This window comes from Lissotriton vulgaris, chromosome 12, assembly GCF_964263255.1.
Source record: "Lissotriton vulgaris chromosome 12, aLisVul1.2, whole genome shotgun sequence".
Classification (NCBI taxonomy): Eukaryota; Metazoa; Chordata; class Amphibia; order Caudata; family Salamandridae; genus Lissotriton; species Lissotriton vulgaris.
The window spans coordinates 193,495,250-193,567,338 of record NC_141700.1 but is presented as its reverse complement, the minus strand read 5'-3'; positions in this window follow the sequence as shown (position 1 = coordinate 193,567,338).

Below are 72,089 nucleotides of genomic sequence, written 5' to 3'. Positions count from 1 at the left end.
TTTCTGGATCATTCAGACTGAAGCTGGCGTCAGCATGAGAGCACCACCATCTCGTGGCTCCGTCGTGGTCATTCCGCGAGCAATCATGGCAGCCGCTCCCCACCGGAAGCCTGCGGGAGTCGGGGCCCCCAAGACTTTTGTACAATCTTCACGGCTGAGGGGACGCTTTTCGAGAATGGAGCCCAAGCCCTAGCAGGCAAGCGTCCGAGTTCCAAAGTGTCCCAGGCCCATTTCAGTGGACCAGGCCCAAAACCGAGGAGCCGTCCGCCATTTTAAGAGCCATGTGGCAGCCGCCTATCGCTGCACTGCAAGAGTGGGAGCAACTCAACAACATGGTGAGCGAGACGCTGTAGCCGCAAGAGCGGGCGCAACTCAGCTAGATGGCCGCCACCTGGGGAGGCCCGTTCACGCCGTTTCCCCCACGCCCCCCCCCCCCGGGCCCCGGCACGCCAATTTTCGGAGCAGCATTGTAGGATACCAAAACCTGTGCGGCAGTTTACTGGACATCACCTGGGTGCCTGTCGTACATGTTGTGTCAGCCATGTGACACTGGACACAGTCCCATCAACATCTCAACGCGTTCTGCTGCCTTGGGACTATTCGCACAACAGACCGCTACTGACGAGGCCTCCCACCGCACCACCCGGGACGCCCCACGCTGTTTTTCTGTGCTGCATTGTAGGATCCCTAAACCAGTGCGGCACCCAGGCGACATCACCTGGGTGCCGTCCAGAACTCTGCACGTTGTGCTGCCTTGGGACTATTCGCACAAAAGACAGCTTCTAACCATTGTTGCTTTTTGTGTTGAGAAATGTTTAAATGTTTTTAGTTTTTGTTCCGTTCGTTAAAGTTAATAGTTAATAAAGTTTTATAACCTTACTTTGTTGGAGTGTTATCTATTTTTTTTTAAACGGGTGAATGGGGCCTTGAATCGGGTTATTGTCATGTGTGGGCTTTGGAAGTGTGCTGCTGCAGGATCGGACATTTCAAACTCAAATGCACGTTCTTTATCTTACCTTTCCGAAGCATGGAGCGCAATAGCAAGCAGAGAAAGGGTGATGCACGTGTTGAACACTACCTGACCTGGCAAGTTACTGGCAGTGCCCCCCCGCCCGCTCCTGAAAGAGGAAACACACACACCGCCGCTCCGAGTACTTCACAAATCTTTAAAAGACCATGCGCTTGTTCATGAGGCTTAAATGGTTTATCACCTCTTCTAGAACCCCTGCATCGACCCTCTGACGTTTCCTGGAAAAATTACCATGTAACACAATACCAAGCCCTGTCAGCTGAAACCCCCAAGGAATCGTGGGGCATATTATCAAGGGGGTTTATCTCCGCTTTTTTGGCTTTAAAAGCCTTGAAAGCGGAGATAAAATTATCTCCCTATTACCAAGCTGTCGCTAACACCAGTTAGTGACAGCTAAAAGGAGATAGCGACCATCTTGGGCCCCGCTTTGCATGTCAGTGATACTTATCACTAATGACATGCAAAGTGGCGTGCCAAGATGTTAGCGACTGGAAACAGTCCCTAACATCGCTACCTTCTATTACCAACTTTTGGAGATATTCGCGCTAAGCGCGAATATCTCCAAAATCTAACACCTGCCCTGAGCAGTTCTTAGCCATGTTATCCAATGGGAGGTGGATAACATGGCTAAGAGCATTTGCTCGATAATACATGAATATCGCTGACTTTTCTGCGATAATAGCAAGGTTTATCTGCGATAAAAATCGCCGATGTACGGCGATAATTTTTGTCTCTAAACAAGTTAGAGACAAAAATTATCGCTAGTTGTTCGTAATATGCCCCCGGGTTTTTGCTTGCAGAAATCGGGAGGCGGGAGACTAGCACTGAAATCAGTAGTCACACGCCTGAATCGGGAGGATTGGCATGTCTGAATTCTCTACAGCTGGGGCCATAAACTACATCCGCAGGGTTAGGTGATAGCCTGGGACCAGCCTGGCATCTAAAATGGCTGCCGTGCACGACAAAATTGTGGCATTGGAAAAAAGGCAAGATGGCGCAGCCGCTGGAAGAGATGTATCAACATATATCAGCCTCCTCAGCCACCCTCAGGAAACATAGGGGATTAGGATACGTCTCCCGCACCCCCTTATACCTAGTACTTTAATTAACGAAGCACAAAATGGCGAATTCCCGTTTCGCTACCAGTTTGCGGCCCAGTTCGCGGCCCGTGAAGCGCTTCTACCGTGAAAAATCATTTTTTTTTATTTTCCCCACGGGACCCTTTAATAACCCCAACAACATTCCTAGGGGGTCAAGAGGGGGATACCTTGCCCCCTTTCATTAAATTCCCCCTTAGTTTTTCACCTTTTCTTCTCTCTCGATCCTACCGGGAGACAAGATGGCGGCCGCTCCGGACTGTCACGCAGCAAAAAAAAAAAAAAGCTCACGCACAGCCGCTGGAAGAGATGTATCAACATATATCAGCCTCCTCAGCCACCCTCAGGAAACATAGGGGATTAGGATACGTCTCCCGCACCCACTTATACCTAGTAATTCAATTAACGAAGCACAAAATGGCGAATTCCCGTTTCGCTACCAGTTTGCGGCCCAGTTCGCGGCCCGTGAAGCGCTTCTACCGTGAAAAATCATTTTTTTTTTTTTTTCCCCACGGGACCCTTTAATAACCCCAACAACATTCCTAGGGGGTCAAGAGGGGGATACCTTGCCCCCTTTCATTAAATTCCCCTTTCGTTTTTCACCTCTTCTTCTCTCTCGATCCTACCGAGAGACAAGATGGCGGCCGCTCTGGACTGTTTAGAATGTTGACAGACACCGGAGAGCCAATCAGCTTTCTGCGCGCAAAGTTCCGTTTCGCGAAAAGTAAGCGGACCGGATCGCTGCCCAGAGCGCTGTTACAGATATATATCTTGATTTGAACGTTAATTTCTCAAAATCCACTGAAGCACATATATTGAGACCTAGCAAAGGCACATCGGGCTAACAGTCCCTACAATTTTGCCAAGTTTCGTGCAAATCCATTCAGCCGTTCGAGCTAAAAGTGAGTCCAACCGCCCTATGGAAATTAACATGGGAAAAACGCGTTTTGGGACCCCCCTTTTTTCTCGGCCCCCCCTTGACGAAACCCCCCCAAATTTTCAGGGGCTGCTCAGAAACAAAATGTGCCATTTTCCTGGAAATTTCAGCCGATTCCGTCTACAAACGCTAAAGTTATTAGACATAGAATTTTCAAAAATCCCATAGGGAAAAAATCCTAACTATATATACCTACTGGCGAGACGCCAGTAGGTAATATATATATATATATATATATATATATATATATATATATATATATATATATATATATATATATATATATATATATATATATATATATATATATATATATATATATATATCTATATATATATATATATATATATATATATATATATGTATACATATATATATATAAAACAAAACATCCTTCAAAGAAGAGATCAGGGGCCAAGGGGGTTTTCAGGACAGGAAACACGCTTATTCAGATTGTCCCAGTGGCGGCGAATGCATTTCGGCATTGTAGCCTTCGTCAGCGCCCTGCACTGTGGTGAGTCCTTCTCCAATGGCCTCCGTCCTGTTTAAAGTACTTGCTAGCACCTGAATCCCTTCCCCCAGATGCAGTTAGCACAACTGTGAATGTTCGCCATGGATGCCTCGAACTTCAAATCCCAGCAAGCACTGTGCTGGCGTTGCTGAGTTGGTGGCGTGAGGGAGTAGGAGTGAACAGTGGGTTGGTGCCAGCCGCAGGTGAGTATTGAAGTAATCAAAGTTCAAAATGAAGCCACGGTTTCTGCACTGAGTCCCCTTATAACTGCCGCAGCCAGTCCTCACAGTTCCATACACAGGCAGGGGCCGTCAAATAGAGACTGCACGCCCCATTGAGAATAAATACCTCAGGCTTTCCATATATATTCGCAAAGCTTCTTCAGTTTAAGGAAAAAGATTGAGCCACGCCAACCAGGTATAGTACCCCCGCTAATGGCGTTCCACCAACAGTTCATACTTAAAATGTAAGTCTTTCATTCGCTACTCTCCTATTATATGTTAGACGATCTAGTAAATATTTATTCTTGTCATATTCAAGAGTCATACAAGTGAGTGAATTCAAATAATATTTCAAAAGGAGGGTGTAAATATGTGTAACTAAGTCCCCCTCTTCCGTGCTCATATCACTTATTGATAGTGCTTTCCTCAACCTCTCGTGCTCGTAACTGTTATCGTTGATGAGTGACTCATTTACTCCATCAATACCGGATAAATCTACAAGAGGAAGGGGAGAGAGAAACACAAAGATTAGATACGAATAAAAACATGTTGACCAAGTTGTTGCCGTCTTGCAATAGCATTCTACTAGTTCTAGAGCTAATACAGAGTACAGTAGTTACATAATTGGAATAGTTCCGTAAATAGCATCCGTCCAGTTTCCTAGGACATATATATAGTTATATCTACCATTCTATATCTATGTGTTGATAGTTGCTTTTCTTTTAAGGTTATGCTTGTGCTTTATTGGTATTCTGTTTGTTCAACAGATATGATATGCATGCAATTTTAAAGACTATTTTGCAATTCTGTAAATTTATATGTAAAAAAAAAAAAGGATCAGAGCCCACAGTCTGTGAGGTTCTATCCTGAGCAACGCATCTTCTATAAGTACTGCTCGCTAGTCTGATACAAGCATGTGAATCTATGGAAGATTCAATACTGGAGAAAAAACTAGTTACATACCTGTACACTATGGTTCTCCAGTATTATCTTTCATAGATTCACATGCAACCCTCCCACGTCCCCGTTACTCAGGTAGACCTCTTATCTCTGGATATGTCCTTGGCTCTCACTCGAGGTCGGAAATCTGAGGTATGATGTTCTACTGGGGAGTGTGATGTCAGGCCTGGCAGCTGATTGGGTGAGCTTTGGTCCAAATAATGAGATGGTTTGGCACCCAAATATAATGGTCCCCTATGGGACTTGCTATGTAGTGTTTTACTCTATGATACTGCTATAGTCATTCTGTTACCGTGAGACTCCCACCGTGACGACAGGGAAGATACAAGCATGTGAATCTATGAAAGATAATACTGGAGAACCATAGTGTACAGGTAAGTAACTAGTTTTTTACTAATGTTGGGTTCATTGGTGAGGGAGAGCATAAGGTGGGTGCCGTTGGTGTAGGAGATGATGTTGAGCCCATGGGTTTGAATAATGGTCGCGAGGGGGACCATGTAGATGTCGGAGAGGGTGGATCTGAGGAAAGATCCCTGGTGCACTCCACAGTTGATCTCTGTTGTTTTAGAGAGGTAGGGAGAGACTCTGGCTCCCTGAGTTCTGCTGGTGAGACATTAGCATATCACGTCAAAGGCCTTTCAATGGATGCTGGCGTTGTGGATCTTGGTGGCTAGTGTGGTGGGAGACAGTGTCAAAAGCAGCTGAGAGGTCCTGTTGCAGGGATTCTGCACATACACAGATCTATGTGCATGAATATGGGACCTCTGTGTATAGGATGTAAGCCTTCCTACCGCCTCACTACCCACAATCCCAGGACAACTAGCTATAGTGTGTCACTCGCTCTCCTAAACAATCATGAAGATACAAATGATTAGACACCCCAGAACACAACGCTCCTGACTCTCTCAGGAATCACGGTAGCAAGACATACCCTTTTGCTCACTCACTTGTACTTGTCCACAGTAAGAATTGACAGAGACACTGTTATGGTTTAAAAGGCTTATTTGAACTATTGTGCTCTATAACGCAGTATACAAGCCACTACCAGCAGCAAAACACATACACCTAAAAGTTAGCATTGTAGCAAGTCCATATATTATAAAGGGAGATGTCATCTTATATAGATAGTGGATAAAGGACAATAAAGCCTAACCACCCTCCCTTTGGTAAGAATAAGTAATTATTATTGAACAGAAGATCTCTGGGCTTTGTCAGCAGACCCATACCTTAGTGTCTATATGGTGTATCTACATCATAGGAACAGCATGGCTCTTCTCCCTGGAAAGGTCCCTCTCCAAGTGTGTATCCACCAAACATGCCTTCCCATAATATCAAAGCACGAATCTTCAGCAGCCATAGCTGTGTTAGCGTGTTCTGTCTAAGTGCTAGGGACTTACCAGAACAGAATAACAAGGGGCATTGTTTATCGACCTTGCTCACCGTGTTCAGACTAAACTCCAAGAACAGACTGAGAACGCACAAAGCAGACAGTTCTCATATGAAAGGCATAAACAGAGTCTTGCAAAATAAAGTCATGTAGTAACGTACGCAAGAGCAGGATCATGGCAGCAGAGCTCATGCTAACTTAGCGATGTCAGCAATGACCCTATCGGCCATAAGACAGTCCAGGAGGATGAGGGCTGCAGTTTGGACAGGGTCGAGGAGGGAGCGGATGTTGTCAGTGGCAGGGAGTAGGGCCCTCTCAGTGCTGTGGCTGCTGAGGAACCCAGATTGTGAGTTGTGCAGGACAATATTTGCTTGGATGAGGTTTTCTAGCTGGGTGTTGACAGGCTTTTTGATGACTTTGGCTGCGAATGGAAGCAGGGAGATGGGGCTGAAGTTTTTAATGCCCGTTAGGTCGCTGAGGTTTCTTTTAGGAGGGGTTTGACTTTGGCGTGTTTACAGTCATCGCGGAATGTGGCTGTTTTGAGAAAGCAGTTGATCATCCGGCGTAGTTCAGGTGCAATGGCTGTGGCGGCTCTGTGGAAGATGTGGGATGGGCAGGGGTGTGAGAGTGCTCCAGAGTGGATGGTCTTCATGACCTATGAGGTGTATTCTGTTGTGTGTGGGGTCCAATTGAGCAGGATCTGTTGATGGCTTTACTTTGTTGGGAGCTGGAGCAGTGCAGAGGTCTTGGTTATCTAAGTTGTCGTAGATCATCTTCATCTTGAGGTGAAAAAAGGTGCTGAGTCTGTTGCACATGCCTTGGGAGGGTGGGACGTGTGTTGTTTCACTGCAGTGTTTGACAAATTCCTTGATGCTGGAGAATAGTTCTTTGGTATTATGAGCTTTGGTGAGGATTCTGTCTTGGAAAGATTTCTTCTTTGTGGATTTGATAAGTTGGTTGTGTGTTGTGGGGGCTGGTCTGTAGGCAGCGCATGTTTCCAAGGTTTTCCTGTTCCTCCATGTCTTTTCAAGTCATCGGTGGGAGCATTTGGATTCTTAGAGTGCAGGATTGAACCATCGTGCTTTCTTGATGTGTCGTCCTGTGGCTTTCTTGAGGGGTGCGAGTGTGTCGGTGCAGTTCATGAACCAGTGGTGGAGGTTGTGTGCTGTGATGTTAGCATCTGGCGTAGTCATGGTTGTGTGCTTATGATGGCAGAGGTAAGCTGGTCTTCAGTGACTTTGTTCCAGCTTCTATGGGGAAGGCGGTGGGCATGCATGTGTATGGTGGGATTTTTGAAGGAGAAGTGGATGAAGTGGTGGTCTGTCCAGAGGAGTTCCATGCTGTGGGTACATCACTTTTATAATTTAGCATTTACACATGCCCCTTGTGATCCACAAATGGGCACTGAGCAATATACGAATACTTAGCTGTACGGCATGCACCATGTAATTATGTATGCAAATAGGCAGCGTTTAAATTGACTCGGTGGTTGTTGGTAAGGACCACCAGGACTCATTTTTGGAGTTCGGACTGGAGGCCTAGATTCAGATCTGCTATGTCTGCTATGTTCAAAACTAGTTAATCTGGAATACATACCAGAGTTCCTCTTGTTATAGTTGTGGGATCCTAGACAAACAATTTATTTCAGAAAGCCTTGTATTCCTTTGTTATCACATATGAGAGCACTTTTAAACACTTGAGTTCAGGATGTGCATTGTACAAACACCTCTTTTGTTTGATTTAATAGACTATAATGTTGCTCAATCTATTATTAGAATCAAGGCCACACTTAGGGTTTACAAGACTGCTTACTTACCTTTTGGTTCACTAATGGTATTGTTGGGGGAAGTGAGCCATTAATGTTTCTAAGTTCATGTTTAAAAACTTTTAATAAATGCTGTCTAATATATAATCTGATATACTGAGGTGAATCGGTTCCACATATTCAATTTCTCACAATGTCTATTGCAGGATATCATGGCCAACATTTTCATGGTTTGCCTCCTGCTTGGAATCTTAGATCCAATGCAGACCCATGGCTCGCTTGTCCTACTAATTTGTCTGCATGCCCATCTATATTTCCGAATCAGGCTTATAACTTGAGGCCGTTAGCCGCTTGATAAAATAACTTGTAAAAGGCAGGGTTGGAAAAATGGAGTTCTGACTACTTACACCAAATCGATACTATCAAGGCTTCTCTTAGCAGAGACAAAGAAGAGCATGTGCAGTGAAAACACACGCAAGTGATCCCAAGGATACCAGGGCCAGCTGGGACTGGAAGGGGTGTAGTTTTAGGGGACATTTGGAGTTTGACATCCCTCAGATGTTTTCTTGGCTTGGTAGTTGGGTCGAGGAGTGGAAAAATAAATATATATAGTGACTGTTTTACCACAAAATAGTAAATCTGCACCCACAGCAGCACTCCTTAAATGGGTGCAAATGTACTGCTTTTTAGAATCACAAATATTGTCAGTAGCAAACATGGAATGATGCCTTCAACTGGCAAGATGATGGGATAAGTGCATGCAACTAGTATACCCACTGACAATCACCCAGGGTGGCAGTCTGAACCATTGGTTTTCACTCACTGTGCCACTCTAGACAGTGACCAGCTAATGCAAATCAGTACTGACTCTGGTCCCATGGAAACAGCCCATCCTGAACCTCTCTCATCTCAGTCCTCCTTCCTGCAGCCCACTGCTTTTTCAGGTAGAAGATTTGAGTTTCACGCCCCGTAAATATCACTGACTAAGCTCCACCCTTGTTGGCGATTGGCACTTATTTTTCCTCATCAGACATTTATAGAGAGCAAGAGAGAGAAAAACACATAAAGGGCAGAGAAGAAAGAAGAGAAACATGGAAAAAGCATCACGAAGCGAGACAGCAGGAACCAGCAAGAGGGAGATAAAGGGGCAGGGAGTGTCTGGTAGTAGATTAAAGAGGCATCTATTGAATTCAAGACTATGCAGCCTACCTCTTTAATAGCAAAGGCAGTGCCCTTATGATCAGCGTTTTTGGTACCAGAATTCATCATTTTAGAAATTAGGCAGTGCAAATAGGGCTGGTGTACATGGCACTATAATTGCAAGGGAATTGGTCCCTTGAGCTCACACACTTAATTTGTGAAATGAGACCTGCATGGAAGAAAATAACACATCCCAATGGTAGCATGAAAAATATTGCACCTAAAAAAATGTCTGTTTGCTTTTGTCAATCTTGCTCGATATATATATAAAGTAGAACTTGTCAAAGGTGCTTTGTCAATTCCTCAAAGATGGAAATGCTTCCCCCTCTGAAAGAAGACCATGGAAGTTAAGTGAGGGCTTAGCTCATTTAGAGACTGTACAACGAACTTGGAACAACACCTCAGGCTAAATGCTGAACACGCTTAAAACTAATACACTTACTTCTATGTCGATGGGTTGTGCGATTTTACATAAATTAATAGAACCTCCTCAAACTATGTAATATAGGTAGGGACGATGTAATAAGCAATCTCCTGCCCGATCTGACCTGTGGTATTAATATTTCCTTTATTTCCTCATATTCTTACGTCTCCCTATGTACAGCTTAAGATATGTATTCTAATGTAGTTAGAGAAAGGTAAGTCGTCACACAAGACGAAAATAGTGGGTAGTATACACTCATAACAGCACCTGGTCTTCAAGATAGCCCTGATCTTTAACAAAGAGACATTGGTCAAACTTTTAGTAACTACATATATACAAAGGTAAGAGCAGATTACTACAATATTAACGTTATTACAACATTCCAGAGCCCCCAATTAAACAATAGCTTATCTATTCAGTCATAAACTCGTTTGACTAAGGGACAGATTTATGAGGCCGTTGCGCCTCTTTGCGCCGCAATTGCGTCACTTTATTTGACGCAACTGCGGCGCAAACAATGCGCCCTATTTACAACAAGACGCATCTAGGAGATGCGTCACGTTGTAAAGCACTGCGCCATGAGGAGGCGTTCCTGCGCGGGGGGGGGCGTTCCTGCGCAGGAACGCCTTCTGAAAGTGGCTGAGTGAAATCTATGAGATTTCACTCAGTCACTTTCAGGGCAATGTTGCGTCAAAACCCTGCGCCTGCTTGAAGCAGGCGTTGGTCTTGACGCAGCATTGTGTAGATGGGGCACCCCCGACCCTTGCTGGAGCTGCGTCGCGCTTGCGACGCAACTCCAGCAATGCGCCACATTTCCAGCACAGATGCGTCACGCATCTGTGCCGTTTTTACACCATGGTGCGCCGCATTATAAATGCGGCGCACCATGGGTGGCGGAGCTGTGGCGCACTGTGGCGCACGTTAACTGGCGCATCCCTGGGGATGCGCCAGTTAACATAAATCTGCCCCTACCTATTTTGAGCATCCGAACAGCACCACAGTCCCTTCGTTGTAAGCAAGATAATTGTTGAAGAAAATATGAGCTTTTGTGAAAGTCAAATAACAAGCAAACGGCCTGACAGCAAATGTCATTGGCCACATCGGGATATGTATCCATTAATTTCGAAAAGGATTAAATAATTTAAATGTCTTAATCCATATAACAGTGATCAAATATGAGAAGGGGAAAGGATAATTCTCCAACCAGCACTTTCATTAACATTTATATTGTCTCACATGCTGTAAACAATAAGGATACAAGGATGCTGTGAATACATCAAGCTAATGTCAATAATGGTGCATTAAAACCATGTTTCATTGCTGACATAATTGTAATCTCTTTTCATATTTCAATTATGCTGCAATGGTACTTTGCATTATTATTCCTAGATTCACCAGAGGTCAAACAATAATAAAGTCACCAGCCAGGCTGTAGAAATTTCATATGTCCAAGATGATTATTGACACAATTAGAGAGCTATTTTATGTGGAAAGCAATTTGACAGGATGTAATGAAAGATTTTCCAGCAGCATAATGTACTTGTGTTTTATATAGTCGCCTGATTATTTCTTGTAAAACTACTACAATTACATTTACTTTACTATTCACGCATTTACATTTTTACGATCATTAGTATATAGAGTTGTTTCTTTTTCTTTCTGGCAACAATAATAAAAGAGAAAAGCAGCACCATAACCGTACACGAATGTGATTCAATGTGAAATATTGCACATTAAATTGCAGTGGGATCTGCCTTAAAGTATTTGCATGAATGTTTAAGACTCAAATTTCTTTCTTGTGCTGCAATTGAGAATTAAGTTAGACAAGCATTAGTGTGAAATAACTTTCAGAAGGTTGTAAATACCATAGAAGTACCCCATAAGGCACTCTAAAGACTGCTACTTTATATGCATATTTCATAGAACTGTCACTCTGTTTACTGTGCATCTGGGGGACAAACTAACGTTGCATTCAAGTCCTACCATTTACACACTTCAATCTGAAATAAAAACCAACAGCTACATGTAATTCTCAGTGGGCGCATTCATATCATCACTTCATTATTAAAGTTTCAAATCCATTGAAAAGGCATCAATAGGATCCAGTGGGGGCATAATTTAATGCTTATGGTTCTTTAAATCTATGTTGTACTGCTCTATAGACCAAACGAAAAATGGAGCACATTCCCCACTTCGAATAATGGACGTATGGAGGGCGCGTTGTTGACTTGAATAGTTTTCTGACATTTTTTTTTTCTTTTCCAAATACTACCAAGGTGGAATGGCCCTAATCTGAAGGGAGTCCCCCACACCGTCTCCCCTGCGCTCCTCCCCTGTCCCCCGTCCTCCGCCGAGTGTCGGGCCTTTGATTAATTTCTATACTTCGGTATGTCCCACCCAGTAAAATCTATGAACTACGGGGCATATTACCAAGCAATAGCTATTGCTTGGTTAGCGGGAAAAAAATATCGCCGAGCACGGAGGACTTTTACCGCTGAGATACCTTGATATTATCAAGGTTTATCTCAAAAGCGGTAAAAATCCTGCGAAATGCATGAATATCGCTGGAAAATCATCGATATTCATGCATTATCGTGACAATGCTCTTAGCCATGTTATCCACCTTCCATTGGATAACATGGCTAAGAACTGCTTTTAGCAGGCGTTAGCTTTTGGAGATATTCGCGCTTAGCGCGAATATTTCCAAACGTTGTTAATAGGAGTTAGAGATGTTAGCGACTGTTTTCAGTCGCTAACATCTTGGCACGCCCACTTTGCATGTCATTAGCGATAATTATCGCTGACATGCAAAGTGGGCCCCTAAATGCCCGCTATCGCCTACAAGCTGTCGCTAACTGGTGTTAGCGACAGCTTGGTAATAGGGCGATAAAATTATCGCTGCATTAGCAGGAAAAAGTCCAGCTAATGCGGCGATATTGCCTTTGGTAATATGCCCCTACATCTTTCCTCTTAACTAGGTATAGAGACTGCCACTGTGACCTGGCGGCCCAATAGCAGATGCATTGTCAGGTAGGGGAGGCACCCTGGCCATCTGAGAGTCTTCGGTCATAAATAAAGCAGTACTACCGTATCTAAATGGAATGGCAAAACCAGTTGAGTGATTGGATGACCCACATAAGACAAATTCAAAATAGCCCTCTTAGTACTTTATTTCTCAGTGTTTTTAATATGAGGATAATTCCTTAAATTGCATTAATCGGATATCAATTGCAATACACAATATGCATTGAGTGTTGAATAACCTCTTTTCCTCAACACAGGCCTTTGGAATTTGATATAAGTCACATAGCTTATGCATTTGAGACTAATATTTAGAGATCTAACAGGAAATTTTGAACTTGTGTTGTTTAAGTGTTCGTTTTTTTTACAGTCAAGCAGTAGCGGAACCTCACAAGTCTATTTCATCTGTCCATCTATACCTTTCCATCACTGATAGACCGATTGGCAAGAATGGAAATTCCACTGCTGATTCCACTAACCACAATCCAGTAGCATTAATTAATGTATGAATGAAATAGGTGCCCTAAAATGTAAAAGCAATATGTAAAATAATATGTAAAATGCACCCTGATCTTCTGATGTTCAGCTCCATTGTTGGAAAGGCATCCTGTGCCCTGGGCACTCCCCAACTTTTTGCTGACTGGCACTGGTGGTAACTGAATCTGACTGACCCCGGCCTCTGCCTAACTAGGCCCAGGGCTAGTGCCTTGCTGAAAGAGGCCCATTTAGAATACTGTGAAACACCTATACAGTAAAGTACAATATGGGTTTGGGGACCTCCGTGATTGGCATGACCTACCCTGTAAAGGCCCTAGTACATAATAGGGCAGGGGGATTTAAACTAGATATCAGTCCCTAGTATATATGAGGGCATGGCAGTTTACAGGCCAGCAGCCCTTTCGATACTTGCATGTATGCCCTGCTTGCTGATGCCTGTGGTCAGTTTCAAAGTGGCCCTGTGCTGATGGACTACTTTTAAAAAAGCAAATTGTGTCCAAAATCGACCTTGGTGTTTGGGGCACTTAAAAATGGATAACCTACAACGTTTGGGCATATTAGGTCTACCCTAGGTGCCCCAGCTGTGCGGGATCAGGTATTTATAAGTAGGACCTTTATAAAATATGTTTTATATACCCTGCCTTAAGTGAATTACACATTTTACTCCCCACATTGTGATAAACTGCAGCCCAAAATTGACTTTGGTGGTAGGAGCACTGTAGAGAGAGGATCTGCAATATTGTCACATATTCAGAACACCTACAGTCTCCCCTAGGTGTTCCTGGAGTGGGGGGCCTGTAGATATATGTGGAGTACTTATAAAATATGATTCATAAGCCCTGGTGCTGGAAAGATGGCCCAAGTCATTTTTCCCATTGCAAATCCCCTGCCACGTAGGTTAACATGACAGGAAGTTATTAACTAATAACTCTTGATAGGAAAAGGCTAAAAGTACCATTCTAAGACTTCCCAGAATAGTATTAATAAACTCAACAATATGATATTGTTGAATCTCTACAAAAATGTTCATATAAGAAGTTTTAATACTTTCTTGTTTGTAAGCCCAGATTCAGCCTTCCAGTGGTATGTCGTGATTGGTCACAGTTAAGTGGATTAGCAAAGCTGCTTTGAAGAGGTGATAAAGAGCCCCTGGGGTTGACCAACTCTGCTGGGAGGGCAGTGTTCTGTTACACAGGAATGCCAAAGCAGGGAAGGAGTAATAAACAATGGAGTTTATAGGAAGGGGAAGGCCCCATTGTCATTTACAATTCCACTCTTTTGAACCCAGCCAGATGCTAGGATTAAGGAAGAAACAAGCAGATGCAAGGGGAAGAGACTATGGAGATTAGCCATCCTAAGGGTGTGTTTAGCCAGCTCTTCTCTCATTGCTGTAAGATCAGCAAATATGAATTTGGGCGAATTGGTGCACTCTGGGATAAAATAGTGCCACACTTTGTAGGAAGTGGTCAGACCTTTGGGTGGTACCCTGCAGCCCATTGGACAGGAGTGACCTCCTGCTTGACCAATAGAACTTGGAATTGGTATCTCAGATCGGCTGCTTGAAACTTAAGAAAGCAAGACAGGCCATGCTGGAAGTTTGATGTGCATTTCCTAAGGTCTGCACTCTGAAGGTATTCTGCATCTTCTGCACCCTCTGGAGCCACAGCCTGTGGATCACCTTGCTGTAAAAGGAGTAAAGAGTGGATTCCCTGCAAGCTACAGGTTAACAGAGCTCACTTGGAACTTCACGACCAAGGATCCTCAACCTGGAATACTTCCAGTGGATTTGTAAAGGTTTTGTCCAAGTGGGTTATGGGAACTGAAGTCCTCAACTTTCAAGGACCATCTTGGAGATTACAAAACTTCGGAGTGAGTTTGAGTCACTTTGGGACTCTTTGGGGAACTTCAGGAAAAGGTTCCAGAAGTTTGGAGAACTTTGGAGCAACTTTGGAAAAAAGCTCCATAAGGGGACCAACTCAAGCTGGCCAGCCAAGTCGCCTGCCTTCAACCGCCAGTCGGCCTGCCATACATGTTTGGCCAGCCGAATAGCTCCGTAGGTCCTACTTCCAGAGGTTGACCAGGAGTAATCGAAATCCGAGGCTGGTGAACCCTCACAGAATCCAGTCTGGTGAAGAGCATCAAGGGAACCCGTGATAGAAGTGTGGAGAAGTGTGGCTCAATGATTAGAGCGGCAGACCCTGATGCAGAGGTCTAGCCTGGGACCAGGGTTCAATTCCCCGCCTCGCTGGGTCTTGGGCTCAAAATTCCACAGACCTGATAATTCTCGCCTCAGTGCCTATTCCAATCATGGAGTCCCACTCTGCAACTCTGGGCAATAGCTTGCTTAATCTCCACAACGGCCCCCATAACGCTAAGCATGCCTGGCCTCCACCTTGGGGTGCCCAGGAGTGGACGCCTCACAGGGAAAGCCAGGATGGGTTCCACAGCGGTATTCGTACAAGCGCCTTGAGACCCTTAACCGCATGCGCGCTAGCAGGTTTTCCCGCTGCGCGATGAAAATGTAAAAATCCCGCGTTACGTGACAAAGCCAGCTCATCATGCGCGCAGCGCAGGTAATGCCCATGATGAGCTGGCTTTGTCACCAGCATCGAAGGGGTTAAGGGTGAGTAGTGCGCTATACAAGTATCAATTTACATTTACAAGAAAAAGCTCTGTAAAAGTTTTAAGTCTGAACGAAGAAAAGGCGACCAGGAGCAACCATGAAAGCCAAGCTGCCTGCCTTCAAACGCATGTTGGCCTGGATCCTTGGTTTGTCCCGCTGGAACACTACGGAGGTCAGACTTCCAGAAGTTTGACCAGGAGGTGGTCGCAGGATAATCCGGTAAACCCTCACCGAATCCGGACTGGCTGAGAGCTTCGAGAGACCCCAGTAGATCTGCTTCAAGGGTTAGCTGAGCAGGGCTCTATCCCGGTCAGCTTGAAACTTTTGACATTGACCCTGTCTATTGCGACCAAATGCCCCAATAAGGCTTAATAGGTTTCTATGTGCTAGAAATTGCTAACTCTCTGAAAATTCACATCTCTAGTTCCCTACATTGGATTTTTGTCATTTTGTTGTCATTTTAAAGATAAAATATTTCTTATTTTTATCAGTTGGTGTTGGATTTTTATTGTGAGTTGTGTCTTAATTATTTACTGAAACTGTGTTTTTAAATGCTTTACATACCTGTCTTTGAAGTTAAGCTTGCCTGCTCGCAGCCAAGCTACCAAGGGTTGAGCATAGGAATACTTTTCTAGGACCTCTTCTGAGCCCTATACTTTGTTAGTGGCCTTATTGCAAGTGGTAGATGTACATTTGCCACTGCAAATAATCCATTGTCCAACATCCATATTTGAAAGATGATGCATTTGTCCAAATATGTCTATTTTTGGACTCCTGCGTCGGAAAAAAAACTGTGCCTAAACCAGCTGTACCACACACAAATTAAAATATGTACTATAGGTGTTCCGGCACAAATACTAACGTAAATCTGATGCAGTGATATTTATGGGAATGTCAATGTTCCATGCATCGTTCACAAGTGGCACTACAAAATAAATTAAACTGCCCAAACTATACACAGCTTCTGAAAGTGATAAAAGCGCAAACACTACCCACCTTGTAATACGCACAGGTCACCTGGTGTGGCAAAGAAGCGGGGCTGTTAAACTGCCTACAAACAAAATCAGCATCACCAGCGCAGGTTCGTTTGGAATTCGGTCTGCTCAATCAGATATTCCGCAGTATGGGAACTTTTGTGAAACTCTGTCATAAGCTACGTATGTCTGAAGACGGCTCACTGGACAACCTGTGTTGGAGAGAAATCATCACCCAGCAAAAACAGCACGTGCCAAACAGTTGGGGAGATTTTTTGTCCCAATCCTTGAATGGCATAGTACTCGAAGCAACATGGGATTTGACGCCAGACAGAAATAGCTTTGACAAGATTATAAACAATGCAGTCAAATGGGAATCCTATCTGGAAGACAAAACAACTACCGCAAAGCGACGACACGGGTGGACCGTGATAAACTCATATTTAGGGGTGAAGCCACAGTCTTATCTGGAAAATCACTTTAGTAGGCCACTAAAACAAAGATACATAGAACATCGACTGGGCCTGCATTTTTCAAAGGACCTGCTACCATCTTGGAAAGGTAGTCATGCTGACCCTAATTGTCGCCTATGTGGATATCAAAATGAAACTTTAACCCACTTACTATGTGCTTGCCCGGCACTTATGGATTTGAGGAGACGGCTCTTAAAGTCCATTTTTAACAAACTAAACATCCGAACATGCAGGCAAGCTGTAATTCGATGGTTAGATGGATCATCTCCCATGATGGCATGTAGGGGGGTTAAATACATGAAGTCAGTCCAATCACTCCTACAACAAGCGGAACAAGCAACTATAATACCACACCGAAATATATAAGCTCAAATTATCTGTATGGACTATTCATTTTAATTAATTATTTAAATGTTAATTTTTGCTTAATATTTTAACGATGATCCAAATGTATTTTGTAATAATGTTTATTAATTTTATACAATAAAAGAATTGACTTGACACAAGTGGCACGCACAGGCAGGGCTGCATTACACTTCCTCGGATCAACAACCCAGATGTCTGAAATTACGCAGTGGCTGTGGGATCAGACAAACTACACAAAACATTTGGCAAGATTAACTACACCATTGAGTTGGTCAGTCTGCAGCTGAGAGTCACCAGGAGACCACCACCACATAAACAGTGAACGAGAGGAGAACCTGTGTTCCGGCAGGTCATATCCCTCATTGACCTCAGGGAAGGTGACGTTATCAAATTTTAGAAACTCAAGAGGTAGCCTGTCATACTCCCTCTGAGTCATGGTGGCATCTGCTTCCTTCCAGATCACAACAACCACTGTTGAAAGAACATCACAGCCATCATTGTCTGCCTTACTACTCTCATTCATGGATGCAATCATCAGGTTCACTCCTCAGTATCTCCTATTCAACCAAAACCCATCAACAATAGATGGACACCAAGCACTTCTCCTATGCCATTGGTTGCACATATGCAATTGGTTCCAATGTCAAAACATCCCACTGGTACAGGAATCGAAGCACAACCTAGGTGTCAATCAATCAATCAATCAATCAATCAATCAGGGAATTGTAAGCGCGCCACTCACCCGTGAGGGTCTCAAGGCGCTGATGGGGTGGTCTGCAGATCTGTTTAGCTGAAGAGCCAGGCCTTGAGGGTCTTCCGAAGGTGTTCAGGGAGGGGGCGCGTCTGATGTCTGCTGGTAGCTTGCTCCAGGTCTTGGCTGCAATGTGAGAGAAGGATCATCCGCCTGCTCTGTGGATGCGTGGGGTTTCAGCCAGTGCGAGGATGGAAGATCAGAGGTTTCTTTTGGGTGCATGGAAGTTGATTCTGTCATTGAGGTATTTGGGTCCGTTGTTGTGTAGGCATTTGTAGGCGTGAGTGAGGATTTTGACAGTGACTCTTTTCTCCACGGGGAGCCAGTGAATACTTCGTAGGTGTTGACTGATGTGTTTGTGTCAGGGGATGCTGAGGATGAGTCTGGCGATGGTGTTCTGTATTGTCTGGAGTTTGCTGTTCAGGGACTTGTTGATGCCGGCGTAGAGTGCGTTTCCATAGTCCAGTCTGCTGGTCATGAGTGTGTGGGTGATGGTCTTCCTTGACTCAGGGGGATACACTTGAAGGTCTTGCAGAGGATGCAGAGGGTGTTGAAGCAGCTGGAGGTGACAGCATTGACTATTTGGTTCATGGTGAGTGATGAGTTGCGTATAATGCTGAGGTTCTTGGCGTGGTCTGAGGGGGGAGGTAGGCGTCCGAGGGCGGTCGGCCAACAAGTGCTGTCCCATGCAGAGGAGATGGTACCGAGGACAAGGACTTCTGTCTTCTCTGCATAGTGCTTCAGGCAGTTGTTGGTCATCCAGACTGCGATGTCTTGCATTCCTTTCTGGAAGATGAGTTTGACAGTGGTGGGGTCTTTGGTGAGGGAGAGGATTAGCTCGGTTTCATCGGCTTAATATATGATGTTGAGGCCGTGTTGACGAACGATGGCTGCGGGGGGGGCATGTAGATGTTGAAGAGGGTGGGGCTCAGGGATGAACCCTGTGGGACTAAGCATGTGATTTTCATGGGTCAGAGAGGAATAGTGAGAGTCTGATCCTTTGGCTTCTTCCGGTGAGGAATGATCGGATCCAGTCCAGGGCTGTTCCTTGTATGGCTGCGTCGTGTAGTCTGGTGACTAGTGTGCGATAGGAGACGGTGTTGAAAGCCGCTGATAGGTCGAGTAGGAGGAAGGCTGTGGAGTGGCCTTGGTCCAGGAGGGTGCGGATGTCATCTGTGGTGGAAAGTAGAGTGGTCTCTATGCTGTGGTTGCTTCGAATCCGAATTGGGACGGGTCAAGGACGGCATTCTTTTAAATAAATCGTGTCAGTTTCCTGTTGACTGTTTTTTCCACAATTTAGGCTGCGATGGAGAGGAGTGAGATGGGCCGATAGTTCTTGAGGTTGGCGGGGTCAGCTGTGGGCTTCTTGAGCAGAGGTCTGTTTTGAAGGTGGTGTTGATGGTCCGTTGTAGTCCATGTGCGATGGCGGCCGCAGCTCTGTGGTAGATGTGAGGGGGCAGGGATCTGTGGGGGCCCAAGTGGATGCTTTTCATGGTTGAGGCAGTGTCTACGGCCATGATCGGTGTCCAGTTGGAGATGGTGAGCTGGCTGGTGTTTCTGGAGGTCAGGGGGCTGTCTGTGGCACCTGGTGGATGGTTGATGAACTTGTCGTAGCGGTTTTTGACCTTGAGGTGGAAATAGGTACCAAGATTGTTGCAGAAGTCTTGGGATGAGGTGATGTCTGTGGCTTTGCTGCATGGGTTGGTGAATTCTTGAAAGACACTGAAAAGTTCCTTGAAGTTGGTGGAGTTGGCCAGGATTTTGTTGTGGATGAAGTTCCTCTTGGTGGCTCTGATCCGGTTGTGGAGTCTGTCATGGCGTACTTGTATTTGGTGCGGTTTTCGGTTGTCTTGGCATTTCTCCAGTTCTTTCCAGGCATCTGCACGTGTGTCTGGCTTCTTGAGAGGGTGGTGAACCAGGCGGCGTTCCTGGGGCTTTGCCTGTTGGGGTTGTGCAACGGCGAGCTTGTCTGTGCAGTCAGAGATCCAGGTGTGGATTTGTCTGGCGGTGTCGTTTGCTTCAGGTGCCCAGGTGTGGTTGTCTCAGGTGAGGGTGGAGTTAAGTTGCTCATCGGTAACCTTGCTCCAGTTCCTTCATGGGGGACATGGGGCTGGTTTGGTTGTCTTGGGTTTGTTGATTGCGAAGTGTACGCAGTGGTGGTCGGTCCATGGCGGCTGCGTTGTGTGGCTGAATTGGATGCTGCTTTCTGCAGTGAAGATGGGGTCGAGGGTGTGTCCTGCTCTGTGGGTAGGTGTGTTGATGAGTTGTTTAAGTCCAATGTTGGCAAGGTTGTCAATCCAAGAGTAATCATGACAGCTTGTCTGACTAAAAGCATTAGCTGAAGGCTTGCACCAATTTGTACAACTATCCATGCTACGTGTTGGAAACACACCACATGTAAGCAGCTAAATCACAATCCGAAGTAAGCAAAAAAGTCAAAGGCTGTGTAAATGTCATATAGGCAAGTAACATCATCTGAGATTTCACAAGGACATATGTATGTGCGACTGTGCAACATGTTGGCACCACCTAACCTACCTACAGATGAACATACGGGAGAAAATCAGATAAATATTTTCACAATTTGCACATGTAGTGAGGGAACATAACATTAAGTGCTCACTAACTTTTCAAAATCCCTATCACATTATTCTACTGCCTAAACATGAAAGTCAGCATGTACAAGTGTCCAAAATAGCAGGTCATGGTCAACATATGCTAGGACAGAGAGAACTGGAAGAGACATTTCTAAACCAATGTTCAACTGTATATATAAAACAGATTTAATCAAATACTGTAAGAAGTGAGTATGAGTTACTCAGTACGCATAACGCACATAACACACATGGACAGGAATGTGGCTGACTCAATGTGCATAATCATTAGCACTTTCTTTTTCTCTTGACTTTCATCTGACCAAGGATATGGTCTGCAGCATGAGTCTTGAACCCAATTGTGGATTCTCAGACGAGCCCCATTGACTGTACTTTTGGTGTGCTGAAGTCCAGGTTTCAATGCCTTGACATCTAAGGGAGGAGATTGCTATACTCACCCTCTATGGTCTGCAAGATAATACTAGTATGTGCCATTCTCCACAACATCTGTGTGAGCACTAAAGTTCTGTGGGACTTGGAGCATGAAGAGAATAAACCAATAGAGAAGAAGTTGGAGGATGGCACAGAGATCCAACACACAATGGCTGGTCGGTGATAACCAACCACATTGTGCATTATTTCTTTACTTAAATGTTTCTTTACATGATGATCAATATGTCTGCAATTCACTGAAATCTTCAACATTAAATACATCTTTGAACTCCTTCATTGTGTTGGCTTTTATGTCACAATCAGTGTAAACATCAAGTCACTCACATTTTCTCAACTAGAAGTGAGCCTCAACATGTAACGATCATGTTGACAGAACTGTTGAGCAATATGCAGCCATGGTCCTCAAAAAGTAATCCCTGAATACAGAAATGCAAAGCAATGCAGTGTACTGCATCCAAAGAACAAGCTAGGCTTCGCACATATTAGCATCCAAAATTACCATTCTTGTCCTCACACACTTGAGCACTGAAGTTCTGCGTAGCTAGCATTCTTGCTGTGTTCTGTAGCAGCAAAGTGTTTTTCAGATGGTACTCAGTGAGTGTTGGAACACAAGCCACCCAAAGTATCCATACTTGAGACAAACCCCTCATTGTGTGTCTCATCAATGCGGTAGCATGCAGAACAGTAGCACTTTGCTAGAACAAATGTTGTTGCAGATACCATCCAGGTCATGAGTGACAGTTGTCATGGACAAAGGCCTAGTATAATGTCCTTTGTAAAGAAGGTATACGTGCATGTGTGGCCATCCACAAAACACAACACATGTGACTCGATTCCTGGTCATAATGTCATGAATATTACACCATGACACAGTTGACAAGTCACACATTAACCATGCATTGCACAGCAATGCAATGAGGTTCAAAGGCCTGTAAAAAAACATTTAAAGACCAGATGGCCTTGCAATGTGTGGCATTATCCAGAGAAATAATGAAAAAGGGATGTTCTTGCAACCATCACATAACCTGGAGAATACAGAGATTGGAAAAGTTTGAAGTGTCCCTGTCAAAAATCACACACAAATGTATGTGTACAAAAACTATCTCATTTAACATGGGGCAAGGGTGGATTTTGGATATGAACTTACCTCTGTATGGTAAGAGTAGTTTACCCCTGCGTGTGTGTACAAGTGCATAGTTGAGGGGATCATGAATCCTGTTATATCTAATTGGGGAAATTACATTAGAGTGTGTGCCATAACATAGGCCTGTGTTATGGAGCGCAGTCTACTTGGACCACGGGGGCCATATAAACCTGCCCTCCAAATAGATACACTGTTACTGCCTTCGACATGACGAAGACAGAGGGAAAGTTGGTTGGCAGCATGATGTTTAGTGAACTGTAATGGTGAATATGACCATGTGACTCTGGTGCACTGTAGTGATGCCTACTGTATCACTCACCTCCCACAGAGGACAGATGATGTGTTTCACACTCACCTCTGCTCAACATGATGTTGTTGAAAATATGTTTGCATGATAAACCCATGTGCAGAATGCATGTGACTGTGTAAGACATACACAACACATAGGTTCCATTGTTGAAGAGTGTGCATATGGAGAATCTATATGTACTGATAGTGAAAGTCCAACCTCACACAATCAAGTACAGTCAAAATGAAGTGTAGTACCAATCAGTGTGAGTGTGGCATGTTGTAATGCAGGTGGAAGCTAAACACATGTGCATCACAGCATTGCAGCACAAATTTCCTATGACAGTAAACAGATGGATAACATAGGAGCATGGCCACACAGTGAAGGGCAGGAATCCTCCTACTGCACTGCTATGAATAAAAGCAAAAGGGCAGGAATGTGCTGCATTCAATAGTATACAATGCATGTCTGCTTTTTCCCATTCATCAGTGCTGTTTTGGCTAGCTAGGCCCAACAGAGCCCTCCTTGCACATGGGGCAAGGGTGCCTCATTTGCATGCAAGAATTTATTTAATCATGAATGTGTGCCTTCTGGATAAGCAAAATAACCTGTGAGGCATAGTCCACAAAGTAAGTGCACTGAAGAATAAAACACACATGGAAAGCTAAAGTAACAAGGAGATCCTAATGCAGTACAAATTGCTACCCCACTTCTGGGGAGGTTGTAATTACTGGGGCATTACTATGTTTCCCTAGATTAGTACATCTGGAAATGGGTCGCAAACCATGGAAGTTGCATGGGTTGACCCATGCAATGGTCATGGAACCTCTCTCTGGTGCTGAGTAAAGTAATGCAGTGTTTTCTAAAGCATTGCATCAAACAAGATGAATGAGTCCTCACAGGGTTATGCAATGTGGAAATGGACTGGAGCGAAAATATCATATTACCCTCAGGTCCCTCAAGTCCTCATCCCATTCCTTACTTATGGAGATAACTATCTCCCTTACAGAAAAAACAAACAGTTGAATGCTGGGACCCTAACCCCACCCATCCCACCTGAAGTACATTACCAGTACTTACTCAGCAATCCGCCAGTTTCTTTTCTTCTGTCTGCCGGCAAAATGAGACATGGTGTGCTGGTTGCTGGTCCTGCCGGGCTGGAGGAGTGTCTTCAATGACATGCCATCAACTTGCTGTGCTTTCCTGAACGATGCTTGGTTTTGCCTGCCAGGCTTGCCAGGAGGCTAGCTTGTTGGCTGCAATCCCTTTGATGCTTGTGCACCGGGTCTGCTGAGTGATTATGGTTGTCGGCAGTGCATCTTCCTGGGGCTGGGCTAAGTGGAAGACACATTGCCATGGCTTTTTTCAGGCGGGAAACATTGTTTACATGGCATGGAACAAAACGCATGCCTTTACAAGGCACTCATTACAATGACCACATTGTAACAAAGCATGCCATTACAACGCAAGTCGGAACAATGACCTGCTCTAGGGGTTTAAAATCCAACACCCTCCCTACTGTTGTACAGACTGGAGTTGGAATATTAAATTATACTATTCCAGCATCCAGCGCCCCCCCATAGAGCAAATCAAAAAAGAGAGAAAAAAATCTTATCTGTACATAAAGCAGGTAAGCCAAACACAAAATTGAACAAAGCAGGAATAAGTGAAGCAGCAATACTGAATATAATATGATAATTGGACTGACAGATTCACACTCTGGAGGTGTCCACAGGAACCTATTCAAAAGAAGCATTTAAACTTATTTTCTGAAATTGGTTGTTGAGGGATTTGGCCTGGTTTCTGGGGGCAATGTGTTCTACATTCTTGGGGCCAGACCGAAGAAGGAGTAGTTGTAGGTTTTCTTTTTGCTGAACTTCTGTGGTGTCAGGAGTAGGTAGTTGGCGCTTCGTAAGCAACGACTACTACCAGACAGCTCAAGTTGTTTGGCCAAGTAAACAGGAGTTTTAGGATATCTTCAGCTGGGTCCTTGCTTTGAACACGAGCCATTTTGCTGGTTGTGGGGGAAAGGAAGATGGCAGATTGACACCGCCACTGAAAGACGCTCGGCCGCTCTCCTTGGGGGTTTCCAGCCGCCCGCCGCGATGCCCTCCCTTCACTGCACCCAGTGTGGCTGAAAGTAATTCCATCCCGACGGCTGAGTCTCTTAGGGGGAAAAAACGGTTCTATGTCTGTTACCTGCTGACTTATGGTTGCAGGTGACTTGTACTGTGGCCGCGATTACAGGCTACGGCGGTTCCTGTAGTTGTTCAGCGGCAGACTCTGGGTTTTCCTCCCGACCTGCTTCCACTGCTTCGGCTGCTGACAGCGTGGGGTGTGGCCTCAATACTACTCCTCCGGACTTTGGATTCTGCTCTCTGGTGGATGTCAGCGCTACGGCGGTTCCTGCAGTTGCTCAGCGGCAGACTCCAGCGCTTTTTCTCATGACCCTGCTTCAGCTGCTGACAGCGTGTGGCGTGTGGTGTGGCCTCAGTATTACAGTTTTATCGGACTTTGGATCCTGCTCTGTGACGGATGTGCCGGCTCACTAACGCCAGCCGTGTGATCCGCTCCTCCCGCATTGCGCGGTTGGTTACAGCTAGGGGGCGGCTGCAAACACCGGTGCGCCTCACGCTTTTGGAGTCTGTTGTCTCATGGTGTGGTTGCAGTTTTACTGGCAGAGTGGTGGACAGGCGGCAGGGCAGCACCATGTTGACGCTGGGATTTGCATCTCAGCTGAAAGAAAAACTGAGGGGAAAGCCAAGGGTGATGTCTCCACCACGCTCAACTCGTCAAGGACGCGTAGAGGCTCAGGCAGAGAGTGATCTCCCCACAGGAGTTGAAGGTACAGAAGGCCAGATGGTTATTGAAGATGACTTCCCTGCTGACAATGTTATAATGCCTAAGAAAGCTCCAATAGGCAATGGTGTCTCAAGTTAGCCCTCAGGTGGGGAAGCCCATTCTTAAACTACTACACTCAGTGAAGGCGACAGCGCTTCTCCGGTCCTGCGGATCTGAATCTTCTGTTCCCCTTGCCCAGATGGCTGAAGTATTGAATACTGCAGTTAATGAGGGTTGGGGAGCATGGAGGTTTCTAATGGCAGAGTGGATGTTTCTCCTGTTTCTCCTGGGGGCATCTGCTCGGCGGGTCAGGGCCCTGCTGAATCTTCTCTACTCACGGCCGGCGGTAGGGAGACTGGAACTTTCTCTTCTGGGTTGGCAAGCCTCCCCCAAATTGAGGGCTCAAATAACGAAGGCTTCCTGTGTCATTTAAATGCACAGGAGATTAATCCAGGCAGGATCTGTAACTCCCCTACAGATTGTATTGGTGACGGACCTGGAGGGAGTAAGGAGCAGGCAAATAAAATTTGCGGAAATAGGGAGTGCTTTGGGTGAGGATTGTCCTACTGACCCTTCCTCACTGTTTGGGCAGTGCTAATATCAGTTGAGGGGGTAACTCCCCAAGGGGGAGAACCCCGAAAGGAAAAGAAAAAGGCCCTAAAACAGGTTGGACTGGGAAAGGTGGTGGAGGCCGTGGGGGGACTGGCAACAGAGCTCAGATCACTGACACACTTGGACGATTGAAGGGCGTATCAAGCACTTCTAAGCCTGCTCTGGGAGGTAGTCCTTCACGAAAATGGGTCTCAACAAAGGGAGAAGTACAATCTATTGTCTCTAGACTCTCTACTTCAGGGTCACAGGGGGATACTATCGCCCCCACCCTATTGAAAGGTTGCTCAGACCCGCTGGTTACTATGGCCGGTGCTGCCTCTACAGTCCAACAAGTTACTAGCAATCCTACTGTTGTTGATACTTGTCCACACAATATGGAATGTGCAAAAACTTCAGATATAGCCGCTGAACATGGTCAAAATGTTGTTGACAGGGGACCTCTTTATTCAAGGGAGTCAACACCCTCTGGACTTAATACTCCATTCGCAGTGTTTGGATCCTCATCCTCCCCCCCAGTCCTCTGGGCTCCGAAGAAGTGGGAACAAGACTAATGGTGAGCAGAATCACTTGAGTGGAAGAGATGGAGAGGGGGACGAGCCCTCACTCTCTGGTATTATGCAGGCCCTAAATGCTCAGAGAGCGGAAGCACAAGCCTACTATGAACAGGCAAGGGTGGACTGTATCGAAATCAAAAAAGCACTATCTTAGGTCACTACCAAGGTTTACCACTTAACTGCGGAGGTCACTGAACTGCAGGAGCGGGTGGCAGGAGTGGAGGAAACTAGTACTCATACGGTCAAGGTAATTACCGAACAAGAGTCACAGCTTGCTTCAATGCAACTCAAAATTGATGACCTTGAAAATCGCGAGCGACGTCATGATTTTCGGGGTACCGAAGGGAAGAGAAGGCTCCGATCCCCATGCATTTGTCGTGGACTTGTTACAGAAAGCCTTCCAGGACCTGGAGGACTGGGACATGGACACGCAGGTCCAAAGAGCACATCGTCTTCCACTCTTTCTCTCATCAAATTCGCAAGCCAAAAAAAACTACTCACGGCCAATTCTGGTATTTTTGGGAAACTTCCTGCTTCGTCAGGCTATTTTTTTTAAGGCCCGGCCAACAGCTCCTGTTCAAGTTGACTCTATGTCAATCTTTGTGAGATCTGATTTGTGCAAGTCATCTATGGAAAAGAGATGGCAACTCCGTCAGCTCATGGACTCATTTAAGTCTGTTTGCTCTCAGGTTTTCTTGCAGGAGCCTGCCCGGCTCAAAGTTGTTAAGGATGGTCGTTCATACTTCTTTTTAAGTGAGCAGGAGGCTAAAAAAGCAATGGCCAGCTGGCAAACTACCTCCAATCCTTGATTAACTTAACATCCTGGTTTAATCTTTTTCAGGTTTTTTTTGGCATTGGCAAGTAGAAAATGTTGTTCAGGATGTATATCTGCAATAGTTAAATTATTTTTTCTCTACTCCCGGTAATAGCTTTTGGGGCTTCACTACGGCTTATCAATTGGGGTGGTGTGGTTGGATGGAGGATGGTGTGTGGGGTTGTTGGGGGCCCTTGGGGAGGGGCGGTCGTGACTTCTTTTACTTGCTGTCGGTCAGGACAGCCTTAAGGGGGGGTGATTCCTTTTCCAAGAAACGGGGTGGGGGTATGGGGGGGGAATTTCGAGGGGGTTGGGAGGAAGGAGGGGGTTAAATAATCACAGATTTTTAAAAGCAGCACAGTTGATTTTTGAAAATAATAAGGAGCTTCTGTTCGGTTGGTAAATTTATATTTTGTTACAGATAAGAGCACTACTCGACTTTTCTGAATTCTGGTAATGTCTAGAGTCAAATTTATGAGTTGGAACGTCTGTGGGCTGAACATGGCTAGTAAAAGGCAATTGGTTGCGGAAGAGCTTAAAGGATTTAAGTCCCAAATACTGGGATTGGCTGAAACTCATCTGGCCTATAAAGATAGAAGCTTTTTTAAACAATTAGGCTTTGATCTGATCATCTGTACATCACAGACTGCATCTATAAGGGGGGGTCGCATTATTGAAAGATAAATACTCCAGAATAACCATACTGCGAACCCTTGCTGATAGTTGGGGAAGGTGGGCAATTGCACAGCTTTAGATCGTTGGAAAAAAGGTTACAGTATGTATGATTTATGGCCCTAATGTTGACTGTCGTGGGGTTTTTCCTTACCTAAATTCTGGACTTTTACACTGGGAGGGTGACCTTATTGTTATGGGAAACTTTAATTGCATTTTAGATTAAAAAAATCGATACTACAAACACGCGTGCAAGAGCTAGAATGGTTCAGGTAAGGGCTGCTACGCTTGATCTATTGCACATTCATCAACTGGATGATGCCTGGCAGACATTGTATCCTATAGCACCATGGTTTACATTTTTCTCTCACCCCCATAAACAGTACTCCAGGATTGATATAATTTTTTACTAACTATGGGTTGTTGGCTTATGCATCAATGGTTATGTGTCCAAAGGTAACCTCGGATCAAAAATCCATCATGCTTAATGTAACTATTGGATTGTCTAGACAGTATCAAGCTAGGAAATTTTTGTTTCATCAGCACTTGTTAAGTAATTCTGATTTTGTTACTCACATGCAAAAGGTTTTGAAAGAATTTATTCTGAATAATCTCCATACTTCATCCCTCGCTTTGGTTTGAGATTGTATAAAAGCATGTGTGAGCGGGGCTACTCTCCTGTATGTAGTTATGCAGAATTAAATTGTACTCAGCTTTCCAATGAACATCAGCAATATATTGAGTTAGAACAGCAACATGCCTGCGCAATGATGTCATAGGACGTGGATGAACAACAGCTATATGCCCAGATTATTGATGTTAAAGCAAAACTTCATAAAAGGTTGAAGGATAAAGTTGCCATTAACTTCCTCAAGCTTAGAACAAAGCAGTATGAATACGGAGAGAGGCTGGGAAGGGTACTATTCAACAAAGAGACTCAAGGGAGTGAACTCTCTCATCTATACAAAGTCTGAAGATATAGCTGTGCAGTTTAGGAGCTTTTATCTTAGCCTATATAAGGAAATTGGTACCTACAATCAACAAGTGGCTAGGCTTTATCTGCAAGAGAGCACTCTGACTTATTTTGATGTGTCATACTTTGGGCTGAGAGACCAACGCTGACCTGGAGGAACTGAATATAGCTATAGGGGCTCTGCCCAGTGGTAAGGCGGTGGGCGAGGACACCATACCGCTGGAGTTCTACAAAACCTTTAGGGAAGTGTTGTTAACAGTTCTTCTGGAGCGGGTCAATGAGATCCTTCAAGGAGGGGATGTTCCCCCTTCTAGGAACAAAACTAATATTGTGGTTTACCCCAAAAAGGGTAAACCTGTGGAGGATTTTGGATCTTATCGACCAATATCCCTTATTAATGCGTATGACAACATTTTTTCCAAGCTTCTTGCTTCCTGTTTTGCACCAATGGTTCATTTATTGGTTTCAGAAGAACAACACGGTTTCTCAACTATGTATCTCTAATCGCTCTACCTCAGCTAGGTGTCACTGCCACTGCAACGTACCTTGGTGTCTGTCTCAGTAGCTGTATTGAAGAGTTCATGTCTCTGAACTACGAACCTATCCTCAAAAAAATCACTGCGGATTTGTGGAGATGGCACAGCCTGCCCCTGACTATTATTGGGAAATGCAATATAGTAAAAAAGAATGTCTCGCCTAAATTTCTTTATCTGTTTTGTTCAATTCCTTTTAGAGCTCCATTCTCATTTTTTAAACGACTAGACTCCGTTATTGGTAGTTTTATTTGGGGTTGTCGTAGAGGCAGGAGAGCCCTCAGATATATTAAGCTGACGTATGAGGAAGGCGGGTTCCAACTTCCCGATTTTATAATGTATTTTTGGGCTGCTTTTCTTAATCGTATTCAGAGTCCACTGTGGTCAAAATATGGTTTGCGTATCAGCTCAGGTAATTTCAAAATTGGCTACCTCCCAGGCCTCCTCGAAGTTATACTGTCCTAAGTGTAACATGTATGCTGCTGATCTCAGTTGTTACGTGTCCCCGAATAACTACATTCTGGTTTGAGGTGGCATCGGTGTTAAGCATAAGCAGAATGCATGCACGCCAATCCATTTAATTGAGAAAGAAATAGTATTGTGATCGGTATCCGATTCAGGCTGTTTATCCAAACCTGTATTTCAATTATTATTATCTCTGCACGGCTTTGCATTGCTAGGGCTTGGATTGATTTAATTAGTACCAAAATTACAGATTTTTGGTTATTACTGAGGGGGGTCTATGAAATGGAACTTGCGCTAGCTAAAGATCGGGGTTTACGGTCAAGGGTGAAAGTATCAAGTATCAAGGTTGTGCCCTGGTGTTCCAGGGAGATACTGTTAAACCTGTTAAAAGAAAGCTTGTACTGTTTTCGGGTACCCGTGAGACATATTTCTGTAAGAGGCGTGGTACAGACTTGGGACGTGCTTCCTTCGAGAGTCTTGTAATGACTACCATTATTCAGCCATTTTGACAGACCAGTATACACCGATGCGTTACGCTTTATGGCAATAGACCCACGTTTCTTCCCCATTGACACACCATTCTTTTGATTAATTTTTTGGCTAGACTGTTGCCTGGGGATGTCGCTGCTGTGTTTTTAAAGTTCTATTTCTGTGTTTGGATGTCGTGGTCAGCTTTTTCACTGTGTTGTCAGTGCTGACCTTCACATCACGACCCGATTTGGGGTGTCTTGCCATTTTGAGGATGGAGACTTTGTCACGCAAATCCCAGTTTATCCAATGACTCATTTCATGCCTTGAAAAATTCTGATGACAGACGAAACATGTGTCGGCTAATCGTGTGCTGGGAATTTTAATCTTTTGAATATTAATAAAGGATGCAAGAAAGCACACACATTGACCGTACAGGATCTTTATTTTGCTGATCAATATTGGTGTATCTTTTCGTTCTCAACATATTGAGTTGTACTTTATGGTTTCTAGACTATGCCTTTACTGTTTATGGATACTGATGAGATTTAATGGTGTGCTGTAATTGCCTATTTTGTGGTTTCAGTTTGTACACGTTTGTCAGAGCTATACAAAACCTTTAGGTAGTAGGTGTTTGAGGCTGATCTAGCACCCTTTTTGCCTAATAAGCAATGACTATATTATTTTTCACGCTTATTGATGCTATGGTAGAACAAGTCTAGTTAATGTGCGGATATTTCCTATTGAGGGAACACTACTACTTACTTTATTTTGTTAAATATATATGTGTATATATTTGTCCAGAGGAAATGTAGGAATAATTATAGAAAAGGAATTTGTTGTCACTTGACCAAATTGAGCTTTATTAAACGAATGTTAGGCAGCACCCAGAAGACATAGCGCTCAAATCGACATCAATAGATGATTTTGTGTTTCAATGTTTAGCCAAAACATAGGACTGCACAATCTACATTCACAATATGTCTTGCTGTGCTGCCACTCTGCCTGCTTTTCCCCACTGCATGATGATTAGCACTGCACATGCACTCCTTGGTCCAATGCTGACTCCATGGACAATCTGTTGCCCTGCCTGTAAATGCTGTACCAACTGTCATGAAGTTACAAGCACATGACAAACTTACAAATATCCTAATTAACCACAGGGACACTGCCCTCTGTCACTCAGAGCTGCCAAGTGGTGCCACCCCAGTCCTGGACCAATGACCGGGTGCCCAAGGTGTGTGATCCAGCTTCACACATACCTCTACAGGTAAATCAGTGCATTAGGCCAGTTGTGTGGGTGAAACCTTGTGCATTGTCCTTGTTGCGCAGTGCACTGCAGCACATCGGAAGTCGCGCATCCGAGTCAATGCATGGAAATGACTGCAGAAATGCCATTGTGCAGTGTATTAACAACTCAGTGGCTATTTAAGTTCTGGTGCATCATGAAAAATGACACTGATGTCAAAAAGAGGGCAGAATACACCCAGGAAATGACACGAAGAGTGTGGCAGGCTGAAAAGTAGGAGGTGTTAAAGTTACTTTCACTTTCACTTACAGTCTGTTAGTTTCTGTTGGGCTTCGTAGAGTGGCTTGTGCTGATTTGATTTTTGATCTTGTCAATGTCTGCTCTGTCCCTGTCTTGTGCTAATAGTGTGATGTATTTGAAAATTGTATTGTTTTTGTTATTGTAATGTTGGATGTTTGTCCACTTACAGGTTTACTATTTTAGGGGTAGGGGTTAGGTTAAGGGGTGTTTGTTTTGGGTTTAGGATGGATAGAGGGGGTTGTGCCTTGTCGGAAAAAGGCTAGGGCAAACAAATGATACAGAGTTTGGGGGCCTGCTATGGCTGCTGGCACATTATGTGATGAACATGATGGCATAAGCAGATAGCCAAAGGTACCCCACTACGGAATGCAAGGAACACTAGAAGAGGGTGCAGTGGCACATGTTTAGGGTGTATGTGCTAGACAGCACCCTACAAAATCTCAAGCACCAATGGTTCGATGTGGTGTCCTGAGAGGCGGACCTACTATGCCACCTTGGCTTCAAAGTTTCTGGCTCTTAAGGTATGTATGTATGTACCATCTGCATGTAGTTGCGTCCCTATTCCAATAAGTTAACAAAAATAATTACATTTCAGGGGCAATTGATTTGAGGGTTAGGGTAAAGAATATCCAGTATACATCTATCCAATTGTTATACCCTGCCCCAGGGGGCTGTTCGCGGTGTTGTGGTGCTTTAAATTGATTCACATGAATGTATTTGTAAACATGACCTGATTTCAGATACCTGCTTGTTCGGAGCATGACTTGTTTTTTATTAAATACCCTGCACAGGTGAAATGTAAGCAGGAAAGTAATGATCAATCTCATATGATGTTAACATTCTTATGTGTGCTGCATTGTAGGCACAGGTAGAGAGTTGACCATGCCCCATGTGATTTTATTTATTCCAGAGGGTAGTCGTTTCAGGATAACATTTTATAACATCTTCAAATGAGTGCACCCTTGCACCATGCTGCAAAGAAGCATGCTTTGTGGCTACTCAGCACTCTGTGCACCACTGACATTACTAGTCTGATATTGTTCTTACAATGTTACGTACAGAGTATATCTGTCCCTTTCTATATGAGCTCTACTTTCCAATCCAATCGAAGAGTTTATTTCAAGTTCTGTTCAAGAATGTTTAAAAAACACATAAAATACATAAGGAATACACGTTAAAAACAAGATAAAAATTTTAAACTGTCAGTGCAATAAGTAGCATTAATTAATTGTTTCAACTTACACTAAAATGTTAGTGTTTGTACATGGTATAAACTAATAGCTCCGACATTGAACTAAAACCTGTTTGCAGAAGTGGATGAAGGCAGTGAACAATATTGCAGTAACCCTTCAATTAATGGTTGCAACCGATCACTAGATTTGACAGTTCCATTACAATATAATAAACCAATGGGTGGTCAACATCAAATTGGCGTAAAGTAGCTCATGTCTTAACAAACTACGGGGCATGTTACCAAGAATAAGCGCTAATTATCGCTAAGCTTGGTTAGAGGCTATAATTTTATCGCCGTGCTATCCTATTTTTATCGCTTAGAAACCTTGCTATTATCAAGGTTTATCTCTTAAGCGATAAAAATCAGCCGAAATGCATGAATATCGCTGAAAAGTCAGCGATATTCATGCATTACTGAGCTAATGCTCTTAGCCATGTTATCCACCTACCATTGGATAACATGGCTAAGAACTGCTCTGGGCAGGCTTTAGCTTTTGGAGATATTCGCGCTTAGCGCAAATATTTCCAAAAGTAGGTAATAGGAGATAGCGATGTTAGCGACTGTTTCCAGTCGCTAACATCTTGGCACGCCCACTTTGCATGTCATTAGCGATAATTATCGCTGACATGCAAAGTGGGCTCCAAGATGATCGCTATCTCCTACTAGCTGTCGCTAACTGGTGTTAGCGACAGTTAGGTAATAGGGTGATAAAATTATCGCCGCTTTAGCAGGAAAAATTCCCGCTAAAGCGGCGATAAGGCCCTTGGTAATATGCCCCTACATTCCTAAATAAAACTGATTAGTGTGACTACATATTGGAATCCAAAACTTCTCTGACACCCCACTATGATTATCATAAAAGATGATATACAATTTCAATTCTCTTAACAGAGAGAGATAATTTCATTGAAGGTGATATAGTAACCAAGGGCCAGATGTAGGTAGGCCAATACCGGTCGGTAACAGTCGAATTTACCGAATTTCAGCCGTTACCGACCGGTATTGGCCATTTGGGATGTAGGGGACAGAAAAACATCCGAATCGGTAATTTTACCGAATCAGTAAAGTTACTGATTCGTAAATCATACCGAATCAGAAAATATACTGAATCAGTAATTTTACCGAATTGGTAAACTTACTGATTCGGTAAACTTACCGATTCGGAAAATATATCGAATCGGTAATTTTACCGAATCGGTAAAGTTACCGAATCGGTAAAGTTACCGATTCGGAAAATAAGAAGTGGTAAAAATTAGTATTTGAGATGTAGGGAACCTCAGAAATACCGAATTTGACTGAAATTCGGTATTTAAGAGTCTGTAATTAACATGGATTCAAATCAGGTGGTAAACAGGTGCAAGGTATAAAAAAGGCCCCAAAATTCAACATTTTCTCAACAATAGCGGGATTCTATGTGATTGCGAGGCGGCTACGCCTACAGGCTGAAGGTGAGAGGGTCTGGAGGAGGGAGGAGCAGGTGTACAGACAGAGGATCACTCTATTCCAGCTAACTGACCCAGAGATCCTGCAGAGGTACAGGCTGGATCCCCACACCATCCTGGACCTAATCAGGGACCTCCACCCACTATTGGAACATCCAACCACAAGGGCCCACGCCATCCCACCCCATGTGCAGGTGCTGTGCAGCCTACACCTGCTCGCATCTGGAAGTTACCAGAGTGTGGTTGCTGCGGTAGGTGGGGTGTCCCAGAGCTGTCTGTCACATTTTTTTAATCAATTCCTTGATGCCATGTTGCAGAGAATGCATTTATACATCCGCTTTCCTGCAACGCATGCAGAACTGCTAAGGACAAAGACAGACCTTTACCAAGTGGCGCATTTCCCACACATCATTGGCTGTATTGATGGTACCCACGTACCAATATGCCCACCAGCTGCCACAAAGTACATCTATCAGAACCGCAAATCCATCCACACCATCAACGTACAGGGGATATATGATGCAAAATACGTGATCACATACATAGTAGCCAAATTCCCAGGGAGTACCCACGGCTCCTACATCTTCCAAAACAGTGGGATCTATGCACGCCTGACTGGGGGGGAATTCGGCGAAGGATACTTGCTAGGTGAGACACTGTGTGGAAATCACTTAAATCGTATTACAGGTGGATGTGTGTGAGCATGTGATTAATGTCAATTTCTCATTACTAATAGGGGACAGTGCATATGCCCTCCGGTCCTTCATCCTCACACCCTACCTCAACCCAACAACACCAAGTCAGAGGAGATACAACCGGGCACACAAAACAACTAGAAACATTGTGGAGCGCACTTTTGGCATGTAGAAAAGCAGGTTTTGCTGCCTCCATAAAAGTGGAGGGGCCCGCCAGTACACACCAATCACCTGCTGCAAAATGATTGCAGCCTGTGCAATGCTGCACAACCTGGCGGTCCAGAAGGGCACCGAAGTGGAAATCTCAGATTATGAGGACCATGATGACGAGGATGCCGTCCCTGAACCACACACATCTGGAGGAGCAACATCAACTGATGGCAGACACAGAAGGGAAGAGGTCACACACAACTATTTTTAAGTAAGGAGACAAAGACAGGCGTAGTATGCTACAACACTGGTTTAATTTTCTAATGACGTTGGTATTTAAAGCACAAAAGTGCAACAAAAAGCATTTAACTGCAATGCTCTCAGTTCTGTTGAAGTTCACCTTGAATTGTGAAAGTTATTTCCTTGCTCGCTTCCCAGTAACACTAGTAGGTTGTTCAACCTGCTCACTGTCTTGCTGGCCTGTGGCCTCAGCATGGCACCTGCTCCTCCTAGTTTCAGTTACAGGGGTGCTTCCAATGCTGCTCCTGCTTGTGCTCTCCTCACTGATAGGCACATCCAGAGCAGCTGTGTGTGCAGTTTGTGCATTCAACAGCGCCTCAAGAGCACTGGTCATCCTGCCCATGCCCCTAGTGACCTCATTTGTGTTTTGTGTCATGGCCTCCTGCATGTTGGAGCTCCTCCTGCATAACAGGGATGTGGCAGTGGCCAGGCGGTTGATTGCTGTACTTCGGACATGGGCACGATGCCTATCCCTGTCCCTTGCAGCAAAATAAATTGTCTAGTTTTGTGCATTGTAGCTGCACCGAGTTGTTGATTCCTCGCATCCCTGCTTCCATCTCCTTGTTTACCTGTACCATCTCCTTGTTGACCTGTACCATCTCACTGATGCCCTTTCCTATCTCTCCAATGTTACTATTCAGGGACCTCAGCTGTTGTTGGCATGCGTGGATGACTCTTCCCTGCATCCTTTGTATCCGCACCATGCTCCCCTCCAGACCAAAGAACACACTTCGACCCTCAACTGGTGGATCTGCTGGCCTTTCTTGCACTCTGCGGCGTCTTGCACTACTATGGCCCATCCCAGCACTGGAGTGTGTTGTGTCAGGGCTCACTGCTACAGGCAAGTTCTGTTGTCCGTCACCCTCCATGTCAGCTGCTACGGACTCCAAATCGGGGAGTGGACCCATGACATGCCTCCTGCCTGGTTGTGTTGGGGGTATCACATCATGCTGTGATGCTGGCATATCTGGTGATGCCAGCAGGAGTGGGGACTGAGATCTGCTAAGGGATGCCAGCAATTCTTGGGCCATTTCTGTGTTTTGGGCAGGTGGATGGCTACTTGATGCAGCTTTCTCCTGTGGTACATTGGGGGTACTTTGTCCTGCATCCTGACTCTCCTCCCTCTCAGGCGGTGTCCCTTCAGCCTCCTGCGAGCGCCTGCAAGACGTTTCACCTGTGGACATATGAGCGTACATTAGCTAAGCGCTACTGTCTCACAGTCACTACAATTAAAAAATTATCACATTGGCCATTTTCTGTATGCAGTCATTACATGAACTAGTTGGTTGGTGTGCTGTATGACATGTCCTTACATTTCCTGTCTACATATAGCATCATGCATTGGCCCTGTATATTGCTAGCAGTACTGGAATGGGGTTCACTTGCCCACTAAGGGTACAGGTAAGGATATTGGTATGGGGAGAAAGCTGTGCATTTGTCTTACCTTTTTTGCTTGCAGCTCTGGCCGAGCTGTCTACGTCTCCCAGTCCGCAGACGCTATCTGGTTCTAGGATTGAGGCCACCATCTCCTCCAGGTCAGTCGGGGGGTGCTGGGTTCTTGCCTCCGCCTGTTTTCGATGCCTGCTTGTGTTGTTCTGCCATTTTATTTTTGGTTTGGCTCCTCAGGTCATAAAAACGTTTTTTAAGGTCCTCTATGTCCCCGGTGGTCACCCCCACGGCATTCACTTTCTCCATGATGTCCAGCCAGATTTTTCTTTTGCCTGATTAAGCCACAGCGAGGGACTGCCTGCCAAACAATTTGTGGTGCACCTTGACCACCTCCTCCACAAGAACCTGCAGCTCCATGCTGCTGAATTTCAGTGTCCTCCTCCTCTCAGGCTGCTCTTTCTCTTGGCTGCTTGTCATTTTTCACTTTTAAAAGTGCTCCAAACCCTTTCTAATGCTCCTGCACTCTGCTCAGCTCCAACTGCCTTTCCAGAAGCTTCTGATTAGTTGCAGCTGCCTGTGTAGCCACTTCCTGGTAAGGAGGGGGAGGGTGGTGGCACATGATTGGCTGCCTGCTTGAGTTTCACTTTTGTTAGGTTTCCGATACGGTATTTACCGAATCGGTATTTACCGAATCGGTAAATACTGAATCGGTATTCCCTATTCATTCCTTTGGGCCTTTTGGCCCATAGGAATGAATGGGGAATACCGATTTGGTATTTACCGATTCGGTGAATACCGATTCGGTAAGTTCCGATTGTCAAATACCGAATTTGACCGATTCGGTATTTTTTACCGATTTTTTACCTACATCCCATTTTCTGATTCTAAAATACCGATTCGGTAAAATTCAGTATTTTAGAATCGGTAAAATCGATTTACCTACATCTGGCCCTAAGCCACTAAAAAGCTCTGGAGAAGTTGCCTCGCTGTAACCCTTTAGCAGGTCAGCCATGTCGAAGTTAAGAATTTGGAAACACAAATATATAACTTCTCGTGTCAGACCTCAGTATTCTCAGTGTGTGGTCAATTCTCCGTACGCCTAGCAAAAGGCACACATCTTTAATCCATTACTTACAGGCAACAACATAGGCTTGGTAAAAAAGTAGAACATACACACATCATTGCATGTATATACATCAATATTAACACAATTAACGAGAGGAATGGCTGCTGTAATCCAGCCTCAGGGGTACCAGATCATTCCTCAAAGTACTCTATATCAAACATATGTGAGATGGGTTGACATAGGAATGATTACACAGATGCCATGGAGACCTTAAGGGTGTAGGCCTGCAACTAAATTTCACCATTGCGTTGGGCGATTCATCATGGGAACAGCAAGGACAGCCAAAGGCCAAAATACAACAGGAGGGTGCCCAACAGATGACGGCTGTACCTCTGCCCATTCCAGGACCATCATTTGCTCATCTGGTGCCAGCCACACAAGCTGTACAAACAACCCCTGTCATAGGCTCCTTATTTGAGGCACAGGCTCTTGAAGATCTCCAGGAACTAACAATATGGGTGTCAGGCATTGAGGGTGAACTTGCAAGCCTGTGTCCCATAATACTGATGCTACAGGAGGCAATGGAGCTCGTAAGTGTGCACATCTGACTCTGCCTCTGACTTTCTGTTTCCCCATTTATCAACATGTTGTTTATTAGTTATAGTAATTTAGGCATATTGTAGGTTGGGATTTAGGATAGGTATAGTGTAGGTTAGTGTAAGTTTGATAAATATTGTATTAGGTCATAGTTTTTAGGTGAATTTTTGGTGTTTTTAGTGGGTGGGGTGAATGTTAGGTGTGTGTTTTCAGTAAAAAAAATACTTAAAAAAAAGAAAATTCCCCCAACATATATATTTGTTTAGATTTAAATGTATAGGTAGTGTATGTTTAGGATGTGGTTGTTTTCTGTATTGTGCTGATGTATGATGTATTAAGGGGTGAGGTTAGATGTTTAACCTGTCATTTGTGCATAGTAGTTAATATAGTATAGGATACGTTAAGATACGTAAGGTAGGGATAAGGTTAGTTAGGATAGGCTAGGTAGGTGCAGGTAGTTTTAGATAAGTTAGTATTGTGTAAATTAGTGTTACATTTAGTTAGCTTAGGCTAGATAGGCATAGTTAGATTAGATTTGTGCAATATATATAATTAATCTACTTTCACTACGTTGTCATCATTTCTTAATTATGATTTGCTAGCATGGAGTAAGTTGAGTTGAGTACATGATGTGGGTATTGACCTGCTGGTTTTGTAGGCAAGTGTTATTTAGTCAAAGGCCTATGGGCAATTGATAGTCTATATTATAATTGAGTCAAGTGTGGTGGTATTTAGAACATTACATACTGTAAGTGGGACACTTTTTGAACTTTTCCTCCCAGCACAGCGCAGGCAGCATACTGTTGTTGCATTTTAAGTGAAAGTGATCGAGCAAGTATAGCTGATATAGTTTTAGAACTGCAGATTATAGATTACAGGCAGCGCAGGGACACACTTGTTCCTGCCAGTAACGCATGCACCCTTGCACCATTGTGCAAGTGACTCATTGTTGTTAGCTAGTTTCAAATCATGAATGTATCCTCATCTGCCTGTAGAATCGCCATCATCATAGGCATTGACTACTTGGTAAGTGTTGCACTACATGCAGTTTACTTTGGGTAACTACTTTTGTTGATTCATGACCATATGTGTCCCCTGTCATCTTCCCCTGGGGAGGTGTTGCTTTGTGCCTGCTTCCAAGCTCTGTCTCTCATGCAGCAATATGTGTATGCAATGTACCCTAGATGCAATGTGTGGTTAAAATCACACTCAAAATATAAGAGGAATCTCAAAAGCAGAGAAACACATTTTCTTTACTTACCCCAAAGTAGCATTAATCAGCATTTTCCCATTTACAATGCCCCCCAACAGTAAGAATGTGCATTTCTTGAATACCTGAAATACAAGGTATTGAATTGACCTTGTGCAACCTTGTATGGCACATGTATCTTACTAATTCAGACAGAGTATGGGCATGACTATCTGCCTAGCATTAGTGCATGCATGATATTTTATGTACTTTAGGATCTCTTCAGTGTGAGCATTGAGGATATTGTATGTGTGTGATCAAGTTTTCATGCTCACTGAGCCAGAAATATGTGAATGAGTGCAACCATGTTATTGGCTCACATGGTTCAGAGACCCCATTTTTAGAAGGTAGACATTTGTGTGCTTAGTTGGAGCTTTTCACTGTGTGTTAGTGAAGTACTTGATGCTTATTTAACACTCTGACATTCCATTTCGAAGGAACATATTCCTCATTATGCCATTGCAGTGGGAGTACTTGTTGCTGTTGCCTATCCAAAGAGAGCATGTGCAAATTAATTAAATTCACTTTCCTGAAGATGCTATGACATGGGATATGGTAATACACATGAACCATGGTATAAGTAGTACCTTCATCAACAAGCATACAACTCTCTGGTTTATAGTAGTGAATTTATTTAAGATATCTGGCTGGCTCAGCATGAGATTTCTTACAGTGTTTGGGGCAACAACACCAACATTGATTGTGAACAGAACATGGTCAGACAGAGTCCATTTGTGAGAATGGTCATGCCACACGTAGAGGTGAGGAGAATTAGTAGTTCCAAATGGCTTGCGTCTTCCCTAAGGCAAATTAGAGGTTACAAATAAATGGTGTTTATTTGTGGTCACCCCAGATGGTAAACAGTCATAATATCGATTCCAAAATATAGAATAGACATAATATCGAGGTAAAAATATAGAATGGACAAAATATCGAATGGACACAATATAGTGGTTAAAAATATCGAATTTAAGGTAAGTAATATCGATTTTCAAAATATAGAAGTCAAAATATCGAAGTATACAATATAGGCATTAAATATATCGATTTTTTAATAATATCAATTTTTTTAAAGTGTTTTGTATGTTAGTATATGTGTGAAAAGTGTATAATAATTTTTGTAATGTATGTTTAATGTATTTTAAGTAATGAATTTTATGTTATTTAATTTTTGCGTAATTTAATTCTGTAGCGGGTTGTGGGCTTATAGGGGAATAGGGTGGGAAGTAATTTAATTGTAATTAATTAAATATTTTGTATTTATTTATTAGTATTCATTTTGAATTTATTGTTATTTTTTAATTGGTAATTAATTTTTATTAATTGCCAATTATTTGTATTAATTGATTAATTGTTAATTATGTTAATTTTCTAAATTTATTTTCTGTAGCGGGTTGTGGGTTTATAGGGGAATAGGGTGGGAAGTAATTTATTTGTAATTAAGTAAATAATTTTTTTCATTTATTGGTATTGATTTTACATTTATTGTTAATTAATTTTTAATTGGTAATTAATTTCTAATTATTGGCAATTAATTTTTATTAATTGGTAATTATTTTGTAATAATTAAATATTTGATAATTATGATAATTGTATTAATGTATTTTCTGTAGTGGGATGTGGGTTTATAGGGGAATAGGGTGAGAAGTAATGTGATTGTAATTAATTACGTATTAAAAATACTTTTTGTGTATTGATAATTAATTTACTGTTAATTTTTATTTGGTATTAATTTTTATTATTAATTAGTTTTTGTTATTGAAAATTAATTAGTTGCTAAATAATTATGAATATGTTATAAATGTTTAATAACTAATATGTAGTTGTATTTCTAATTAATTATTACATAATATTAAATTGGTTATTCATTTCAATTAATGTTTTATTGGTATTGATATTTAATTTATTTTTAATATTATATTAAATCATTACTTTCGCTACTGTTAAACTCACTGGAGTGGGAATAGTAATTTTCACCCACCCGCTATCCAACTCTTTCCCTACTGTTGCACTCTCTGGAGTGGGAATAGTATTTTTTACCCCTACGCTATCCAACGCTTTCCCTACTGTTGCACTCTCTGGAGTGGGAATAGTAATTTTTACCCCTACGCTATCCAAAGCTTTCCCTACTGTTGCACTATCTGGAGTGGGAATAGTAATTTTCACACTCCCGCTATCCAACACTTTCCCTACTGTTGCACTCTCTGGAGTGGGAATAGTATTTTTTACCCCTACGCTATCCAACGCTTTCCCTACTGTTGCACTCTCTGGAGTGGGAATAGTAATTTTTACCCCTACGCTATCCAATGCTTTCCCTACTGTTGTACTCTCTGGAGTGGAAATAGTAATTTTTACCCTTCCAATATCCAACGCTTTCCCTACTGTTGCACTCTCTGGAGTGGGAATAGTAATTCTTACCCCTACGCTATCCAACGCTTTCCCTACTGTTGCACGCTCTGGAGTTGGAATAGTAATTTTTACCCTCCCGCTATCCAACGCTTTCCCTACTGTTGCACTCTCTGGAGTGGGAATAGTAATTTTTACCCTTATGCTATCCAACGCTTTCCCTACTGTTGCACTCTCTGGAGTGGGAATAGTAATTTTTACCCCTACGCTATCCAACGCTTTCCCTACTGTTGCACTCTCTGGAGTGGGAATAGTATTTTTTACCCCTACGCTATCCAACGCTTTCCCTACTGTTGCACTCACTGGAGTGGGCATAGTATTTTTTACCCTCCCGCTATCCAACGCTTTCCCTACTGTTGCACTCTCTGGAGTGGGAATAGTAATTTTTACCCTTACGCTATCCAACGCTTTCCCTACTGTTGCACTCACTGGAGTGGGAATAGTATTTTTTACCCCTACGCTATCCAACGCTTTCCCTACTGTTGCACTCTCTGGAGTGGGAATAGTAATTTTTACCCCTACGCTATCCAACGCTTTCCCTACTGTTGCACTCTGGAGTGGGAATAGTATTTTTTACCCCTACGCTACCCAACGCTTTCCCTACTGTTGCACTCACTGGAGTGGGAACAGTATTTTTTACCCCTACACTATCCAACGCTTTCCCTACTGTTGCACTCACTGGAGTGGTAATATTAAATGTTACCCTCCTGCTATCCTACGGTAAAATATTGTACATATTTTATTAATAACTTAAATTAATTATATCTTAATTTTAAGGTTATTTGAGTATTTCTAAGTATGTTTTAGTTAATTATATTTATTATTTCATTACTTTTAAATTACTTTTAAGACATTTTTAAAAAATCGATATTTTGACTGACTATATTTTTTACAGACTATATTTTGGATTCGATATTTTTGTACTTACCTGTTTGTAGATAGGAATTTGATATTTTGGCATTCTATATTTTGGTGACTATATTTTGGTAAGTCTATATTTTGTCATTCTATATTATGTCAGTGATCCCCTCAGATAATAAAATTGCCATTAGGGAAGATAGCCTTCTTCCACAGTTCATAAGTGGATAAGATTACCAGGTTCGTAAATAAAAAGTTACACTGCGGGGTGACTACAAAGTTGACATGATGACAGACACGGAACGGCTGCGATATTGGCCCGGGGGCATAGACAAATGTTACCTGGTAGTTAAGTGATGTAAACTGGTGAAGTTCACATCTTCCTATCCTGATGGGTGTTTTCTCTCCGGTGCAGTTGGTGATGTTTGTGTGGGAAGCATATGAGGCATATGCACATCAGGGCCAGAAGATGTAGTTCTTCAGTCCCTGGCAGCATTTGTCTGTGCCAACAAGGAAGGCAGCACAGTGCTGACAAGCGACAGATGGCTTCTAAAAAATGCAACAACATCACTACGATGGCAGCCATTGCTGTTATGTGGAGTCAAACTTGTGCTTCATAGATGTAGTGATGTTAATGATGGTCCCTAACCTAGTGGCATCCTCATTGGTGTCAGAGTTTGAGGCCTGTTGTTCTTGCCTCTCCCGCATGACACCAGCAATGTCAGCCAAGGACTCATCCATCCTACAGAACCATGGGCACCTTTTATTGGCTCAGATGTAACCTTATTAGGACTGAGACACCTACAGACTCCCTCCAGACTGCCCGCTATGGCCTCCACCCCAGCATTCACCACATCAGCCATCCGCTGCTGGACTCCTATCACTCGCCATTGGAAGACAAATTGGGGGTCCTTGGAGTCCACAGCTGGGATTGGACTGACAGATGATGCATGTACTGTGGGTGGCGGTTCCTCTAGGGAATCTTCACATGATCCTACTTGGTGATCCTCCACGTAGTCTACACCTGTATCCCCTCTCGGCTGAGAAGCTAATCCTCTGGCTACCCAAGTCCAGGACATGACGTTCCACTCCATTTTTTTCTGCTTAGCCCCAAGACATGCACATGCCTCATGGTGAAAGTTGACCTGAATTGTCACAGTCAGGTTGTTTAGATTTCTAAGGGTCATGTGTAAAATGTTGATCCAGTGCAGGGGTACTGTTTTGTATTGTGGGACTTGTAGCACTGCTCACTCAAGTCATACATTACAGTCCAAGTCACAGTATTTAAAGAGCAACCTGGACAGAGGCAGCACATCACAAATGAACCTGACAAACAGTTGCAGGGTTAGGGTGGCCTGGCAATTTAACACTAGCCAAAACAAAATACATTTATTTGATGTATGAACTAAGCTGTAGGACATTCCTGCCCCTTACAATGCACACAGCACAGTGCATTGCAGAAAAGTGTGTTGTGGCGCTGCATGACAATTTTAACCACATTGTCGCTTGTTGACAGGTACCCTGTAGATCTTCATGGTCCTCAGCTGCAGCACTGTCCTTCCACTCCTTCCAACAACTCTGTTGAAATGACTGAGTCTACTTGCTCCTCCAATGGGTCCAACTCCTCCTGTACATCTGGTACTCCTCCAGCCCACTGTGCTGCTCTAAGGTTCTTGACCAGTTTCTCTATGGTCTTGTGCTTGTAATCATTACAGAACAGCTTGCACTCTGGCACTGTCCTTTTTGTTTGGCCTGCACTGTTAATTTTATCTGGTATGGACTTCCAAATGGCATGCGTCTTCCCTAAAGCAATTTAGAGGTGACAAATAGATGGTGTTCATTTGTAGTCTCCTCCTCCCTGAAACTGCTCTTCCCCTAGGATTCTGTCTGGATATCTTGGCTGGTGTTGGGGTTTTCCCCTCACTGCTTGTGCTTGCTGCTCCCTCCATTTCTTGCATTTTTGGAATTTTAAAGGTGTTTTTGTTCGCAAAGCATCACTTTTGAGGTTTTCTTTTGAAACAACACACTCTAATGTGATGCAATCTGATTTGCCGCGTGAAAAGATCACTTTAGAACCCACAAATCAGCTTAGCATCACTTTTGCAGCAGATGCGCTACAGTCCTTTGCACCATCCTTCCCATCGATGCATCAAACTTTTGGATGCATCTTGAGACCTTACGACATGGTGCGCTATACTATAAATAAGATGCATCCTTGTTGTCTATAAGTGTCTTACCGCAGCGCAACCGTTTCTGACACATCTTTATATTACCACAGTGAAGCATCAGTTTTCCTAAATATACCCTAGCGTGTATAACTGTACTTGTGGACATTTAGGTAATAATATTGCTATCTAGATAGATAGTTCATTAATACTATAACAAATATGGAGAGAATGCTCACAGTGAGGTCCCAGACTGGTGATACAACTATATTCTGAAACTGTAAAGATTGTCATGAAATAATGTCCCATGGAACAATTAGGGTGTGACTCTCATAGGTCATTATAATGTGACACAATGTCTGTAAAATGACATTGCTCTACAAATGCATCAGACAAAAATGTGCATTTCAGGCATGCAGTTTTAGAATATAATCTCAGGGGAAATTTTATGAACTACAGTTGCTATTTGGAAGCATTCTTGATGCATTAATCAACTTTTAAGAGTGCTTTAACATCAAGATAATTGCCCTTTATGATTGTCATGCACTTTCCATTCCTCCTGGGATGCATTACGTTGGTGGTGTTCTTCATTTATCTCATGATAATTCCATCTCAAACATTTAGAGATATTTTTTACCATGGTAGAGGCATATATGTTTTAGTGGTAGTATGAAAAGACGTTTTAGCAAAGTGCATTTAAGCAATAACCTTGTACGTCATTTAATATCACTTCTTGATAGGATGTTTAAGAGATTAACATCCTGTTATATTTTCAGAAAACTAGAGCAAGGTTGTGCATTTGAAATCTTTTTTAATCTAAATTGCCCAAAATATAACTTTAGCTGGAATGATATTGATATTATTTCATGGATTGTGCGATTGTCCAAAGGTATCTTGGCGCTATCGTCTGTTTACTTATCCAAAAGGGTGGTCTTTTGAGGCAGAGAAAACAAAGACTGGCAGATTTTGAGCAGTTGTCTGAATTGCCAAAGATTACACAGAGCTTTAAGGTGCCAAGGCAGCTCATTTCCACAATTTGCAGTTGGAAGATACAAAGCTTCTACCACCCCAGGGTGATTTGTTGATCTAGCGCATTTCCACGGTTTTAGCAGATATTCGAAGTGTTCTCTTGCCGGTGTACCAATGGGATTTCTTCATAACATGTTCTGGGCCTGTATCATGGAGGGAATTTGTGAGCAAGACTTAGGGCCCGATGTAGGTAATTTTAATTTACCACTTCTTAAATACCGAATCATACCAATTCGGTATTTAAGAAGTGGTAAATTAGAGGGGGGAAATGTAGGTAAAGCAGAATCGGTCAATACCGAATCGGTAAGATTCGGTATTTACCGATTCTGTAAATACCGAATCGGTATCCGCCATTGATTCCTATGGGTCTTGAAGCCCATAGGAATCAATGTGGAATACCAAATCGCTATTTACTGATTCGGTAAATTCCGAATTTTGGAAGGGTGCAGGGGGTGTCACTTTGATACCCTCTGGCACCCTAATTCCGGACTTGTGTGCCATGTGGCACACAGACATGCCCTAAGGGCATGTATGTGTGTCACATTGCACAGGTGTGCATGCACATATGTGCATGCACACCTGTATTCGGTATTTTACCACCCAATAGGATTGGGTGGTAAAATACCGAATCTGACTGGCCTTTGGTACTCAGAAGAGTCCCACCTACATATGGAAGTTACCGAATCGGTAAAAATACCGATTTGGTATTTTACCAATTCAGTAAATTTACTGATTCGGTAAAATAGGCCACCTACATCAGGAATGACCATTTACCGGTCGGTAACGGCCGAATTCGGCCGTTACCGGTTGGTAAATGCCACCTACATCTAGCCCATAGTGCCTTGAAAGCAACCTGCTTTCTAACAGGCAACCAACCTAGCTCCACAATGTCTTGAGAAACTTAGTTGAATTTTGCAATCCTCATTAGAAGTCAAGTCATTGCATTTTGCAGTACCTGCAGTTTATTCAGCAGCTGTTGAATTACCCTATAAAGGACATTACAGTAATATATCCTTGAGAGTGCCTTTTTGAGGTCAAACGGGATAAAAGGAAAAATCTTTCTCAGAAATCTTAAGGGTAAAAAGCAGGAGGAGGTAACCTAATTAATCTGATCCACATAGGTAAGTGTTCTGTCAGGGAATGCTCTCAAATTCCTAACTTTTGTTACCAGGGGAGGAATGGGGGCAGGGTTTTGAGACCTTCAGGAAGTATTCCAAAAGGGGATATAATTTCCAAATAGGAGGGACTCTGTTTTTTCGAGTTTAATTTGAGACAGTTGTCTGTCATCTATCCAACTTTCTCTATCATGCAATTGTTAAAACGTTTTGTAACTTCGCTTTATTAACAATTATTAACAATTTACGTGTAGTCTTCCAATGAATTAATCCCTCTTTTATCATCCATTTTTCACCATTTACTATGTCTTAACTTAATTCTTAATGTTGTTATCCCCAATCTTCCAACGTCTAATCCTTTCTTATCCTCTCCTAAGCTCACTCGACTCCAAACCCACTTCTCAATTCTTCGTTCTATCTTGTTCCGTCAACCCCCCTGATCTTTCTCATCCTCACTCCTTTGTCTAATGATTTACTCCCCCATCTCTCTTTTGAGTCCTATACATTTCATTAGCTGCTCTTGTCTCTTTCTTTGCCATATTTTCACATGATTCCCCTTCTATTTGTTTCCTCTACCCTTTTTCTCTCTCCTCCTCACCATCTGTAATTTCCTTTCACTCTTTCCATTCAGATCCTAATCATTTATTTATGTACCTACACCTCTTTTGCATGTCATTTTTCTTTTTTAACTCTCCCTCTTTCTTCTTCCCTTCTCCGTTCTACTGTTATGCAGCCATATCAACCTCTACCTTTCTTTATTGTGGTCTCTCCCTATACTCAAATGTCTCTCTCACCTCTTCCTCTATTGATATTGTTCCTTCTATCATTATCTTTCTCTCAAAAATTAATACTCTTATCTTCTTTCTCTCTTTTCCCCTTATCTCTTTCAATCTTCTATAAACAAACCTCTCATTATGTCCCCCATTGATCATTATTTAGACTCACTGTACCTCACTTACTCTATTTCCTTCTTCCCTTTCTTGCTGCATTCTGCCCATTTCTCTGCCACCAATTCTTTCACTTGGTTCATATCTTTCCTTAATCTGCTCCCCTTCCACATTCCATATCTAATCTTTAAATCATCCTTCATTTTCTCATCCCTTAAACAATCTTCTTATCTTTTTTACCATCTACTTAAGTCAGTCTTTCCACTTTTCATTTATCTTTGCCATACATCTCCTTCTTCAATTTTCTTCTACTTTCACCTGTATCCCATTCTTTCCAAATTGTTCTATTGTTCAATGGCTCATAATTTGGTCTTTTGTATTTGGTGTGATACCTAATGTCAGGAGGTGGAGTACCTTAGTACAGTACAAAGCCCAGAAACTGCTAACCTCAATGCGAGAACTGAGAGAATGCTCCCTGATGGAAGAACCTCTAGTTATACTTTACATGAGAGACATTCACATAAAACACTGAATATGTGTGCCAAAAGTCTATAATATATCAATATGCTGTCCAATACCTCAGAAACATTATTGATGCATAGCAAATCATTGTAGAATGGTCAGTCTCAAAAACAGAATATTATCACACTCTGCTAAAATCTTATAAAGGAAAAGTCACAAATGAGCTACAAATATTTATGGCATAAAAAATTAAATGACTTCTACATGATAGTCAGCATATAGAATCTCAAAAAGCAGAAATCAAAATAGTATTCCAATATTTAGCGGACTAGATAGTCTTTTAAACTTTTCTGATTCCCTATTCCTTAGTTTTGTATCCACTTTAACCATATAATATTAAATGTTCTGGAACTTTCTGCATTAGGTGTGTCTTTCTACTGATCTTTTCTCTTTACTACTAATCTTTTGCCTTGTCTACATGTGATATCTAAACACATGGGGCCTGATTCACAAAGGAAACCTCACACTTTTGTGTAAGTTTATATTTGTTTAGTATTCATATACTATGAGATAATAGTAAGTTTATGACTGCAAAGACTCTGGAATTTTGGCAGAGAACTCCTTTTTATGTCTGAAGTTGTCCACCCCACTGCAGAAACTCTGCAGTCATAAACTCACAAGGAACTCATAATTTGTAAATACCAAAAAGCTTAAACTTACACAACAGTGTAAGTTTACATTTGTGAACCAGGTCCATGGGTTTCTAGTCATAATTTTTGACACAGCATTAATAGCAACAAAGCATTATATAGAGGTTACCCAGAAAGGATCACTTCTAGGAGTGATGGCAACTCAATTCTTGGAGCTTACTGGACACTGATTGCCTTTACTGTGTTTACATTTTGGAAATGCATCACCTTAAATATGAGATAAATCATTTTGATTCTAAAGCAAATCATGGAGTACATGATATTGAATGTCTGAATTGTATTATTTCTCACATTTCTCATGTACTGATTTAACAACAGTTCACTTCGCATTTTTGTTGACAAAAAATGGCCTACTATGATCACTACCACCTTTCTATTCACCTAATTTTAGAAGGAAATTAATCCAATGTAACTATGGTTTCATTCATTGAAACCTTGAAGGAAGTCTTATAGGTCAAAACGTGTTAGCTGTATTGAAAATGTATTTTCTTCTTCTTGTCAAGACAATAGAACTACTTTTCACTAAGAAAACTCTATGGACTATTGCTTTTTATGTACAAGTCGATTTGAGTACCCTGACTTAATGATCGTGAAAGCCACACATCTGTAAGCTGAAAGGACATTCTTAGATATCACAGTGTCTGTCATCATTGTAGCACTGATTTTCATTCTATTGTCCGTTTATTGTGGGTGGGCAGCAAGCTTCTTCCCACGGCCACTGAGCTTTGTATGTATGAAAACTGTATTGGTCAGCATTAGAGAAGAAATCCTTATAACACTTTGAGGAGAATGAGAAGTGGTTCAGATTCTACATGTACATGAGAGGGGCTGAGTTTGGATCTGCTCCTTCCGCATTGACCATGTCAGAATCGAAATGCAGATAGTGTTCACTTTGAAAAGACCTTACCCCTTCTTCTCCCCCCAAAATAATTTCTCCCCTTAGACCTAATTAAGACCAGTTGGTGGAGAAATGCAATTTAGGAGAAAAAGGGTACAGAAATAAAGACTGATATTTCCCCAAGAACTTTACTGACACATCTGGGCAGAATGGATTGGCTTCTGCACTGTGAGGATCAGTATGCTGTATCACAGACACTATCCTAAAATATGAAAAAATACTACGTTGCTCCCCAGATTAAAGTAGCAGCATGGAGACTCATCTGCAGTTTTATATGATATTGCTGTAAGTAATACTTCATGCTCCAGGTACTGGAGAACAGTCATGGATCCAAGGGAGGGAATATGACTGCCAGAAAGTGCACTGTTCTCTCCACAAGAGGAAACCAGGGCAGGGAAGTGTTCTGAAGCCTTTCCACACAGGCAGTTATACAGTGGCTGCACAATTGGATACAAATAAAGCAGGTGGGAAGGAAGCGTAGGTACAAAGCTCTAAATCTGGATGAAGATTCCACCAACCACTTTGCAAGACTCTGGCAGCATTGTAGGCTGGCTCTTGGCTACTTTTCCTACTTGTCCAAAAAGTACTTCTATATGTGAAATGCTGCAACCGCATAGAACCTGGAAATGATTCTGGTTCATGTTTCCCACCTCTGAACCACACGCCAAATTGTTTCACCCCTGTGTGTCATACTTTCCATTTTGTACAGCCTGTAAGACCGTTGCCTCTCAGAGAAGATGTAAACCAGTTTTTCCTTGTACAGTGCTTCCTGGATTTCCTGACAGATCAGTCAACAAATAAAAATGGGGTCCATAAGTTCTTTAGTTTAAAGTGGTGTCCGGTGGAGTACCTCAATGCACTGCACTATTGCTTCTATTGTTTATTCTTAACATTTACCACATACCCCAGCTCCTAGAAGAGTATGGGGTACACTTTGAATTGTATGCTTACAATACTTTAATATTCAAATGACTAATTGAAATTGGCTAATATAAAATTTCAACTTGCCTTAATTAAGTTTATTCCTGGATGCTACAAGGTGTCCTCCACCTGGATCAGAACTTTTTTATAGCACTGATTATGGAGAAAACAATCCTGGATACATGGAAAGGTAGTATACGGGTACCAATCAATTTAAAGGGTCCTTGTGAGGAACCCATTAAATATTGGATGATAATGCCACTAGATAATGCTTGCAACATTTATGCCAGGCACCTGTTAGCATGTTTGGAAGAATGTGTAGAAGAGGCAGAGATACTTGCAAAATAACAGATAGGGTTCAGAAATGGTTATTCTACACTTGATGGGAGTCTTTTAACTGCATATTTTACCACTTTTAACCAGTGTGAAAGTGTGTGTGCTCCCTTCTTAAAACAATGGTAGCATTGACTGACACACAACTGGCACATTTAATGTACATATAAGTCCCTAGAAAAGTGGTACTACATGTGCCTAGGGCCTGTAGAATAAATGCCACTAGTGGACCTGCAGCATTGATTGTGCAGTTGCACTTTAAACATGCACTGAGTTGCACTTTAAACATGCATCAGGCCTGCCATTTCAGCCTTTGTGTGCAGTTTTAAACTGTCATTTCGACCTGACCAAAAAAAACATTTACCAAGCCTAAACCCTGCCTTTTTAGTACATATAAGTCACACCTAAGGTAGGCGTTGAACACCCCATAGGGCAGGCTGCAGTGTATTTAAAAGGTAAGCATGTGCTTTTAAGTTTGACATGTCCTGAAAGTGAAAAACTCTAAAATGCATTTTTCTGCAAGGCCTACTTCCCCCATAGGATAGCATTGGGTTAACTTATTACATTTAATAAGTGATAACCTACAATTGGGAGCAGATAGATATGTTGAATTTGGTGTCTAAGGAATTGTAATTTAGAACCCTAATTAATAGTAACATTGGATTTGAAGTCACAATTCTGAAAATGTCACTTTTAGAAAGTTGATTCAGAAAAGGGGGTGGTGATGAACAGAGTGTCTGAATTAAGCAGACCACTCTTACCCAGTCCAAAGATCAGGGCTTGATCCATCACCGTTTTACTCAGACATGAGTCCCTTTCTCACTGCACCATCAGGATTCAAGCAAGCCAGGCCGACGACGGCTGAAATACCAGAAACCGGTCCCCGGTAGCTTGTCTCCTTTCTGGTGAAGAATTGGCTTGGTAGTTTAGTCTGCCCTGTTCCCATGATGCACTGGGCCAGGGACAGACTGATTTGCATATAGCCAGGTTCTGAACTGGGATGGTGCAGTGAGATAAATAACGGTGATGGATCAAGCCCTGATCTTTGGACTGGGTAAGAGTGGTCTGCTTAATTCAGACACTCTGTTCATCACCACCCCCTTTTCTGAATCGTTTTTGGCCACTATAGGTGTGGCAGGGTATACTCAGACATGAGTCCCTTTCTCACTGCACCATCAGGATTCAAGCAAGCCGGGCCGACGACAGCTGAAATGCCAGAAACCGGTCCCCGGTAGCTTGTCTCCTTTCTGGTGAAGAATTGGCTTGGTAGTTTAGTCTGCCCTGTTCCCATGATGCACTGGGCCAGGGACAGACTGATTTGCATATAGCCAGGTTCTGAACTGGGATGGTGCAGTGAGATAAATAACGGTGATGGATCAAGCCCTGATCTTTGGACTGGGTAAGAGTGGTCTGCTTAATTCAGACACTCTGTTCATCACCACCCCCTTTTCTGAATCACTTTTAGAAAGTTGGCATTTTCTTGTCCTAACCTCTCGGTGCCGGCAACCTGTACACTGGTTTACATGACTAGCTGGCAGTTGGTCTTTGCGTATTGTTCATAGACAGTGAGACAAACGGGGAATAGGTATTGGAAGTTTCGGCTATCTCTTACTTGATAGGGTTGCGGAACAGTCACCTACCAAACAAGAACATCACAAAGCCTCTGTCTCAGCACATTCACTAAGAGTCTCAGGCCAGGGCAGGGAGGCAGGAAATTCTAAGCACCTCTGGGAGTGTAAACCTCTAGAAGTTTCTCCTACTTAAAGGATGATACCAACTAAAATATTGTACCCTCAGACACAACTCTTCAGTATCTTGCTGGACCTGTGGATAATACAGAAGAAGAACACCTGCTGTACTGCTGCTTGAGGCCTGCCCTGCTTGATGAGAAGGAGAAATGGACCTACACCTTTCATTTCAGGCTGATACTACCACACAATAAAACACATCCCACTCATTACAAGCCTGCACCCTTCACATCATGGTAAACCCATTGAATACCATACAATCCATTCCACAAAGGGCTTTGCCTTTTTCTCAGAGATATGAAGCACTATATAAATGTAAGTACAATACATTACCTGTAATGGCAGTGGGCTGGTGGTTTGCATGAGCAGGAAGAATAAGGGGGATGAAATATGTTCTCTAAGAAAAGGAGGATGAAAAGGATTGTGTTGCTACTATTTATGTGTTCCTTACTCTTAAACAATAATGGTCGCATGGGAAGAAATACTTAAATATTGCTCTGGTGCTGCTTATTTAAATTGGCATAGATGAAGGAGCATGGAAGAACATATGAGCCTGTGCTGGTTATGCACATAAATATCAGTGTTTTTAAATGGAGAATATTTTGATAAAAGGAGCAGCATTTCTTTTGTTTGCTATATTGCAATGACACACAAAAAAGGCTGCTGATAAGGAACCAAGTCCCCTAACTGAAACAAAGACACAATGTAAAAAAAAGAATGATATACAAAATAGCGTTTGTAATTCAGAAAAGAGAGGTTGTGCCTAAAAATTTGAGCTTTTTCCAGGAATAAATGTTAAAAAATTCTGTACATATTAAATATGCATTTCTTTAATTCATCAGGATAAGAGCCTTATGTAACAAAGTGCAGCCAACATGTGTTTCACCCAAAATGGCAGGAAGTCCCACGGCAATCTCAAGGCTGATAGATATATACCTGATGCGCATAGAACATTACATATAAGTAACTATATAAAGCCAAATGAATATGAAATATCATGTAGTGATATTAGTACAAAAACATAACATAAGTATAATTATGAAGGTAATTATTAAGACACAATAAGCAGAAAGTACATATCAAAAAACTAAAAATGAAACAGAGAAGAATAAAGGCAAGAAACAAAGAGAAGAACAAGGAAGAAAGAAGATTAGGAAAGATTGCGAGGAAGAAAAATTGTTACAAGTTCAATGCTGATTTTGAGATTACAAAGATTACAAAGCTCATATTATTTGGTCATTGTTCATAAAGTAAAGCTCCTTTCTGAAATAATGAAATTATGATGCTTTATCATCAGATATGAAACAATGCCAGTATGTCTTATGTTGAATTTTGTATACTGTGTACGTATAGATCTGCTCTTTTATTGTTGTATATTCGCTGTATGTATTTTCTCTTTTTACACGGGTGTTAGAGATTAAATGATGTCCATTTTTATGGACATAATTGTAACTGTAAATATTTCTGTTTGCAGATTACATTAGGTTATTACAATTATAAAGTTCAACAGTCCTGAAGATGGTCTCACAGATTAATACTTAGGAGTCTAAAACGTCGACCAACACCTTTTCCTATTTGTTCATCCAAATTAATAATTAGGAAAGGTGTCACCTGGACCTACAGAGTTATATATTTGTTTATGATCAGTATACTTGTAGGCTTGTGCATTTATATTTGTATTTCAAATTGATTACCTTTCTAATTGTATGATAAATTCAATATTTATCTATACACCTGTTTTAGTGTTTTCTCTTTGTATTTGTTTTATTTTATGTAAAAGTGTGTACTGTATATGTAATTGCTATAAATTGATATCTGGGATTGATTCAACTATAGGACCATTGAATTTTCCTTATAATTTTTCTTAAATTACTACTAAATCATTTGTCAAAACAAATTCCCTTGAAGGCACTCCTTACCTTTCTATATATTTACCCAAGCCCTCAAGGGTATTTTGGGTCGCTCACTGATACAAATTTGGTTGAAGTAAGGAATTGCTTGGCTTTTTCTCACTGTCCTTGGCAAATTTCTTTAGCAGATCTTTCTGATAACACCGTTGTTCCAATCTCTCAATCAGGTTTTTTGATTTAATCTGATAAACTTTAGTTTTGCTAAAATTCCTTCTGATTCATTGAAATTCACCTTGAGGGATGTTTTGAATTGTCGTAGGTGGATGACAACTATCTGCTAGTAATATGGAATTGGCAGCCTCTGGTTTGTGAAACAGTTTAGTATGTCATCTCCCTGCATTTGCATAGATGGCAATATCCAAGAAATCAATCTCCGATGAGGAGAAATGGGAAGTTCTCTGAATGTTCCATCTATTGTTGTTGATATCTAGAAGAAATTGTTTCAATATGACCTGTGGTCCATGCCATATACACAAGATGTCATCAATGTAGCATCCCCAATATATGATGTGTGGGGTATATTGAGTGAAATTCTTGTCCCACAGCCAAAATATTTCTACTGCCTCCATGAACAGACATGCATACAGGGGCATAACTTTTGCGCCTATTGCACTCCCTTGGATTAGTAGGTAATAGTCAGTGTTGAAAGGAAACACATAATTCGTGATTATAACAGTGGGGCAGTTCCTTAATTTTCATGTTACCTTTTTCATTAAGATAGATTGGAACGCTGATTTGTGAGTACCACAAAGGTCTTTGATCTTTGAACTCTGGATTTTATCTTTATTTTTCTATAATTATATTTTTGTGTTCTCGCTGTTGGTTTCAAATTTATTTTTAAGCAACTTTACCTATCTCTATCTGCAGTTTCTATCCTGGTCCTTGACCTAGGCTGTATCAAGATGGTGTCATGGGCAGACGTGCCTGCAGCGAGCTCTGTCCCTGCCTGGCACTTTAGCACCTAGGAATGGCCTTACCCCACTCTATACTGTGCTTGTCAGGGGTGGACTGGCACAGAAGGCAGTCGGCTCGGTGACTCGATTGGTGAGCTTTGATCATTTTCTGGGGCTGAAAGTGCAGGCCCGTTGTGGAGGTCTCTGGCGCGGGCCCGAAGCTTTGCACAGCTATCCTGCGGCCTGCGTTGCAGCTGCCTAGAGGGCATCTCCAGAGGCCTCGCCGGCGTGCTCTGATCCATGCGGTCGCCCGTGAGCCCAGCATTGATGGAGCGCTGTGTTGGTGATCTAGCAGTGGTGGTCCGGACTGGGCTCGACATAGGTGGCGTCCTGAGATGCCGCGAGGATTTGGGGAAAACTAGACCTGAGGTGGGTGCACGTTCCTGAGGCACCACGAAACGGCAATCGAATACATCGGAGTGCTCGGCTTCCTGGGTCACATGCTGATGGATTTTGAGGCTGTTGCTCTGGGAGGCAAGTGGGCCGCTTTGAGACTCAGCAAAAGTGCACACATCGCCCACTGCGGAGCTTCCCCTCGCGTACTCTCCTTGCACCACTCCTACTGGGGTCTCCTAGATCTTGCACGGTGTACACACCAGCCGGTCCCCTAACGGCAGCATTGGCGCAAAGAGAGTCATTTGGACCTGTTTTGGCCTTGATTAGCTTTGAGCACAAATATTGTCAGTAATCTAACCAAGAATGGTTTAAGGAGGAGACAAAATGGCAGATTGCGAGAGACAAATTTACTGACATCTTTAAAAGCCGATCCAGAAAAGGGGGAATATATCTTTAAAAGCCAACAAGGACTCTGTTTGCCCTTTCAGACACCCGATTCAGGAGATTTGATCAAACACACCTTACATTGAAGTATTTATACCAATACTGCCAAGTTTGACACTTTCCGGTGTTTGTTTTGTGTCGATGCCTGACCATAAAATGGCGGTTATTAATCCAATGCGAGATTCGGAGTTCCGACTTCGGATGTGATGCAAGGGACAGCTGTGCGTGTTTCACTCATTGTGGTTGCAGCGCAAGTGTCTCATGTGATGCTGTTCATGGTGGGACCGAGTCTAGCTTCTTAGCGATTTCGATGTGGATGGTGCCCAGCGATGCAGTTGTGGCATCCCCAGGCATCACCACAAGGATGGTACATGTACTGCCATGAGGGGAGTGTGCAGATGCAGAGACTGACCAGCATTACTGACTCAAGTAGCCCGGTGAGTTTGACGCGCCCGATCCTTCTTTACTAACGGCCCGGATTAGCTGATGGCTGGGGGGGTGTCTCTAATGAGGTGTTATCCTCGCGGGCAGTAGCGGTGCTGACCTCCTTCCTGTGGGAGCTTGGATCTCTTGTTCAAAATCATTGGGACTGCCTGACCCCAAGATGGCTACCACAGTGTTCCCTACTATGTTGTGCTACTCCTCTGAGAACAAATTGGACTTCGTCCAGACCTCGAACACATCCCCCATCCGGCCTACCCTTCAGGATACTGAATCTGTGAACCTGCCCTTGACCGTGGAGATCTAGCGTTCTGGCCGATGGCCGGTGGAGCCACTTGATAGCTATAGAAGAGATGGGCTGTGGACTACCCCCTTCGGCTGTCACCTACCCAGCTGGACATTGGGCAGACCTTACTTTGTCTGTCCTTCATACTCTCCCTCATACCTCTTTACTCCACACACTTTCTCATTTATGCTCCATTTTGCCCTCCTCTTTGCTCTCTAATTGTTTTCTCATTGAGACCTAGCTGCTAGACTGATGCCCGGTGGTACTACCTCATTGCTATAGAGGAGATGGGCTGTGGGCCTCATCCTCGGCAGTCACCTACCCAGCCAGACTTTGGGCAGACTCTCCTTCTTCTCTCCATCCTTACTCCTTCCTACACCTTACCTCACCCCCTTACCCTTTTAAGCTCCATTTATTTCATCTTTCAACTCTCTTGAAATCTTTTCTTGTAATGGATGTAACTTGTAACTGTTGTAATTTTGTGGAACCTTATGTAAAGCGCTCTGATACCTCTGGGTCTAGCCAGCACATAAACAAAAAATTTAAAAAATGACATTTTGATTCTAATAATTCAATTCTATTATCACAGTAGCATTTCTCTTAAAGATAGTAACTAATAAAAAAGGCATGATATTGGCACAACCTGTTTATTTATCGATTTTTCACTTTACTTTATGAAAAATTACTATGTATTATTACCTTTGTTATCTCAAAACCAGCATTGAACTTCTAACCTTCTTTCTTCCTTGTTTTCCTCTTTGTTTCCTGCCTTTATTATGTTTGTTTATTTATGTGCATAAGTTCATTAAAACCATTGCTTAACAGATAAAATAGTTTAAAAAAAACACAAGAATGAGTACGTTAGCTAAAAAACAACAACTGTTTCCTTGTCCAGTTAAAAAGGTTTATACAAAGAACGGTTTATTTATTCTCTGCTTCATTTTTGTTTTTTAATACGTACTTTCTGCTTATTGCGTCTTTACAATTAACTTTATGATTATAATTATCTTATATTTCTGTCCTAATATCATTATATGATACTTCAAATTAATTTTGCATTATATGGTTACTTGTGCTTAATGTTCTATGTGCATCAGATATATATCTCTCAGTCTTTGGAAAGCCACAGGCATGCCAGCAATTTTGGGCAAAACTTGTTCCAGCTGCACTTTGTTACATCATGATCTAATCCAGATGATGGCTTCAATAAATGCATATTAAATATGCAGAGAATTTTTGGACCTTTATTCCTGAAATAAGCTAGCATTTTAAGGCACAGCATATCTTTCCTCAATTACTTTTCCAATTACCTGATGGGCATTAGGGGCAATGCCACCTCACAGGCAGTCCTAGTTTCTGGAATAAGTAATACACGTCCTGTCCTGGTTACTTAACCCCTCCCATGCTCGTGACGGAACCGTTCCGTCACGAGCCTCGGGTGGGCCTTGCTGGTGACGAAACGTTCCCGTCACGGCCCGCTCGCCGGGCCTGAGCAGCGCAAATTCCTCACCTGCGCTGGACGTTCTGAAGAGCGGGCGGGGCTGTGACGGAACCGTTCCATCACAAGCACAGCTCACCCGCGGGCCGTGATGGAGCGGTTCCGTCACAAGCACGGGACCGCCGCACGGCCCCACCTCCCCCTTAGCGCAGCGGCGGAATAGCCGCCGCAGCAAAGGTGTTAAACCACTTGCGCCTCATCCCTGCTATATAAAAACATCATTAAATAGCATTTCTGTAAGCATTACAATGCTAACAAAGTTATAGATATTGACTCCTAACATCCGATCTCAAATTTTGGAAAATATACCCACAAATTGTAAGACATTATTCCAAGTGATAAATCTTCCTAAATATAAAGCAAGGGATATTTAGAAAGAGCATATCATTAGTCATAAAAACAGTTACCAGAGGCTTGGGAGGCCGTCTAGAAGACAATTACACATCATCTTGAACTGTGTTTAAACAACTCACTGGCATTTCTAGATAATGTTTTATAGATTTTTTTTTCCCTGAAAATGTACATTTTCCTGCACATCCACTAGGATGTTTGTATTTTGGTGCTGAAAAGCAATAGCGTGTAAAGGAATAACATTATTCCAGCTATAAATTGGCTAAAGCATTGCAAACAAGAAAATTAGTATTGATACAGTAATAGCTAATCACCCTCATTGGCAATTCTTGCCTGGCACAGTTAATCAAATTTGAGTTAGTGCAATAATATTTATAAATTTGTGTCACTTCACTTGGCACCAGTTTCACAATAGCTCAAAGCAGTGGATAATAGGAAAGGCAGTGCTTTAGCTTCAGAAGTCTTAAACAATAGTGTCAGGCGAATGGTACAATATTTTAGTCACATATACTAACCTATCTCTATTGATGAATAGTTGCCTTACTAATGTGGCATTGTGTGCAAAATAATGATAGATTGCAATGCAGCCCCAAGTGATTACCAGTAGCTGAGATTAATTCAAGCATACCATCCATCCCTTTATTTCTACACTGCAGTTTGTCGTCCTTAGTGGGATGAATGTGCCCAGAATTGGGCCAATGTAGACTGTGCCAGTAGAATTAAGTTATACCAGGCTGATGAGCCCTAATAAGGGCAAATGGGTCCTGGGTTGCTTGTGTTCTGGTTCTGTGTGGATCTGGCCTGGCAGTTTGGACTGGACTATTCCCATTGGAGCAAGGTCAAGACTGATTGCATGGTTTGGATTGGGATACAGCCCTTAGTGATTACGAGTAGCTAAGGATAATTAATCATTCCATCCATCACTTTTTTGTATATTGCAGTGTGCCACCATAAGTATGCCCAGATGTGGGTCCTGTGCATACAGTGCCACTAGAACAAAGCTTTACCTGGCTGATGAGCCCTAATAAGTGTAAAAGTGGTCCTAGGATGCCTGTGTTCTAGTTCAGTGAGGACCTGGCTGGCAGTTTGGCAAGACAGCTCCCTTTGGAGCAGAGTCAAGACTGATTTGCATTTGGATGAATCCAAACTGAGGTGGCAGTGTGTGAAAATAATGATGGATTGAGCTGCGGCTCAAGGGATTATCAGTGGCTGAGATCAAATCAAGCAACCCATCGATTTGTTGTATATTACACAATGTGGCAATTGTGTTTGAAACCCTAATGCCATGTAGACAAAAAAATACAATGTCATTCACATACCTAAGTGCACTTTAAAAAACATGATCAATAAAGAAGGTTCATATTGTCTCCAACAACTAATGCTACCACCTCCCCTACATGAAATTTCATAGTTCTCATTCCACTTTATACATAATAGTTAAAAGAAAAGGGCAATAATGTTGAGTAGCTTTTAAAATAACATGGGTTGCAGCCAGATCCAAGAGTGCTTGGGGGATATTCACAAAGAAGCAATGCAACCCGAATGTTAGTTGGTGGTTTATTAGTAAGTACAGGTAGGTAACTACAACTGGTAATAAGACCACACTAGCAAATAACAAATAAGGTCCAAGAGATATAAATCTTCAAATTTTAAATACAAACATGTGTTTTCTAGTGCGTAAGAGTGAAAAACCCCAACCACAGCTATCTGGTGACGCTGGAAAGGGACAAAGTCAAAGTTTTGGTCCGACCGCGATTGAGCACGGGTTGAATATGATGAGCACTTGGGCGGTCAAGCTTTTACCTTCTGACTTAGTTACTTTTTTGGAGCTTTTTCTCTCAACGTCAAGCAATCCTGTCCTAAGATCTGGATTTTAATTTGATAATGCAGGCCTGCTGCCGCATGAAGCTTTGGTAAGTCCTGGAGGTCTTTGTTTTCATCGTTAATGGCAAGGATCTCAGGAGCTTTAAGCAGGGTAAACCTGCTCTGTCAGGCTGAGTCACAGTTAGATGTCGCCTGGTTGACTCTTTTCGGACTCTTGCACCTTTAACGGCCATACTTGCATACTCCTACTGCCCCGGACCCAGAGAGGAAATCTGCTCTACAACTAGCAGCACCCGCTTCGCGGGTGCCGCGTCGCACTCTGGGGCTGCACAGCGGCTGTTGGGAGCTCATGGTGACTTGAAAGCTCGCAGCCTCGCCGTGAATTATCCTGCGGGGGCACTTTTGGACCTTCAGGCAGTTGGAGTGACCGGGGCTGTAGCAGGGACTCGCTCTCCCAGGAGTCCCTGCCTGCACAGCACACCTGGTCCGCGCTGCCTCTCAGCCCCGCCCACAGGACGCTCTCCTGCTAAAACTCTTTCCCCCCAGCCCTGCGGTGGGACTCTTGCACCTTTAACGGCCATACTTGCATACTCCTACTGCCCCGGACCCAGAGAGGAAATCTGCTATACAACTAGCAGCACCCGCTTCGCGGGTGCCGCGTCGCACTCTGGGGCTGCACAGCGGCTGTTGGGAGCTCGTGGTGACTTGAAAGCTCGCAGCCTCGCCGTGAATTATCCTGCGGGGGCACTTCTGGACCTTCAGGCGGTTGGAGTGACCGGGGCTGTAGCAGGGACTCGCTCTCCCAGGAGTCCCTGCCTGCACAGCACACCTGGTCCGCGCTGCCTCTCAGCCCCACCCACAGGACGCTCTCCTGCTAAAACTCTTTCCCCCCAGTCCTGCTGTGGGACTCTTGCACCTTTAACGGCCATACTTGCATACTCCTACTGCCCCGGACCCAGAGAGGAAATCTGCTCTACAACTAGCAGCACCCGCTTCGCGGGTGCCGCATCACACTCTGGGGCTGCACAGCGGCTGTTGGGAACTCGTGGTGACTTGAAACCTCGCAGCCTCGCCGTGAATTATCCTGCGGGGGCACCTTTGGACCTTTAGGTGGTTGGAGTGACCGGGGCTGTAGCAGGGACTCGCTCTCCCAGGAGTCCCTGCCTGCACAGCACACCTGGTCCGCGCTGTCTCTCAGCCCCGCCCACAGGACGCTCTCCTGCTAAAACTCTTTCCCCCCAGCCCTGCGGTGGGACTCTTGCACCTTTAACGACCATACTTGCATACTTCTACTGCCCCGGACCCAGAGAGGAAATCTGCTGTACAACTAGCAGCACCTGCTTCGTGGGTGCCGCGTCGCACTCTGGGGCTGCACAGCGGCTGTTGGGAGCTTGTGGTGAGTTGAAAGCTCGCAGCCTCGCCGTGAATTATCCTGCGGGGGCACTTTTGGACCTTCAGGCGGTTGGAGTGACCGGGGCTGTAGCAGGGACTCGCTCTCCCAGGAGTCCCTGCCTGCACAGCACACCTGGTCCGCGCTGCCTCTCAGCCCCGCCCACAGGACGCTCTCCTGCTAAAACTCTTTCCCCCCAGTCCTGCTGTGGGACTCTTGCACCTTTAACGGCCATACTTGCATACTCCTACTGCCCCGGACCCAGAGAGGAAATCTGCTCTACAACTAGCAGCACCCGCTTCGCGGGTGCCGCATCACACTCTGGGGCTGCACCTTAGTACAGTACAAAGCCCAGAAACTGCTAACCTCAATGCGAGAACTGAGAGAATGCTCCCTGATGGAAGAACCTCTAGTTATACTTTACATGAGAGACATTCACATAAAACACTGAATATGTGTGCCAAAAGTCTATAATATATCAATATGCTGTCCAATACCTCAGAAACATTATTGATGCATAGCAAATCATTGTAGAATGGTCAGTCTCAAAAACAGAATATTATCACACTCTGCTAAAAATCTTATAAAGGAAAAGTCACAAATGAGCTACAAATATTTATGGCATAAAAAATTAAATGACTTCTACATGATAGTCAGCATATAGAATCTCAAAAAGCAGAAATCAAAATAGTATTCCAATATTTAGCGGACTAGATAGTCTTTTAAACTTTTCTGATTCCCTATTCCTTAGTTTTGTATCCACTTTAACCATATAATATTAAATGTTCTGGAACTTTCTGCATTAGGTGTGTCTTTCTACTGATCTTTTCTCTTTACTACTAATCTTTTGCCTTGTCTACATGTGATATCTAAACACATGGGGCCTGATTCACAAAGGAAACCTCACACTTTTGTGTAAGTTTATATTTGTTTAGTATTCATATACTATGAGATAATAGTAAGTTTATGACTGCAAAGACTCTGGAATTTTGGCAGAGAACTCCTTTTTATGTCTGAAGTTGTCCACCCCACTGCAGAAACTCTGCAGTCATAAACTCACAAGGAACTCATAATTTGTAAATACCAAAAAGCTTAAACTTACACAACAGTGTAAGTTTACATTTGTGAACCAGGTCCATGGGTTTCTAGTCATAATTTTTGACACAGCATTAATAGCAACAAAGCATTATATAGAGGTTACCCAGAAAGGATCACTTCTAGGAGTGATGGCAACTCAATTCTTGGAGCTTACTGGACACTGATTGCCTTTACTGTGTTTACATTTTGGAAATGCATCACCTTAAATATGAGATAAATCATTTTGATTCTAAAGCAAATCATGGAGTACATGATATTGAATGTCTGAATTGTATTATTTCTCACATTTCTCATGTACTGATTTAACAACAGTTCACTTCGCATTTTTGTTGACAAAAAATGGCCTACTATGATCACTACCACCTTTCTATTCACCTAATTTTAGAAGGAAATTAATCCAATGTAACTATGGTTTCATTCATTGAAACCTTGAAGGAAGTCTTATAGGTCAAAACGTGTTAGCTGTATTGAAAATGTATTTTCTTCTTCTTGTCAAGACAATAGAACTACTTTTCACTAAGAAAACTCTATGGACTATTGCTTTTTATGTACAAGTCGATTTGAGTACCCTGACTTAATGATCGTGAAAGCCACACATCTGTAAGCTGAAAGGACATTCTTAGATATCACAGTGTCTGTCATCATTGTAGCACTGATTTTCATTCTATTGTCCGTTTATTGTGGGTGGGCAGCAAGCTTCTTCCCACGGCCACTGAGCTTTGTATGTATGAAAACTGTATTGGTCAGCATTAGAGAAGAAATCCTTATAACACTTTGAGGAGAATGAGAAGTGGTTCAGATTCTACATGTACATGAGAGGGGCTGAGTTTGGATCTGCTCCTTCCGCATTGACCATGTCAGAATCGAAATGCAGATAGTGTTCACTTTGAAAAGACCTTACCCCTTCTTCTCCCCCCAAAATAATTTCTCCCCTTAGACCTAATTAAGACCAGTTGGTGGAGAAATGCAATTTAGGAGAAAAAGGGTACAGAAATAAAGACTGATATTTCCCCAAGAACTTTACTGACACATCTGGGCAGAATGGATTGGCTTCTGCACTGTGAGGATCAGTATGCTGTATCACAGACACTATCCTAAAATATGAAAAAATACTACGTTGCTCCCCAGATTAAAGTAGCAGCATGGAGACTCATCTGCAGTTTTATATGATATTGCTGTAAGTAATACTTCATGCTCCAGGTACTGGAGAACAGTCATGGATCCAAGGGAGGGAATATGACTGCCAGAAAGTGCACTGTTCTCTCCACAAGAGGAAACCAGGGCAGGGAAGTGTTCTGAAGCCTTTCCACACAGGCAGTTATACAGTGGCTGCACAATTGGATACAAATAAAGCAGGTGGGAAGGAAGCGTAGGTACAAAGCTCTAAATCTGGATGAAGATTCCACCAACCACTTTGCAAGACTCTGGCAGCATTGTAGGCTGGCTCTTGGCTACTTTTCCTACTTGTCCAAAAAGTACTTCTATATGTGAAATGCTGCAACCGCATAGAACCTGGAAATGATTCTGGTTCATGTTTCCCACCTCTGAACCACACGCCAAATTGTTTCACCCCTGTGTGTCATACTTTCCATTTTGTACAGCCTGTAAGACCGTTGCCTCTCAGAGAAGATGTAAACCAGTTTTTCCTTGTACAGTGCTTCCTGGATTTCCTGACAGATCAGTCAACAAATAAAAATGGGGTCCATAAGTTCTTTAGTTTAAAGTGGTGTCCGGTGGAGTACCTCAATGCACTGCACTATTGCTTCTATTGTTTATTCTTAACATTTACCACATACCCCAGCTCCTAGAAGAGTATGGGGTACACTTTGAATTGTATGCTTACAATACTTTAATATTCAAATGACTAATTGAAATTGGCTAATATAAAATTTCAACTTGCCTTAATTAAGTTTATTCCTGGATGCTACAAGGTGTCCTCCACCTGGATCAGAACTTTTTTATAGCACTGATTATGGAGAAAACAATCCTGGATACATGGAAAGGTAGTATACGGGTACCAATCAATTTAAAGGGTCCTTGTGAGGAACCCATTAAATATTGGATGATAATGCCACTAGATAATGCTTGCAACATTTATGCCAGGCACCTGTTAGCATGTTTGGAAGAATGTGTAGAAGAGGCAGAGATACTTGCAAAATAACAGATAGGGTTCAGAAATGGTTATTCTACACTTGATGGGAGTCTTTTAACTGCATATTTTACCACTTTTAACCAGTGTGAAAGTGTGTGTGCTCCCTTCTTAAAACAATGGTAGCATTGACTGACACACAACTGGCACATTTAATGTACATATAAGTCCCTAGAAAAGTGGTACTACATGTGCCTAGGGCCTGTAGAATAAATGCCACTAGTGGACCTGCAGCATTGATTGTGCAGTTGCACTTTAAACATGCACTGAGTTGCACTTTAAACATGCATCAGGCCTGCCATTTCAGCCTTTGTGTGCAGTTTTAAACTGTCATTTCGACCTGACCAAAAAAAACATTTACCAAGCCTAAACCCTGCCTTTTTAGTACATATAAGTCACACCTAAGGTAGGCGTTGAACACCCCATAGGGCAGGCTGCAGTGTATTTAAAAGGTAAGCATGTGCTTTTAAGTTTGACATGTCCTGAAAGTGAAAAACTCTAAAATGCATTTTTCTGCAAGGCCTACTTCCCCCATAGGATAGCATTGGGTTAACTTATTACATTTAATAAGTGATAACCTACAATTGGGAGCAGATAGATATGTTGAATTTGGTGTCTAAGGAATTGTAATTTAGAACCCTAATTAATAGTAACATTGGATTTGAAGTCACAATTCTGAAAATGTCACTTTTAGAAAGTTGATTCAGAAAAGGGGGTGGTGATGAACAGAGTGTCTGAATTAAGCAGACCACTCTTACCCAGTCCAAAGATCAGGGCTTGATCCATCACCGTTTTACTCAGACATGAGTCCCTTTCTCACTGCACCATCAGGATTCAAGCAAGCCAGGCCGACGACGGCTGAAATACCAGAAACCGGTCCCCGGTAGCTTGTCTCCTTTCTGGTGAAGAATTGGCTTGGTAGTTTAGTCTGCCCTGTTCCCATGATGCACTGGGCCAGGGACAGACTGATTTGCATATAGCCAGGTTCTGAACTGGGATGGTGCAGTGAGATAAATAACGGTGATGGATCAAGCCCTGATCTTTGGACTGGGTAAGAGTGGTCTGCTTAATTCAGACACTCTGTTCATCACCACCCCCTTTTCTGAATCGTTTTTGGCCACTATAGGTGTGGCAGGGTATACTCAGACATGAGTCCCTTTCTCACTGCACCATCAGGATTCAAGCAAGCCGGGCCGACGACAGCTGAAATGCCAGAAACCGGTCCCCGGTAGCTTGTCTCCTTTCTGGTGAAGAATTGGCTTGGTAGTTTAGTCTGCCCTGTTCCCATGATGCACTGGGCCAGGGACAGACTGATTTGCATATAGCCAGGTTCTGAACTGGGATGGTGCAGTGAGATAAATAACGGTGATGGATCAAGCCCTGATCTTTGGACTGGGTAAGAGTGGTCTGCTTAATTCAGACACTCTGTTCATCACCACCCCCTTTTCTGAATCACTTTTAGAAAGTTGGCATTTTCTTGTCCTAACCTCTCGGTGCCGGCAACCTGTACACTGGTTTACATGACTAGCTGGCAGTTGGTCTTTGCGTATTGTTCATAGACAGTGAGACAAACGGGGAATAGGTATTGGAAGTTTCGGCTATCTCTTACTTGATAGGGTTGCGGAACAGTCACCTACCAAACAAGAACATCACAAAGCCTCTGTCTCAGCACATTCACTAAGAGTCTCAGGCCAGGGCAGGGAGGCAGGAAATTCTAAGCACCTCTGGGAGTGTAAACCTCTAGAAGTTTCTCCTACTTAAAGGATGATACCAACTAAAATATTGTACCCTCAGACACAACTCTTCAGTATCTTGCTGGACCTGTGGATAATACAGAAGAAGAACACCTGCTGTACTGCTGCTTGAGGCCTGCCCTGCTTGATGAGAAGGAGAAATGGACCTACACCTTTCATTTCAGGCTGATACTACCACACAATAAAACACATCCCACTCATTACAAGCCTGCACCCTTCACATCATGGTAAACCCATTGAATACCATACAATCCATTCCACAAAGGGCTTTGCCTTTTTCTCAGAGATATGAAGCACTATATAAATGTAAGTACAATACATTACCTGTAATGGCAGTGGGCTGGTGGTTTGCATGAGCAGGAAGAATAAGGGGGATGAAATATGTTCTCTAAGAAAAGGAGGATGAAAAGGATTGTGTTGCTACTATTTATGTGTTCCTTACTCTTAAACAATAATGGTCGCATGGGAAGAAATACTTAAATATTGCTCTGGTGCTGCTTATTTAAATTGGCATAGATGAAGGAGCATGGAAGAACATATGAGCCTGTGCTGGTTATGCACATAAATATCAGTGTTTTTAAATGGAGAATATTTTGATAAAAGGAGCAGCATTTCTTTTGTTTGCTATATTGCAATGACACACAAAAAAGGCTGCTGATAAGGAACCAAGTCCCCTAACTGAAACAAAGACACAATGTAAAAAAAAGAATGATATACAAAATAGCGTTTGTAATTCAGAAAAGAGAGGTTGTGCCTAAAAATTTGAGCTTTTTCCAGGAATAAATGTTAAAAAATTCTGTACATATTAAATATGCATTTCTTTAATTCATCAGGATAAGAGCCTTATGTAACAAAGTGCAGCCAACATGTGTTTCACCCAAAATGGCAGGAAGTCCCACGGCAATCTCAAGGCTGATAGATATATACCTGATGCGCATAGAACATTACATATAAGTAACTATATAAAGCCAAATGAATATGAAATATCATGTAGTGATATTAGTACAAAAACATAACATAAGTATAATTATGAAGGTAATTATTAAGACACAATAAGCAGAAAGTACATATCAAAAAACTAAAAATGAAACAGAGAAGAATAAAGGCAAGAAACAAAGAGAAGAACAAGGAAGAAAGAAGATTAGGAAAGATTGCGAGGAAGAAAAATTGTTACAAGTTCAATGCTGATTTTGAGATTACAAAGATTACAAAGCTCATATTATTTGGTCATTGTTCATAAAGTAAAGCTCCTTTCTGAAATAATGAAATTATGATGCTTTATCATCAGATATGAAACAATGCCAGTATGTCTTATGTTGAATTTTGTATACTGTGTACGTATAGATCTGCTCTTTTATTGTTGTATATTCGCTGTATGTATTTTCTCTTTTTACACGGGTGTTAGAGATTAAATGATGTCCATTTTTATGGACATAATTGTAACTGTAAATATTTCTGTTTGCAGATTACATTAGGTTATTACAATTATAAAGTTCAACAGTCCTGAAGATGGTCTCACAGATTAATACTTAGGAGTCTAAAACGTCGACCAACACCTTTTCCTATTTGTTCATCCAAATTAATAATTAGGAAAGGTGTCACCTGGACCTACAGAGTTATATATTTGTTTATGATCAGTATACTTGTAGGCTTGTGCATTTATATTTGTATTTCAAATTGATTACCTTTCTAATTGTATGATAAATTCAATATTTATCTATACACCTGTTTTAGTGTTTTCTCTTTGTATTTGTTTTATTTTATGTAAAAGTGTGTACTGTATATGTAATTGCTATAAATTGATATCTGGGATTGATTCAACTATAGGACCATTGAATTTTCCTTATAATTTTTCTTAAATTACTACTAAATCATTTGTCAAAACAAATTCCCTTGAAGGCACTCCTTACCTTTCTATATATTTACCCAAGCCCTCAAGGGTATTTTGGGTCGCTCACTGATACAAATTTGGTTGAAGTAAGGAATTGCTTGGCTTTTTCTCACTGTCCTTGGCAAATTTCTTTAGCAGATCTTTCTGATAACACCGTTGTTCCAATCTCTCAATCAGGTTTTTTGATTTAATCTGATAAACTTTAGTTTTGCTAAAATTCCTTCTGATTCATTGAAATTCACCTTGAGGGATGTTTTGAATTGTCGTAGGTGGATGACAACTATCTGCTAGTAATATGGAATTGGCAGCCTCTGGTTTGTGAAACAGTTTAGTATGTCATCTCCCTGCATTTGCATAGATGGCAATATCCAAGAAATCAATCTCCGATGAGGAGAAATGGGAAGTTCTCTGAATGTTCCATCTATTGTTGTTGATATCTAGAAGAAATTGTTTCAATATGACCTGTGGTCCATGCCATATACACAAGATGTCATCAATGTAGCATCCCCAATATATGATGTGTGGGGTATATTGAGTGAAATTCTTGTCCCACAGCCAAAATATTTCTACTGCCTCCATGAACAGACATGCATACAGGGGCATAACTTTTGCGCCTATTGCACTCCCTTGGATTAGTAGGTAATAGTCAGTGTTGAAAGGAAACACATAATTCGTGATTATAACAGTGGGGCAGTTCCTTAATTTTCATGTTACCTTTTTCATTAAGATAGATTGGAACGCTGATTTGTGAGTACCACAAAGGTCTTTGATCTTTGAACTCTGGATTTTATCTTTATTTTTCTATAATTATATTTTTGTGTTCTCGCTGTTGGTTTCAAATTTATTTTTAAGCAACTTTACCTATCTCTATCTGCAGTTTCTATCCTGGTCCTTGACCTAGGCTGTATCAAGATGGTGTCATGGGCAGACGTGCCTGCAGCGAGCTCTGTCCCTGCCTGGCACTTTAGCACCTAGGAATGGCCTTACCCCACTCTATACTGTGCTTGTCAGGGGTGGACTGGCACAGAAGGCAGTCGGCTCGGTGACTCGATTGGTGAGCTTTGATCATTTTCTGGGGCTGAAAGTGCAGGCCCGTTGTGGAGGTCTCTGGCGCGGGCCCGAAGCTTTGCACAGCTATCCTGCGGCCTGCGTTGCAGCTGCCTAGAGGGCATCTCCAGAGGCCTCGCCGGCGTGCTCTGATCCATGCGGTCGCCCGTGAGCCCAGCATTGATGGAGCGCTGTGTTGGTGATCTAGCAGTGGTGGTCCGGACTGGGCTCGACATAGGTGGCGTCCTGAGATGCCGCGAGGATTTGGGGAAAACTAGACCTGAGGTGGGTGCACGTTCCTGAGGCACCACGAAACGGCAATCGAATACATCGGAGTGCTCGGCTTCCTGGGTCACATGCTGATGGATTTTGAGGCTGTTGCTCTGGGAGGCAAGTGGGCCGCTTTGAGACTCAGCAAAAGTGCACACATCGCCCACTGCGGAGCTTCCCCTCGCGTACTCTCCTTGCACCACTCCTACTGGGGTCTCCTAGATCTTGCACGGTGTACACACCAGCCGGTCCCCTAACGGCAGCATTGGCGCAAAGAGAGTCATTTGGACCTGTTTTGGCCTTGATTAGCTTTGAGCACAAATATTGTCAGTAATCTAACCAAGAATGGTTTAAGGAGGAGACAAAATGGCAGATTGCGAGAGACAAATTTACTGACATCTTTAAAAGCCGATCCAGAAAAGGGGGAATATATCTTTAAAAGCCAACAAGGACTCTGTTTGCCCTTTCAGACACCCGATTCAGGAGATTTGATCAAACACACCTTACATTGAAGTATTTATACCAATACTGCCAAGTTTGACACTTTCCGGTGTTTGTTTTGTGTCGATGCCTGACCATAAAATGGCGGTTATT